The following is a 63,160-nucleotide window of genomic DNA, read 5'->3' as shown; positions in this document are numbered from 1 at the left end:
TTTGTGTATTTGGACGATATCTTGATAGTTTTTAACTCACTGTCCGACCACCACGTGCACGTGCGCTGTGTGCTACAAAGACTGCTGGAAAACCGGCTTTTTGTTAAAGTGAAGAAGTGTGAATTTCATTCTACATCTGTCACTTTCTTGGGATACAGCTTTGAGGGGGGGCAGGTGAAGACTTAGAGGAGTGGCAAAATCTCTAGAAGGGACTGTGCAACCATTTATTGTCTTGACAGACCATAAGAACTTAAACTACCTTCAACAAGCCAAGAGATTAAATGCCCGGCAAGCCTGTTGGTCTTTGTTTTTCAGTCGATTTAACTTTCATCTCACCTACCGGCGAGGGTCTAAGAACTTAAAAGCTGATGCCCTGTCATGCCAGTTCTCCACAGAAAAAGACACAGGAGAGCCGGAGCGCATCCTCCCGTGCACCTGCATGGTGGATGCCATCACCTGGGAGGTGGAGGAAGCAATCCAACAGGGACTCAACGCTGAACCAGACCCCGGCACTGGACCTGCTCATCTACGATTTGTTCCCACCTCAGCACATGCCGCCGTGATCCACTGGGGACACACTGCCAAATTCTCATGTCACCCAGGGGTGAGTAGAACTCAAGCTTTCCTTAAAAGATACTTTTGGTGGCCCACTCTGGACCAGGACATAAGGGAGTACGTGGCAGCCTGCTCAGTATGCGCTTGAAATAAGACAGGTAATCAACCCCCCCCTCAGGATTACTGCAACCTTTAGCAATCCCTCACAGACCTTGGTTGCATATTGCTCTGGATTTTGTGACAGGTTTGCCTCTGTCAAATGGTAACTGTAACCATTATTGACAGGTTTTCTAAAGCAGCCCATTTCGTAGCTCTGCTTAAACTGCCTACCACCATGGAAACAACCAGTATCTTAGTTGAACATGTTTTTTGTCTCCATGGTATTCCTCTGGAAATTGTATCCGACAGGGGCCCGCAGTTCGTATCACAGGTTTGGAAAGCCTTTTGTTCTGCTCTCGGAGCAGGTCTGTCTGAGCTCAGGATTTCACCCTCAGACAAATGGGCAAACTGAAAGACTCAATCAGGAATTAGAGGCCGCTCTCCACTGCGCAGCATCAAGTGACCCTTCATCTTGGAGCTCATACCTACCCTGGGTTGAATATACTCATAACAGTCACACTTCTGCAGCCACTAACCTTTCACCTTTTGAAGTTTAGGCCATCAACTTCCTTTGTTTCTGGCACTGGAAAAGGACTTAGAGGTTCCCTCAGTCCTTCATCATCTGCAGCAGAGTTAGCAGGCCTGGGAGCGCACCCGACAGACCCTTCAACGCACACAGGAACATACTTGCACATATGCAAACTAGAGGAGGACTCCGGCACCCCGCTATTTTCAAGGACAGAAGGTCTGGCTCTCTTCCAAGGACATTCCTCTGAGATCTCTCTCACGAAAGCTAGCGCCCCAGTTCATAGGCCCCTATGAGATTGAGACTATTGTCAGCCCTGTGGCGGTAAGATTAAAGCTACCTTCATCCTTCAAAATTCATCTTGATTTTCACGTCTTCGAGGTCAAGGCCGTTCATGCCAACCCACTGTTAATGTTCCAGTAGGGTAACTGGCCTCTAGCCTCCACTCGTGATATTTTGGATTTGCTTCAAGTTTCGAGTTTTGTATGCCTTTCTGTGGACTTGTTCGTCACGCATTATTTCCTGCATTCTCACTTCAGGTTTATGCTCGCTTCACGGATTCACCAGCCCTCAGCCTGCCTGCTCCCCCTCTGACTCATTTTGGAACCTCACCGCCCACACCACCGCTTCCTCAAGGACTCAATTACAGTATACTCTGAGTAAGCCATTCAATCATCCTTTCCCTCTCCAGCACTAGTTGTAAATTATCCCTTCCTCTTCCCATACACTAATCACTCTCTCCCTCTGCTTCGACATCACTCACCTGCCAATCACCACCCAGGTAACCACCTGTGAGCTGCCCGTGAAGTACCTGTGTTCACCTCGTTTTGCTAAAAGTGTTTCAATATCTGTTTGAGTTTGTAAACGTAGTAGATAAATAAAAGATATTTGTGTTTGTTAGGCTTGTCTACCGTGTCTGCTTCTGGGTCCTCCCCCTTGTTTACCTTCTGGCGTGACAATGCATGTATATACATGTGAATATATATATATGTGCCTCTATCTAACTTCTATTTTTTTCTGTTCTCTCCCTTTTTTGTCTTCTCTTTCTCTCTCTCTCTTCTTCTCTTCCTTTCTGCCTGTCAAGAATAAATAAAATAAAAATACAAACATTAACAAGAATAGCCTGTAGAAAACTTATACAGCTCTTCTTGTAAAACCAAAAATGTTTGGTACAACAGTGCATTCAGATCATCATTCTCATTGCAAAAACTGCCAGACATGACAGGCCAAAAAATAAAAAATAAAAAATCAGCTCCACCCATTCAGAACTTGGAATGTATGCAGTGAAAAAACTGACGTGTAGTGCTTTCATTTTCATTCACTTTCATTTTCCAGTTCACCAAAATCACACTAGTATAAAACTGCAGACAAACTGTAATCAGTTACTTCCACAGAAATGTAACGATGACGCATTCAACAGTCCAGACGACACAATGAAATGTTTGTTCTGTTTATTGCACATCAACACATTTGTTTGACAACACATGACATCCAGTAAATATTCTACAACCTTTCAATAAAAATCCGCGTATTTTGGACATTTTTAGTCCATACAGCACAGGGTTGAAGAGTGATGGACATGCAAGCCAGTATAATGATAAAAAAATGCGAAGCATATTTGGTACAGTGCTCATATCAAACCTGCTCTGAACTACTTCGAAAAACGCCCCAAAAGAAAAGTTGATGAGAGAAGTGAGGTGAGGTGTGCAGGTACTGACGGCTTTCTGTCGGGTCTGTTTGGATCCAGAAAAACACACTCTCAGTATCCTCATGTAAGAGTAAATAATCAGGATTAAAATAGAAACTATGACAGCAAAGACATAAACAATTTCATAGATGTTGTTGACGGTGGTGTCAGAACAGGCCAGTTTCACAATGGAGTAGTTGTCACAGTACACTTTGTTAATGATGCTCCCGCACAGCTGCAGAGACGCACTCAGAGAAATCACAACAACAACAATAAATGCACTATACAACCACACCACGGCAGTGATGACTGCAACCTTACTGCATGTCATATGTGTGCCATATTGGAGAGGATAACAGATTGCGAGATATCTGTCATAAGACATGGCACCTAAAATCAAAAACTCAACACTTCCATAGGAGTACAAACAATAAACCTGCAGGAAGCACAGAGGAGCAGAAACAGTGTGAACATCAGAGAGGATCTGAATCAGGAGGGATGGAAACAGCCCTGTACTACCATACAGCTCATTTACAAACAGGCTGCACAGAAACATGTACATAGGTTCATGTAAGCTTCTGTTCACACAGATAACCACAATCAGCAAGACATTGGAGAATACTGTACACATATACAAACACAAAGTAATCATGAAATATAAGTGTTTAAAAAGGCCAGTGTCAAAATAAGCACTGAGTGTGAAATATAAAACCTGTGTAGAGTTTGTTTTAATCCTCATTTCAGCTTGTACAGAAATAATTTCACAGTACAGTGGATGAAGCAGCTGCAAATAAAGGTTAAAGTTCCTCCCTGGGTTATGAAGCTAAACCATCAGCAATACAAGTGATATTAAAACATAAGAGAAAATTATGATGAGGAACATACAATAAATGTGCTGATTCCCTCTGCCTTCGAAGCAGCAGTGAATCAAACTGTGAAGCCTCCTGCCTGAGCTGAGAGCTGATTCTGCTTCTCTTAAAGACAGAAACGCTCACATGCTCATGTTACTGGACTCCTTATAATTACCCATGCACGTGTTTGACCCTCATCCCGAGTATTCCTGTAATTGACCAGTGGGTGGAGCACAGGAATTGGAGTTAGCTCAAGATCTCTGTCTCCTTCTTCTGCTGGAGTTCGCCACAATAGTTTATAAACAATGAACTTTAGCTTAACATTAACTTTGTGCTACAGTCATCCAGAGAATATTGCCCATAAACATTTTACCATACCAGTGGTGTTTTTGGCAGGAGGTGAAGAGCAGCTCCTGGATCTTGAACCCCAGTTGACTGTGTCATCTGTGACCAGTGATGGCACAGTTACCTTGAAAAAGTAATCCAATTACTGATTACTCCTTTAACAAGCAACTTAGTTACTTTACTGATTAGTTTATTTTAGAAGTAACTATGTTAGATTACAAGTTACTTTATTAGTTACTTTCAACAGCTGCCGGTGTTGTGCCAAAAAGTGATCGTCTGCCATAAAGTGACTCTGATGTTTCTGTGTGCTTTTATGTGTAATGTCTTTGCTTATATTGGTAAAGAGAGTGCAGTCAGCATGATTTATGAAGGGCTTATTTACAAAATGAAGAAATGATTTCTGTGTTATTGTACCTACATTATAATCAATCCAGTTCTTTTTGGCCACTTCAAATATCTTCATAGAACTGTGATGTTATATTTGTTGTGATTTCTGCAGCCTTCTGAGCCTGATTTCTGTTTAAAAAGACATTTTTAATGTCAATGACAGTTTTTACCTTGATAAAAAACAAATATATAAAAGTCACCAAAAACTGAGTGCAGCTTCTACCTTGTGATAGAAATGCTGTTCCTCACTCAAAATGACCTGATATCATCCATGAGAGAAATGTTTGACATGTTTCACAGCTGTTTAAATACAGGCAATCATTTTCTGTCAAATACCAAAAATCACTTTTTGGCACAACACCACCCACCCCACCCACCCACCCACCCCGCTGCCTCAACATAAAAATGACAACCATGAAACGAGGGCGAGTCAGCCGTGTTTAAGGGCAGCATTTCCTCTACTGCATACTGTCTGACCAACCTCTTCAGCTCTCCCCCACATACTGGTTTTCTACTGAAGTCCAACTTTTGTTGTTTGGGTGCTGGGGGGGCTCCTGCATTAGTCGCAGCTTGCTGCTTTGCTCCATCTGGTGGGACTCGCTCTGTAAGTTTGACTGCGCCTTGTTGCGATTCCAGATGTTTCTTCAAATCTGACCAAGTGTTTTTGAAGCTAGATAGCACTTTGTCGCAGCACAGAGTGCACAACTAACCTTGATGTTGTCATCTTTAGCTGACACAGACTCATAATAGTGCCTGTATTTCCAGCGCATTTCCTCCCTCCATTGTTTACATGTGTCACTGTGTGGTATTATTGTCCTCATGCTGTACACGGGACTTAACTGTCGCATCAGCTAGATGTCACTCCCCAAGACGCAAGAAGAACGCAAAAATATATATATATTTTACTAAGGAAAACGACAAAAATAGAAACAAACGGTGACTTGGATAAGTTACTTTAATCTGATTACTGGACTGCAAATAGTAAAGCTTTAGCTTACTTGTTACTGAGAAAAAGTAGTCAGATTAGAGTAAGGCTTTATTAAGTAACGTGTTACTGACATCACTGTCTGTGACAAAATGTATTTGAAATGTTCTGCCATTCGTGGATTTTCAGCAACAACTTTTCAGCAACAATTACTATAATAACCCTATGTTGGTTGTGAGTTTCTCAGCTTTCAGAAACTGTTATAAATTTTCCGATAGGACAAACGGTCATGTAATTACGATAATAAAAGTGCATTTGATCAGACACACTCTGTGTTACCTAATTGTTCATGGCAGGTAACAGGTTTATCGGTGGGATCGCCTGGTGTTATAGGGTTAAACTACTCCAGTGGCAATAGTAACTTGTCACAAACTTGGAGTGGGTACTCCACCCTTTTCCATCTGGGAACCATGGTCTCGGACTTGGAGGTGCTGATTCTTATTTCCACCAGTTCACATTAGGTCCCAAAGTGCTCCACTCCAAGCTGGAGGCCACCATCAGACGAAACTACGGTGCCGTTTACACGAGACCGTTTTCATTTTGAAACGGTGTCGTTTTGATGCGTTTCGGCCTTGCGTTTACACGACAACGGTGTCGTTTTGATGCGTTTCGGCCTTCTGTTTACACGACAACAGAGTGAAAACGATGTGTTTCAGAAACGGGGTCCAGAGTGGAGCGTTTCAGAAACGCACCGGCTTGCGTTTTCGTGTAAACACTTGAAACCGGGGTGATTTGAAAACGCTCGACTCGCACATGCGCACTATGGTTGCGACGGCCAGTTTTTCGCGCACGCGCAAACTGATAAACAGTACTCGCGGATTCACGAGTGCTTCTTATGCTTTTCCTGTGTTTTTACCGTTTTGTAATTCAGCGTTGTGTGCAGCAGCGATCCAACCTCATCATCGGTCCACACAAAACCTCTCACATTGGCCGTTTTGTAAGTAATGAACAATTTGCCGCACTACCTACTGTGTCACTCCACGCATGCGCGTCTTGCGTAAACAAACTGCAAAGAGAAAACCAACGCCAACTTGTGGCCTGGCATGGGAACGACATCGTTTTCATCGTTTCACATGTCCTCGTGTAAACGCGGATCGTTTCTGAAACGCCATCGTGTAAACGAAAGGCTGAAACGCATCAAAACGACACCGTTTCCAGTGAAAACGGCTTCGTGTAAACGGCACCTAACAGAACCAAAAAGCAACGACGAAATCCCAAGGCCACTCGACCTAGTTTATTTTATTGATAAAGTCAACAAAGACACAAAACATTGTACATCACACATTTTTTTCTCCTCCCTCCCTTACTGAACACTAAACCCCTTAGTCCTCCCAACAAACAACCTCCCAATAGTTGCATCAAAAAAGGTACATGTTCTAGAAAGTCATTTTTACATCTCAGTATTTAGAAAAAGAAAAACAGGAATGTTATCCATGTATATTTGATGTGTACTGGCTGTGTGGCAGGCAGAAAGAGGACCCTGATAGTGATGAGACTGTGAAACCGAAGCTTCGGTACGTGCTTCGAAACCTGGGCTTACATCTCCAGAGAACCACTGCTTCGAAGCTTGCTTCAGAGCAAAAAAAAATCGTGTGACATATTCCGTCCGAAGCAGCAACTGCCTCGGTCTCGGAATGAATCACGTGACTGGTTCAGGTGATTCGCTGGTTAGTGAAGGAGCGAGACAGTCAGCCAGGTTCATACTCGCACAGTTTCAGCGTTGTTATGGCCAACAGTTACTGCTGAGTTATGAATTAAAGACAACCTTTGCTGGCTCGTCCTTTCAACATGATGACGGACGCGGTCTTATCAAGATTAATGCAAAAGTGGTAGTTACACAAGCACAGCCAGTTAATGCCATGTTTTCCCAGCACTCTGCTCAATAACACAACACACACATTCATCCATCTTTATTTGTAAACAGAACCTGATATCATGATATTTGGTCATAACGTGTGCGCCTCAAACAATGCAAAGATGCTTCAGATCATTGTGGTGTGTGAGCGTGTGCGTGCAGGTGTGTAATTGAAAACATTGCACTTTTCCAGGAGAGGGCGCTATAATTGAAGCTTCGAGTAATGAACCTGTTTGTGAAACAATTGGTCCAAGTGGTTCAGCGCTTCACAAAAGCTTCATTTTCTCATCACTAGTATCAGGCAAAGGTAAAAGATAATTTTACTTTATTTGCTGGTGTTCAACATAAAGCCAGATTAGGCAGAGCTGGTAGCAAAACTCAAGGCACAAAATACAAAACTTAATTCCATGGACGAGCAAGACACACAGCAGGAGAAACATACGAAGACGACGCGACAACAGCCAAAGAAAACACGGGACTTAAATACACAGAAGGGCTGATGAGAGAAGAGGAAACAGGTGGGAACACAGGTGAAGCTGATTACCTTGACAAGACTGGGGGAAGCAAAAGTGAAGACAACAGACAGGGACCAGACAACTATCAAAGTAAAACAGGAAGACAGAAGAGGGAGACAAAGACGCAGACTTGACACCAGGAAAACATAAGGAACTAGAAATAACAAACTGAGGCCCAATACAAAGGCAACAAAAAACACTGGGCCACCGGCCCAGGACCATGACAATATTACTCCTTAGCAGTTGAGATCAAAGGGGAATCCACCCCTTAATTTGATCCAAGACCGGTTGGCAGATATCAAAAAACTTGTAGGAACAGCCTCTTGTAGCATATCTTATTTTTTCCATTGTCAGACTGTGTAAAAGGTCAATAAGCCACAATTTAAAAGTTGGTGGGGAGTTATCTTTCCACTTAAGCAGTATCTGTCTTTGTGCTAGAACAGTAGTAAAGGCTAAAAGGATTTTGTTATTTTTATTTAAGTGAGACAACTGTGGCACAATGCCAAATACAGCGAGTATGGTGTTAGGGTCAACAGATATCCCCACTGCATCAGTGATGAATTTACATAAAGAATTCCAGAAGTCTCTCAGTTTTGGACATAGCCAAAAACATGTGAGATAGAGTAGCTGATTCCACTTCACATCTATCACAGTGGGGTTATATGTCTGGCCTAAATTTAGCCAGTTTTAACTTCGCCCAATGCAATCTTTGAACCACTTTGAACTGAATCACTTGGTGTCTTAGACAAATCAAAGAAGAATTATATTTTTTAATGCAGACTGACATGTCCTCAGTTCACTAGCTAAATCCTCTTCCCATTGTCTTTTCACATGAGCCAGAGGTCCCATACTATGAGAATTAATTATTACCCAATAAATTTTTAACAATGGCTCCTTTATCATGTGGATTCAATACCAGAACAGCTTCAAGAAGTGACCCAGGTGGTAAAGACGGGAAGTAGCCAACAGAGGCAGACACGAAGCTGCGAAGTTGAAGATACCTGAAAGATACGGTGGTGCCCTCGGGGTGTGGCGACTTCAGGCCCTGGACTTGCCTTCCCTGCCCTGCCAGTAGTCCGCTGGCTCTCTCCCTTTGGGGGTAGTCTTCTACCTCCCGGTCCTAACTCCCAGTATATACCCTGCCCCTTCCCCTCCTCCAATCAAACATCACACAGGTTCGCTCTGCTCGCTGTGCTGCATGAGGTCCCACTCCTCCTTTTTAATTACATCATATGACTCACAACACGTCACAACAGGTGAGTCACACAGTGGTTAGTAGGTGGAGCTGCTGAAAAGGCCCCACTTATCTGTTCACTGCAGTCTGCTCCTCAATTTCATTTACATCTTATTCACGGGTTTCTGGAAGAGCGTACGTAGGCTGCCATGACAGACGGCTACTTCCGCTGTACGGTTTTATACTTCCGGTTACCCAAAGTCAGAGCCAGAATTAATGACAAAATTCGGTTACTTTGTGCTGTAACGGGCGGCTTTATTAGTTGGAACATGAGCTCGGGTTCAACTTGTGCTGTTGTCGGTTGTCACTACATCAGTCTGTACATTTTTTCAAATGATTTTATTCTATAAATTTGTTCTTTTTCCCCCAAATTATACTACCCAGTTGCACATCCTATTACCGTATTTTTTCCTTATGTTTTAAGTTTTCCTTTAATGTACAGCCTCTTATTATTTTTACGTTATTTTATTTATAGTGTGACACTACAGCCAATGCTCTGGCTCAGCTCTACAGCTGCTTTAAGGAAAACAACGTTACCTTGTTTGTTCACCTGGCTTTATTGATTTTATTGCTTTGAAGGTAATCACTTTGCACCGGAACGTTTCTCAGTGCACAAGTTCCAGGCATACAGATTATATCGATGCACGACATCAAAAATTCAGCAGCCGCATCGTTCGAAGGACCCGGCCCACGTCCTTCAGAGCCCACGAAGACCGGAAGTGAGCGGCTAGCCTTCATATCAGCGTCACCTGCCCTCACCTCTGCGTAGCTCATGTCGCCTAGCAGCCGTGAGTGTGAAGCACAGCTGTGTAAAAGCAGCTGGTTAAATGGAGAATGAACTTTTTCTCCTTTTTGTGGTTTAATTTTAAGTCTTTAATTCAAAATAAGCTGTTAAAACAAGCATAACAAATTTCAACATCAAGGAATACAGCTGAGTGAATGATTAATTTTCAGCTATATTAAGTGAGACATTAATGTTGAATAAAACTATCCAGTTATGATGCTTAACTTTAATTTCAGGTGTTTCCTTATCACAGGAGCACTTCCACCCTTCGTTGGTCTGTGTAGTAGACTGGTGGGAAAATGAACAAAATTTTGAAGTTTAAGCTTATGTATATTGATTCATTCATCAACCAAACTTAAATTAATATTTATCATGTTAAATATTTAAATGTGATTAAAATGTGATTAATTTCGAATAATTAATTACAAAGCTCCTAATTAATTAGGTTAATTTTTTTAATCAAGTCCCACTCCTAATAATAATACAAACATTAACAAGAGTAGCCCATAAAAAACTTATAGAGCTGTTCTTGTAAAAGCAAATATGGTACATCAGTGCATTCGGATCATCAATCTGATTGCAAAAACTACCAGATATGACAGGCTAAAAAAAAAAGAAGATACCTGAAAAAGTGAGAGTCTGGAATTTGGAATTTGATCTTAATTTGCTGAAACGCTGCAAATTTACCTTCTCTGAACCTGTCTTTTAACACCTTAAGGCAGAGGTCCCCAATAGGCAGACCTCGGTCCAGATCCTGACCAACATAATATCTCATGCGAACCCAAACCTAATACCAAAACAGAAATTCCCACTTAAAATCTTGAGCACTTTCTGGTTTACCGGCACAGCTTTTACAGTCCTTACGGTAGTGGTGAAGCGTCCAAGGAAACCAACTGCCCAGTTGCGAGTTTGGCCATACCACGTGATACCACCAAGCTCATTCCTGCCGGTGTCTTTTGGTAAACTTTGTAACAAACAGGGTTATTATAGTTAAAAACAAATGAAATAATCCATCCAAATGAAATAATCCATCCTGTTCAGGGTCGCAGGGGGGCTGGAGCCTATCCCAGCTGTCACAGAGCGAGAGGCAGGGTACACCCTGAACAGGTCACCAGCCTGTCGCAGGGCCAACACAGAGAGACAAACAACCTTTCACACTCACGTTCACGCTCTCATTCACACTTATGGACAATTTAGTGTACAATTACCGTATTTTCCGGAGTATAAGTCGCACTTTTTTTCATAGTTTGGCTGGGGGTGCAACCTATACTCCGGAGCGACGTATATGTGACATTTATAACACATGAACCAAAATACTCCAGCCACTTGACATCTCCGTGAACTGCAGCTTTAAGGCAGTCTTGCGTAACCTGTGGGCGCAGTGGATGATGGATGGAGAGCACAGCTTAACGGCAACTGGGAGAATGCGCCACCCAACTTTCCTGGAAGTCATTGGATGGATCAAGAAAACATGGGCTTCAGTGACAACCAAACCATCCTGTTGGGATTCAGAAAGGCTGGAATAATTGGAACTGCAGCTGACGACGAGTCTGACTAACGCGACACAGAAGAGGAAGCGACGCTTCGTCTACGGAGTGTACGGAATTGTTTAGAAGTGACACAGAGGATGAAGAATTCAATGGATTGATGGTTTGGTTAACTTGTTAGTATGTTCTTTATGCTATGGTTATCTGAATAACTTAATGTTACGTTAACATACCGAACACGTGTTCGTTGTGCGTCATGTAGCTGAATGTGTTACGTTAGCATAATGTAGGCGTAACCGTGTTCGTCCTGTTCTTTAATCCATTATTATTTTAAATTGCCGTTCAAGATGGAATTTCTGCTCTGAGTCTCGGATTCTATCAACCCCCCCCCCCAAAAAAAGTGCGACTTATAGTCCAGTGCGACCTATATATGTTTTTTTCTTCTTTATTATGCATTTTTTGGCTGGTGCGACCTATACTCCGGAGCGACGTATAGTCCGAAAAATACGGTAACCCACATGGCCATCTACACCACCGGGGGCCATTTGACCCAAATCGACTACTGGATGGTCCAGAGGCAAGATGTCAAGCTGGTGACAAATGTGAAAGTGATCCCATCAGTGAGCGTAGCCCCGCAGCACCACCTGCTTGTCCTTGACTGAATCACCACCAGCCAGGGAAACCACCAACAACCGGACTGGAGTGAATCAAATGGTGGAAGATGACCTACCACAAGGAATAAATGACCGATGCACTAGCGACTTTCAAAATTGACTTCAGTCACATCATTGCTGAGAAGAAACCTCTCCATGCCTGGACGACCAGCACCACCATGCCCATCTGGAAGAGCAAGGGGGATGTCACCGAGTGTACCAACTACCGGCCAATTCGACTGCTATGCCATGCGATAAAGCTTTTCGAGCAAGTTCTGGACCGCAGGCTCTGAAGCATTGTTACCATCATGCCGAATCAATGCAGCTTCGTCAAGGGATGCAGTACCACCGACGCCATCCACGCTGCCTGGCTGGTCATGGAAAAGCACCAGGAGAAGAACAAGATGGTGCACATGGTATTTCTGGATTTGGAGAAGGCATTTGACAGGGTCCCCCATGACCTCATCTGGCAAGCCCTGCGATCCCACGGCATTCCAGAAGTCTACATGGAGTGGACCCAACTCCTGTACCGCAACGTCACAATGCCCCGCTAGAATCTCACAGCCCTTCAACATCACCATTGGTGTTCACCAAGGCTCGTCCCTCCCGCCCCTGCTGTTCATCTTCTGCATGGACACGGCAACAGCCGACCTGCAATCCCCCCATCCCCGGATGCTCCTCTTTGCCGACAATGTCTCGCTAGCCAAAGCCGACTCCCGAACTGCCCTCCAATGCCAAACACAAGCATGGAAAACCTGACTGGACAAAAATGGCATGCAGCTAAACTTGAAAAAGACCAAATACCTTGAATGCGGTCCCCAAACCAACGGCACCATCCAAATCGACGGCCAGGAGCTCCCGAAGGTCACCCATTTCAAATACCTTGGCTCGATGGTCTCTGCAGACGGCGACACGGTCCTCGATGCACGGGCAAGGGTGAACGTGGTGCGGCTCAAGTGGAGACAAGTGACCGGCATCCTATGCGAAAAGAGAACACCCTGAGATCTCAAGGCAAAAGTCTACAAGACTGTCGTGTGGCCAGTAGCGCTTTATGGAGCAGAATGCTGGCCTGCGTCCAAGAAACACGAGCAAATCCTCCATGCGATGGAGATGAAGATGCTGCGCTGGATGCTTGGACTCACCCTGTTCAACCACATTCCCAAAGAAGACGTCAGGAAATGGATGAAAATAGCGCCGATAACAGACAAGATCGACGCTTAAGGCCAGACTGGACTGACTGTATGAACCTCTGAAATTTGGGGATGAGCACTAAATTTGAAGCTTATTCTATGTTTGCAGCACGTTATTCTCTAATTACTCTATCAAAGTTTTAGTATTTCAGAGTTCTGACCCTGGTAATGCCTGGTTTTTACTCGCCACTGTCACAAACTGTGGATCTCTGGGTTTCTTTATAAATTTTTGTCTTTACAACACAAAGTGTCTTGAGATGCTCATATTTTGGCTTAATAACATTAAACTAAGATTATTAGCAATGATTTAGGCACGGTTTATGCATGAGGTTAGTACAGTAGGGACATTTCTATGGGCTTAGAGGCGGACGGAGAGAGAGAGAGAGACGGAGACTATGCTGTAGACGGAGACTATGCTGTAGTCACGCGAGACTTTGTGAATCTCGGCAGTATCGTTAATGGCGGCGGGACTCTATCAGCAAACATTTGCGTGATTAGCCTTTTTTTTTTTCTTTTTTTCGCCAATTTATAACTAGACAGGCTTAAAACTAAAAAATATAGGTAGTTTCTTAGCCTAACTTAAATTATTTTCAACAATCTGGAGGACGGTGAAGAGGACCTGGATAGTTTGCTGCGGTACATCGACGGGTGTTTTGAGCGAGTCGTCATGGGGAAAACAGACAAGACACCGACTCCCTCCACCAGCAAAGCAACGCCGTCCACAAAAAGAAGCCGCCCAGAAGATTCCCCAGAGGCAACTTCGCCACCCACCACCAATATTGTGGACATTCTGGAGTCCATTAATAACAAATTGTCCAGCTTTGACGCCCGCTTGGCCCTGGTTGAAATCCTTCACAAGGAGTTTCAGGCCCTGCGGGAGTCAGTCGAGTTCAGCCAGCATCAGGTGGAAACACTGGCTGCTGAAAACGCTGTCCTCAGAGAGTCGGTGAATTCCCTCACCGAGGAAACGACCCGGCTCTCAGAAGAAAATAAGAAAATTAAAGAATCGATTATCGAGCTTCAGGCCCGCAGCATGAGAGAAAATCTTGTGTTTTCAGGTATCCCGGAGAAGGCAGAGGAGGACCCGGAGGCTACAGTGAAGGAATTTATCCAAACTCACCTGAAGCTCCCGGAGGACGCCGTGAAGACCATCGCCTTCCATAGAGTCCACCGCCTGGGAGGGAAGCGACCCGGAGCACGCAGACCCAGACCGATCGTGGCCAAATTCGAACACTTCAAAGAAAAAGAGCTGGTGAAGAGCCGCGGCCGGGAGCTGAGAGGGACGGACTTCAGCGTCAACGACCAGTTTCCAAAGGAGATTCTGGAGCGACGCAAAGCTCTATTCCCCATCCGGAAGAAGCTCATGCAGGAAGGCTCCCGGGCTGTCATCGCCGTGGACAAACTGTATGTAAACGGACAGCTTTACCGAGACAAAAACACCACGCCATGGCTCTGCTGATCGATCAGGTGATCTGTGTCCATATTAACGTTCTTTTCTGAGTTTTTTTTTTTTCTCAATCATCTAAACAGTACCATTAAATAGTCTAAATCTGTCTAAGTAGTACCATTAACGCCGACGAGTCAGCATAGTACCGTGATCGTTTGTTTGTTTGTTTGTTCTGTTTTGTTTTCCCCTCATCTAATTTCATTCTTATGTCACTTAGGTCACTTTTTACACGTTTTTTTTCTTTCTGCACTCAGCAATATGTTTACGTCACTTACAATGCTACAGTTTACTACACTAACATACAGCGCAGATGCACACACACCAACATACAGCGCACATACACACGCACACATCAATATAAAGGGCACACGCCAACATACAGAACATATGTACACACACACACACATCCTTAGTGAGCACACAACAGTCCATCAGTTAGTTTAAATATGAGCACACTCAGATTTGTCTCATGGAATGTGCACGGGGCTGGTTCGAGGGAAAAGAGACTAAAAATTTTTAATCGGTTAAAAGACTTAAAAGCAGATGTTGTTTTTCTACAGGAGACACATGTGTCCAAAACATCTGTGCTCACTCATCCTCTCCACAGTTCCCTCACACGTACTCAGCCTGCTATAACTCCAAACAAAGAGGTGTAGCTATATTGATTAACAAGAAGATAAACTTTAACATTAGCAACAGTACAATAGACCCTGAGGTAGATTTATAATACTTAATTTATCTATACAGAATACAGATTTATGTATTGCTAGTATATATGGACCAAATGTTGATGACCCCTCCTTCTTTCATGCTTTGTTCACTTCACTCTCAGATCACTCTGACACCACACTTGTAATAGGAGGAGACTTCAACCTGGTACTTAATGCAGATATTGACAGGCTCAGTACAGCAGTGAGTCAGAGGAACTGGCAGTCTGCAGACATTCTTAAACAGTACATGAAGGATTTTGGACTTTGCGATGCTTGGCGTTCACATCACCCTACTTTGAGAGATTATAGTTATTTCTCACCAGTACACAAATCTCATTCCCGCTTAGATTACTTTTTAGTTAGCAGCTCCATAATGATGGATATCACAGACACTCAGATTCACCCTATCACTATTAGCGATCATGCACCGGTGTCTATGTCTCTGACACAGAAAAGAGTCACACCACCAATCAGGAACTGGAGATTTAATACATCATTACTTAAAGAAGAAGATTTTATTAATTATTTCAAAAAGGAATGGTCAGCATACTTAGAATATAATGATATTCCAGGAATATCACCATGTGTTCTTTGGGAAGCAGGAAAGGCAGTAATGCGGGGCAAAATAATATCTTACTGCTCGCATAGGAAAAATAAAGAAAAAGCACTTGTGTTAGAATTAGAACAAAAAATTAAATCTTTAGAAACTGCCTATGCCGCTTCACCACAAGAACATACAATTATCAGCCTGAGGAAACTGAAACTGGAGCTAAATGAAATAATTGATAAAAGGACACAATTTATGTTGCAGAGGCTGCGTTTGGAAAACTTTGAGCATGGAAATAAATCTGGAAAATTCCTGGCCAAGCAATTAAAACTGAATAAAGAAAAAACAGCTATTTTTTCTATTAAAGACTCGACTGGTATTATTACTCATGACCCACAACAAATAAATAACTCTTTCAGAGACTTCTATGAAGCCTTATATTCACCACAGATTAACCCATCTGATACTGAAATTGAAGAATTTCTTAATAATATAAATCTACCAAAACTAAATGACAGCCAGGCTGCAGCTCTGGATTTACCTCTTTCATTGTCTGAACTTAGTGAAGCCCTACAGCATCTCCCAAATAATAAAGCCCCAGGCCCAGATGGTTTTCCAGCCGAGTTTTATAAAGAATTTTGGTCTGAGCTAGCTCCCATTTTTTCAGAATGGTAACTCAGATTCAGAATGACCACATCTTATCTCCAACCTTAAACTCTGCTAACATTAGCCTGCTTCTTAAACCCGGCAAAGACCCCACACTCCCATCCAGCTACAGGCCAATCTCTCTCATTAATGTAGATCTTAAAATAATTTGCAAAGCCCTTGCCAAAAGATTAGAAAGTATTACTCCATTTATTGTACATCCAGATCAAACAGGCTTTATCAAGGGTCGGCACTCAGCCAATAATACACGTCGACTGATAAATATAATAGACTATTGTTCTATTAACAAATTAGAGACGACAATCGTGTCTTTAGATGCAGAGAAGGCATTTGATCGGGTAAATTGGAAATTCTTACTAGCAGTTCTGCAAAAATTTGGATTCGGTTCATCCTTTATAAACTGGATCAGAACACTACACAGCTCTCCGAATGCGCGTGTTAGGACAAATGATCTCATTTCACAAAGTTTCAGTCTGCAGAGGGGCACTAGGCAGGGCTGCCCACTTTTGTAATTTTCATTGAGCCGCTAGCAGCAGCAATCCGTCAAAATGCAAATATTAAAGGGATTCAAACTGAAAATATGGACCATAAACTTAGCCTTTATGCTGATGATGTATTACTTTTCCTTGGGAATTCACAAGGCTCTCTTTTGAAGACTATCACACTGATAGATAAGTTCTCATCTATATCTGATTACTCTATCATTGGAGTAAATCAACAGTTTTGCCTCTGAATTGTAATTTCCAGAGAACCTCTAGGACCCCACTAAAGTCAGGAAATATTAGATATTTAGGCATAAATTTTTCCGCCAGGCTCTCAGACTTGGTACGATTAAATCATATCCCCTTATTAAAAACAATAGAGGATGATCTCACACGTTGGAACAGTTTACCTATATCACTCATGGGGAGAGTTACTGCCATTAAAATGATGGTTTTACCAAAAATTAATTATCTATTTCATTGATCCCTAATAAACCTTCTATTCCTTGGTTCAAGTCACTAGATTCAAACATCTCAAAATTTTATGGAAAAACAAACCGTCAAGAATAAGCTTAAAAACTTTACAAAAGCCAAAACACAGTGGAGGTCTAGAATTACCAAACTTTTATTACTATTTCTTAAGCAGTAGATTGCAGTATATTTCAAAGTGGATCAAATCCAATTCATTAGACAACCCATGGCTGGATCTAGAACAGGCGTTTTGTGGAAAAATAAAAATCTCAGATTTACCTTTCATTAGTTCCAGTATTAAACATCATAACTGCTATAAAGTCCTTAGTATAAATACGTCTCTGACAGCCTGGTGGGAATTTTTAAAAATAACTAAGTCTTCACTCATCCCCTGTAAACTAACACCCATTTGGAACAATCCAGATATTTGTCAGAAAAAGAAAATGCTGAATTTTCCGTTATGGCGTGATAAGGGTATAAATAACTTAGAACATATTATCCAAGATGGAAATTTTATCACGTTCCAAGAACTTATATCAAAATATAGAATTGGCAACGGTAGATTTCTGGAATATCAACAAGTTAAGTCCGTCCTACAGGGAAGATTTAACCTTAATCAATTGAATCTAGAAATGCCTACTTGGGTAACAGAATTTCTTAACCTCTGTACCCCAAAATTGTTATCAAAATTATATAAATTATTAATAAAAACTGATGATTCAGTTTCCCTCCCAATTACAAAATGGGAGCGTGATCTTTCTGTCAACCTGGATCAAAATTTATGGACAGAAATATGTTTAAATATCTTCAAAATGACTAAAAGACCCCAAATACAACTTGTACAATATAAGATTCTCCATAGAACATACTACACTGGACAAAGGATGTTCCAAATGGGCCTTACACACTCAAACATATGCACCCACTGTACAAGCAATTCAGAGGATAATCATCTACACGCTCTGTGGTCTTGTGTACCGGTTCAGAGATTTTGGCAGAGGATTTGTGAAGATCTATCCACATGGTTTAGCTGTCATATCCCAACTTCCCCCAGACTATGCATCTTAGGTGATGTCAGTGAATTAATTATGGAGTTAAATATATCACACATAGTTCTTACTGCCTTGTGCATCGCTAAGAAGATGATCCTCATGAACTGGAAGACAAAAAATAAACTATGTATTACTCAGTACAGAAATTTATTAGTAGATCATGTTAGTTTAGAGAGAATGTCTGCTTCTTCTAAAAACAAATTGGAGGAATTTGACTCTCTTTGGTTCCCACTGCTCAGCTCCATTACTTAGTGGGGGTGGTGGGCTGCGGGCTCTGCTCCTGATGTGCTTTGTGGGGGGTGGGGGGGGACTCCGGGGGCCTGGGTAGCTGGTGGCCTCCTGAGGCTGGGGTCCTGGGGCGACCTTCTGGTGATGTCTGTGTGCCTGTCCTGGTTGATGGTGGTGGGGGCTTGGATGGTGCTGCCCTCGGTCCTGGGGTGTGGGCGGGGGTGCTTGGGGGGGTGGTGCCGGCCCTCGGTCGGTTGGCTGGTCTTCCCTGTATGGCTTGGGGGCTGGGGTCTGGGGCCCCGGCACAGGGGCCGCGCCGGCTCCCGGTGGGCCCCCCCTGGCGCGGGGGGGGGCCTCTGCTGTCCCGGCCGCGCCGCCGGGTGGGGGGGGTTGGCCTGACGTCGGGATGTCCGGTCTACGCTTTTGGGGCCCGGGGTGCCTGCATTGCAGGGGGTGGGGTGGGGGATGGGGCCGCGGTGGGGTGGTTGGGGGGGACTGGGCTCTGCATTTCCATGCCCAGGCCTGTATGTCCTGTCGCCTGTTTGTGTCTATTGTTGATTGAATGGGCATCTAGGAGGAGCGGGCCGCCCTCTGCGGTGGGGGCGAGGGCGCCAACCTCGGGTGCTGCAGTGCTCCGGGATGCTGTTCACCACGGCCCCGGGCTCACCTCCCCTGCCCTGTGCTGGGGTGTGGGAGGTCGGGGGGCCTATTGAGCCAGCGGACAGCTGGGTCTCTTCTTCCAGGATTTTTCCTGGTCATATGCCCCCCCCCCCCTCCCCCTCCCCATACACAAACACACACACACACACACACAGAATACACATCACTCACAGATGTAGGATGGAGAGGCCACGTGGAGAGCTGCACCACCACTTGCCTCTCCGTTTTAATTGCACTTTAGTCATTATAACTCACAACACATACACACTTACAACCTGATACACATAGGACCTTTGGGGCAGGCATGTTACTCAGAGGTTGATGAGATGGGCCGCTGAGGTGGCCCCACTCGGATCCTCGTCACTGTCTGTCTCCAAATTTTATTTGCACTAGACATGGAGGGTTTTGGGGGGGCAGTGTGGGCAAGCGCTGACGACCAACAGTTGGCGCTTGTGGCATAACTGTCCCCTCAATTTTAACTGCACCCTATACACTTCATTCACTCACAAACATTAACACATAGACCTACAAGTTGGGGAGGAGGAGGGGTGGATGGGTCATCTTACACCCCGATTTCTTGCGTCTCGCCCGGGGTAGGGGTCGGGTGGTTACTTGGGGACCGGGCTGGTGGCGTCCTGGGGTCGCTGTTGGCCCTGGGGTGGTTTCCACTTGCCCCGCCTTCAGAGGGTGGGTAGCTATGGATGAATGTGTGTCTTTGTGTATTTGTCACCGTCTCCGTGAGTATGGGTGGGTGAGTGAATGTGTATGTATGGCATATCTGTGTGTGGGTAAGTATGTATGGGCATGTATGAGTATCTGTGTATAAATGTGTACACGGGTGTCTGGGTGTGTTGGTATGTATGGCTGGACCTGGGTCTGGGCCTTGTGCCTTGCCTCCTGGCCGCTCCTTGCTGGTTGCCTCCTCCCCCCTACCCCCCTGGGATGGGGGTGCCTCGGGGTTCCTGGGTGGGGCTGGGTGTTCTGGCGTGGGTACTGGCCTGCCCCCCTTGGGGGTGCGGTGCGGGGCTGCGTTGGCTTCTTCGGCGTGGGGGGGGGGGCTCGGGGGAGGGTCGGGCGGTCCTTGGGTGCCGTGGGCCCGGGAGCCCTGCCGCCGGCCAGTGCAGGGGGCTGGCCGCTGGGGGGGGGCTGGCTTCTCATCGCCTTGGGTTCCCTGAGCCCTCGCTCCTCGACTGGGGGGGCTCCATCTGAGACCACCCTCTCCCGTCTGCTGGGGTAGGTTGTGCGGTTGTCTTTGGACTGAGTGGCCGGGGGGTCTTCCTGGCCCTTGGTGGGCTGCTGGTGGCCTGGGGTTCCGGGGGCTCTCCGTACCTGCCTCTGGCTTCTGATGGGTGGAGCTGCAGCGTTTTGCCCTCATTGGTAAGTACGTTCCATGACACAGACACAAACATGACACAGACACAAACGCCCACGCAATCACAACTCAACAAAATTGTTGGTGTGCGTAACATGCTTGTTAGTTTTGTTTTTCACACACAAATTTATTTTTGCAAGTATTGATAGTATTTTTTTATATGTTAAAGTGATGAAGTATCTGATTAATAGACTTGTGCTCTTTCCCCTTTTTTTTTTTTTTTTTTTGCTCCCTTTCTCTCTCCCTTTTTCTTCTCTTATTTTCCTCTTCTTCAGCCTGTCAGCTCTGGCTGTTACATAGTATGTGGAAAAATAACTCAGATAAATAAAATAAAGGGTTAAAACATCAACAAGAAGAGCCTATTGAGAACCTATAGAGCTCATCTTGAAATAGCAAATATGTTTGGCACAACAACGCATTCAGATCACAGTTCTGCTTGCAAGATCTACCAGACATGACAGGCTTAAAAAAAAAAAAAAAAAAAAAAAAAAAAGAATAAAATATACTGTTAAATATTCAAGTCACATCAATAATAAATAAATGAAACTTATTGTTTTATTTCCATCCATCCATCATTTTCTTCCTTTCATCTATTTCATCATTTCATTTAAACAATTTCCAATAATTTTGAATGTAAATATTTCATCACTTTCAACTATATATCTGTTACTTATATTTGATTTCAGTGACCGTTAAAGCTGTTGAAAGATGAACTTCCCAACTACAAACAATACATGGAGAATTTCTTTTCTCTTATTTCTTGATCTGAATAAATGTGATGAATATCCCGGTCTTCCCAACAGAACGTAAAAGCAGATTTTTACATGCGTTGTGTATTTTGGACATAGACAAGCCATACATTACAGGGTTGAAAAGTGGCTGGCATGTCAGAAAGTACAATGGCAAAAATATCCGTAAGGTGTTTGGTACATGGCTCATATCAAACCTGCTCTGCAATATTTCAAAGAAAACCCCAAAAGAAAAGTTGATGAGAGAAGCGAGGTGAGGCGTGCAGGTACTGACGGCTTTCTGTCGGGTCTGTTTGGATCCAGAAAAACACACTTTCAGGATCCTCGCGTAGGTGTACAGGATTACAGATACTGGGACATACACGGTGAGAGTGGCAGCAATGAGTTCATAGAGATTATTGACTGTGGTGTCATCACATCCCAACTTTATAATGGCATGATTGTCACAGTACACTTTATTAATGACATTTCCACACAGATGCAAAGAAGCACTCAACAATGTTGTGACACAAACAGCAAAAAAAGGAGGTATCCATGTCACAGCAATCAGAAAGGCAACCTTGTTCGATGTCATCACTGTGTGATATTGTAGAGGATAACAGATAGAAATATATCTGTCATAAGACATGATGGCTAAGTTAGTAAATTCAACACTTCCATAAGAGTACACACAGAAAACCTGCAGCAAGCACAGAGGAGCAGAAACAGTGTGAACATCAGAGAGGATCTGAATCAGGAGGAATGGAAACAGCCCTGTACTACCATACAGCTCATTTACAAACAGGCTGCACAGAAACATGTACATAGGTTCATGTAAGCTTCTGTTCACACAGATAACCACAATCAGCAAGACATTGGAACCAACTATAAACATATACAGAGACATAATAATGATGAAATATAAATATTTAAATAGCTGTGTGTCAATGTAGGCGCCAAGAATGAAATATGAAACCTGTGTGGAGTTTATTATGATCTCCATTTAGTTCACAGCAAAGTAACACTGTCCACAGGATGACCTGTTAGAAATACTCATGATCTGTTATTGATCTGTGCACCTGCTTTAAACTGCAACGTTAATCAGCCAAAACAACCACAGAATAAACAGTCAAGTCATTGTCAGTGCATCACTGAAGGATCATTCATGACAGCCATCTCAAACTTACCAGTCTAGTATTAAAAGTTAGTATAATCATGTGAAACATGAGAAACTATAGTTCATAACACAGAATGACACAGTGAGTCCCTCCTAACTGAACTGTAACTGCACCTCTGCTTCTTTTAAAGCTTCAGTTCAGTCCCACAGCAGCACACTGATGTCATTACCAATGCATATGCTTTGGAAACTTAATAACTGCTGTAAACTGAAAAAAAAACATCAAACAGTTACATTATAAGATGTGAAAAGAAATACAAAATGATTCAATGTGAACACAATAGTGATCCTTTTCTCTGTAATTATTGGAGGGTCTTTACTTTACAATTCAAAGCACCCTGAGGTGACTGTTGTTATGATGCAGGGCTATAAAAATTAAATTGAATTAAATTGAAAAGTCTAACTCATTGCTGGTAATATGAACCAAGCACTGGCAGCCTGCAACAGCAGAACCAATACCTCATTCCAACCCTGACAGGATATTCCAAGGATCACTATTGAATGCTTTCTCCAAATACACTTATAGACTGATTGGGCATATTTTCAGGTTGAGCATGTTGTCATATTTTTGTTTCATTCAGTGTCATTTTTTGGTATGACACAGTGCAAGAAAGGTCAACAATCACATCCTTTCTCTAACATTAGAAAGAACCACAACAAGTGAGTATTTCAGTCTGTAGTACCTACTTAATACTGTCACGGCTGGGTGCTGCAGGCGGGGCAGAGAGGACCTCAGAGCAGGACGTGAAACGAGAGCTGAATAGTACTTAACATTTTATTGAAAATATCACAAAACAAAACTGGGCAGAGACCAGCTACACAAAAACCAAACACTTGAAAAGATTTCGAAAACACAAAACACTCAGCACGAACGTTTACCTAAACGTAAATAGACTTAGGACCCGACAAAGGACATGAGCAGGCAATAAATACACAAGGGTAATGAGGGGAGTAACAACAGGTGGGAAAACAGCTGACCATAATCAAGCAGACGAGACAGGGGGAAGCAAAACTTCAACACAACACACAAGGAACATGACACTATCAAAGTAAAACAGGAAGTGGAACAAACACAAAACACCCAACCTAACACAAAATCCAGAATAACATACAATTAAACAAAAAGCCTAGCCACAACAAACTGAGGATCTAAAGAACAGCCAACAGGCGAAAAATATAACAAAATGAAACTAAACAAAAAGGAACCCAAACCCTGGGCCACCAGCCCACAACCATGACAAATACTAAACATGGGAGAAATTGATGTTTTGCATGCAGCACCTGCTGATGGATAACAGAACTGCAGACAGCGGGACCCTCTGTGTCTCATCCTTGTTGCCATGCACATACCACACAATTTGTGTTGCATACCAGTGGTCAGGTGTTTGATCCCACTGTAAGCAAGCAACTTGCATTGCAGCTATGAGGCCATTGCTGTGTCTGAATAAGTGTGTGAGAAACACATTATGAAGCAATTTGTGGAACCACTAAGGTTAAACAGTGCTTAATAAGTTCACACCTTTTACAATTTTTATGTCCTAACCTGATGTCCTCTTCATTAATTGTAAACTATGAGAACATCTCCCTGTGTGGATCAGTCTTCAGAACATAAATATCTTTCTTTGTATTCTTCAAATTACAGTGACAAGCACCTCCGCTCTGTCGTGCCCTTGGTCATGTGTTCACATTGAATCATTTTGTGTTTTTTATTTAATTTTTTTTTTTTTCAGTTTACAGCAGTTATTAAGTTTCCAAAGCATATGCGTTGGTAATGACATCAGTGTGCTGCTGTGGGACTGAACTGAAAGGTTTAAAAGAAGCAGAGGTGCAGTTACAGTTCAGTTAGGAGGGACTCACTGTGTCATTCTGTGTTATGAACTATAGTTTCTCATGTTTCACATGATTACCCTGACTTTTAATACTAGACTGGTAAGTTTGAGATGGCTGTCATGAATGATCCTTCAGTGATGCACTGACAATGACTTGACTGTTTATTCTGTGGTTGTTTTGGCTGATTAACGTTGCAGTTTAAAGCAGGTGCACAGATCAATAACAGATCATGAGTATTTCTAACAGGTCATCCTGTGGACAGTGTTACTTTGCTGTGAACTAAATGGAGATCATAATAAACTCCACACAGGTTTCATATTTCATTCTTGGCGGCCTACATTGACACACAGCTATTTAAATATTTATATTTCATCATTATTATGTCTCTGTATATGTTTATAGTTGGTTCCAATGTCTTGCTGATTGTGGTTATCTGTGTGAACAGAAGCTTACATGAACCTATGTACATGTTTCTGTGCAGCCTGTTGTAAATGAGCTGTATGGTAGTACAGGGCTGTTTCCATTCCTCCTGATTCAGATCCTCTCTGATGTTCACACTGTTTCTGCTCCTCTGTGCTTCCTGCAGGTTTTCTGTGTGTACTCTTATGCAAGTGTTGAATTTACTAACTTAGCCATCATGTCTTATGACAGATATATTTCTATCTGTTATCCGCTACAATATCACACAGTGATGACATCGAACAAGGTTGCCTTTCTGATTGCTGTGACATGGATACCTCCTTTTTTTGCTGTTTGTGTCACAACATTGTTGAGTGCTTCTTTGCATCTGTGTGGAAATGTCATTAATAAAGTGTACTGTAACAATCACGCCATTATAAAGTTGGGATGTGATGACACCACAGTCAATAATCTCTATGAACTCATTGCTGCCACTCTCACTGTATATGTCCCAGTATCTGTAATCCTGTACACCTACGCGAGGATCCTGAAAGTGTGTTTTTCTGGATCCAAACAGACCCGACAGAAAGCCGTCAGTACCTGCACGCCTCACCTCGCTTCTCTCATCAACTTTTCTTTTGGGGTTTTCTTTGAAATATTGCAGAGCAGGTTTGATATGAGCCATGTACCAAACACCTTACGGATATTTTTATCATTGTACTTTCTGACATGCCAGCCACTTTTCAACCCTGTAATGTATGGCTTGAATATGTCCAAAATACACAACGCATGTAAAAATCTGCTTTTACGTTCTGTTGGGAAGACCGGGATATTCATCACATTTATTCAGATCAAGAAATAAGAGAAAAGAAACTCCATGAGAAATTCAATATATTGTTTGAAGTTGAGAAATTTATCATTCAATAGCTGATGCAAACTTTAACAGTCACTGAAAGTTGATCAAATATAAATATCTGTTACTGTTTATAGTCAAATACGATGAAATGTTTACATTCCTAGCAAAATTATTGGAAAAATTAAATGAAATGATGAATTGGATAAGCTGAAGAAAATGGATGGATAGAAGTATATCAATAAAGTTAACTTACTTAACAATGTTTATTTCTTGTGCCATATAAATGTCACTACGCTACTAACCCTAACCCTACCTAAACCGTTGCTATTAATTTTAGCTTAATGTTATCAATACAGCACCAACATGAGTCATCTTAAGCCTCGTTGTGTTGTAAAGACAAAATTTTAGAAAGAAACCCAGAGATCCAGCTTGTGACAGTGGGGAGTAAAACACAGGCAGTGCCAGGATCAACTAAAACCATGGAGTTTGCCAGAGTAACTTGTTACAAACACATTTAGTGCTTTTCACCATCTGAGTCACTGTCAATTGTGAAAACTCTCCCCCAAATTACTCGAGTTTAAACAGTCAGCGTAAAAGACATGATCCATCCTCAGACTATTAACTATGAAAAACAGACACACACTCCCTTTAAGAGGATAGAAATATTACAGCTGTTTCCCCTTTAATGTAACACAATTTGTTCATGTAAATGGGCAGTCTTATTATTATTATTATCATTTAATAATAATAATAATAATAAAAGTTTATTTAAATAGCACCAAATCACAACAAACCATCGCCTTGATGAGCTCTATATTGTAAGTAAAGACCCTACAATAATTACAGAGAACACACAACAGTCAAAACGGCCACCTATGAGCAGCACTTGGTGACAGTGGGAAGGAAAAACTCCCTTTTAACAGGAAGAAACCTCCAGCAGAACCAGGCTCAGGGAGGGGGGGTCATCTGCTGTGACCGGTTGGGGCTGAGGGAAGCGAGACAGGACAAAAGACATACTGTGGAAGAGAGGTTTTAGGCCTAATCTTAAAAATAGAGAGGGTGTCTGTCTCCTGAATCCAAGCTGGAAGCTGGTTCCACAGAAGAGGGGCCTGAAAGCTGAAGGCTCTGCCTCCCATTCTACTCTTAAATATCCGAGGAACCACAAGTAAGCCAGCAGTCTGAGAGCGAAGTGCTCTGTTGGGGTGATATGGGACTATGAGGTCTTTGAGATAAGATGGTGCCTGATTATTCAAGACCTTGTAGGTGAGGAGAAGGATTTTAAATTCTATTCTAGATTTAACAGGGAGCCCAATGAAGAGAAGCCAATATGGGAGAAATCTGCTCTCTCTTTCTAGTCCCTGTCAGTACTCTAGCTGCAGCATTTTGGATCAGCTGAAGGCTTTTCAGGGAGCTTTTAGGACAGCCTGATAATAATGAATTACAATAGTCCACCCAGACTCTTGGGGAGAGAGAGGGATTACAGAGTTCTCAAAAATGAACATGAAATTATTTGATTTGGCAAGAGTGGACTTTGTGCCATCAAGAAGAATTTCTATTTTATCACTTTTCAGTTTGAGAAAATTATATGAGAACCAGGTTTTTATTTCCAGGAGACAGTCAGAGAGGGAGGGCAGGGGGTGCGCTACAGTTGTCTTAGAAAAAATGTAAAGCTGGGTGTCATCTAAAATACCATATTTTCTAAAAATATATCCAAGTGGAAGGAGGTAGATGAAGAAAAGGAGAGGAGCAAGAACGGAAACCTGAAGAACACCAGAAAAGACTGGGGTGACACAAGATTTAGAGGTTTGAAGCTGAACAAAGTGGGTGCAGCCAGAGAGATATGACTGGAACCAGGAAAGTGGGGTACCTGTGAAACCTATAGAAGCCAAATCACAACGAACAGTCACCTCAAGGTACTTTATATTGTAAGGGAAAGACCATACAATAAGAAAACCCAACAGTGACAGTGGGAAGGAAAAATCCCCTTTTAACAGGAAGAAACCTCCAGCAGAACCAGGCTATCTATCTGTCTATCTATAAAAAAAAAAAAATTTAAATCCCAGCTCGACCCCACGGGCGGTCTATTTTGCCCTCCAAGCTCAGGTCCTCTACCAGAGGCCTGGGAGCTTGAGGGTCCTGTGCAGTATCTTAGCTGTTCCCAGTATTGCACTCTTCTGTCAACACCTATGCCCTGCCAGTTGTCAGATACCCTGCTGGGATAATAAGCTGGCCAAAGGAGGAAATGGAAGCCACTGATGTTAAGATAAGAAAGTTCCTTACCATGGATGGAGGGTTTTACCCCAAATCCAGCACCCTGAGACTGCACACTAAGCGGAAGGAAGGAGGCCGAGGACTAGTGAGTGTCAGAACCACTGTCCTAGATGAAACAATGAAGATCAATGAATACACCAGGAAGATGGCCACAAAGGATCATGTGCTTAGTGAGTACCTCAGGCAGCAGAAACCTGAGAAAGAAGAGGACGAAGAACAGGAACCATCATGGAAGGACAGGCCTCTGCATGGCATGTACCACCAGCAGATAGAAGAAGTGGCTGACATGGAGAAATCCTACCAATGGCTGGACAAGGCTGGACTGACAGACAGCACAGAGGCACTAATCATGGCAGCACAAGAGCAAGCTCTGAGTACAAGATCAATAGAGGCGGGGTCTACCACACCAGGCAGGACTCCAGGTGCAGGCTGTGCAGAGATGCTCCTGAGACAATCCAGTACATAACAGCAGGGTGCAAGATGCTAGCAGGCAGGGCATACATGGAACGCCATAACCAAGTGGCCGGCATAGTATACAGGAACATCTGTGCCGAGTATGACCTGGAAGTCCCGAGGTCAAAATGAGACACGCCCCCAAGGGTGGTTGAGAACAACAGAGCTAAGATCCTGTGGGACTTCCAGATACAGAAAGACAAACTTGTGATGGCTAACCAACCGGACATTGTGGTGGCTGACAAACAAAGGAAGAAAGTTGTGGTGATAGACGTTGCAATACCAAGTGACGGGAACATCAAGAAGGAACATGAGAAGCTCAACAAATACCAAGGGCTCAGAGAGCAGCTGGAAAGGATGTGGAAGATGAAGGTAACAGTGGTCCCCGTGGTAATTAGAACACTTGGGGCAGTGACCCCCAAACTGGGAGAGTGGCTCCAGCAGATTCCTGGAACGACATCCGAGATCTCTGTCCAGAAGAGCACAATACTGGGAACAACTAAGATACTGCGCAGGACCCTCAAGCTCCCAGGCCTCTGGTAGAGGACTTGAGCTTGGAGGGCAAAATAGACCGCCCGTAGGGGCGAGCTGGGATTTTTAAATTTATTATATATATATATATATCCCTGTGAAATTAGATACACAATGACAAGCTCCATTGTCTTTATACTTTACTTCCTGTGCTATGTTTTCAGTCTTCACATTTTAAGATGATGTTAACCCTTTAGCACATACAGCAGCCAGAGGAAGTCCTCATGTTCTTAAGGTGTTTAGATAATGAGCTCAGCTTGTTGCTGTGGGCGGGTGCTGAGCTGAAGGGTTTAAAAGAGGCAGTGCTTCAACTGAGCGTGAGGAGACCTGGTCTGATGCACACATGCTTTCTGACATTTCAGACAGAGATATTTCAGTCATGAACTCTGACAGGTTGTTTCTATTTGTTGAATGAAATGCTTTTTGTGAAAGCAAACATTATTCATCTGTTTATTTGATGTAAGTTCACGAAGCTGTAAAATCTGCATTCTGATTCTGTGATGGCCCATCACATGAACTCCACACAAGGTTCATATTTCATACTTGGTGCCTACCTTGATACTGGTACTACAAAATACTTGTTTTTCTTGATTCTCATGTGTTTATATTCATTAATAATTAGTGCCAATATCTTGCTGATTGTGGTTATCTGTGTGAACAGAAGCTTACATGAGCCTATGTACATGTTTCTGTGCAGCCTGTTTGTAAATGAGCTGTATGGTAGTACAGGGCTGTTTCCATTCCTCCTGATTCAGATCCTCTCTGATGTTCACACTGTTTCTGCTCCTCTGTGCTTCCTGCAGATCTTGTGCTTGTACTCGTATGTAGGTGTGGAGATTTTGAGCTTGACTGCCATGTCCTATGACAGATATCTTGCCATCTGCTGTCCTCTGCAGTATAACACACAAATGACATCCACCATGGTGTTTGTGCTCATTGCTGTATCATGGATCTACCCTATATTGCTGGTTTCTGTGACAGTATCTCTGAGCTCACCTCTGCAGCTGTGTGGGAACATCATTTACAAAGTGTACTGTGATAACTTTGCCATTGTTAAACTGGCCTGTTCTGACACCACCGTCAATAACATCTATGGACTGATCAGCACAGCGTTCAGCATTTTTGTTCCACTGATTTTAATCTGTTTCACCTACATGAGGATCCTGAAAGTGTGTTTTTCTGGTTCCAAACAGACCCAACAGAAAGCCATCAGTACCTGCACACCTCACCTTGCTTCTCTCATCAACTTCTCTTTCAGTGCTTGCTTTGAAGTCCTACAAAGTAGATTTAATATGAACAATTTACCAAATGTACTGCGCATTTTGATATCACTGTACTGGTTTATATGCCCGCCACTCTTTAACCCTGTGCTCTATGGGCTGAAAATGTCCAAAATTCGTGACATATGTAAAAGTTTGCTCTATTCGAAAGTTTAGGTCCTTCATCAGAGCTACGAAAGTCATTAACAAAATATAAATACAGTTCTCTGGATGGCTGTTTCTGTTTTTATACTTTCATATTTCCTAGTTGTTCCTGCAGTTAGGCTCTCAGATGGAGTCTGAGAAGACGGTATAGAGAAGGGCAGCACTACTGGACAGCAGTTTAAGAAGAGCAGCCAGGCTGCTCCAGGGGTCTGGAAAGGCCTCTGCACCCCCAGATGCAGCAAATTATTATTTTAGAATGTGTTCGTTCCTTTTTCTTGAGGTTCCCACAAAAACAGATTTCAGGAATTATTTTGGGTTCAGATATGTTCACAAAATCCCAGGAGTTTCAGTGGAACAGTGCCAAATTTAAATAAGTGACTGAATTAGTTGTTGATTGGGAAGATCTTCATTTAGCTTGGAAAAAAGAGTTTGTTGCAGGGTTATAATAGTTTTGGATTTTACATTATAGTTTAGTTTTAGTTAGTTTTTACTTTTTTTTCTCTAATTCAGTTAGTTTTAATTAGTTTTCAGAGTGGTTTTGCTCATTTTTATTAGTTTTTATTTTTGGTTTCATGCTTAGTTTTAGTTAGTTTCAGTTAGTTTCAGTATTAGTTTTAGTATTTTCATACCTGATCAGGTGCAAGATTCAAGGCGCAAAAGTGACTATTGTGTAATGAAAACTTGACAAAAGATACCGTTTAAAGAAATATATTCAACAACCAGCTGTTCACAAGACATGCTAAATGTGTGTAATATTAGGGACACACATGAACATCAACAGGGAGAAACAAAGAAAAACATGAACTCCCAAACTCAATAAATTCTACAATAAACTCCACAATAAAGTTCAGCATCAGTGCAGCAGATTAATAACGCCTACATGTGGTGTTAAACAAAAACAAACTCTTTGAAGGAGTCAAAGCTCAAATCCAGCTGCATCCTGATGTTCTCACCACCTGAAGCTGCTTCTGTTTAGGAGCTAGCTTGGTTAGATGCTGCTAATTAAACCTGCAGGGTCTTTGCGGCCTCTGTACACAACCTACAGAAGTTGCCGACCTCATGTCCGCATTTATGCTTGTGTAGCTGGATTGTGTGTGTTATTACCTTGTGGTCGTGTGCAGGTGTTTGTACTCAAAGAACCTCCATACAGGACTCTGCCGCTTTCTCGGCAGACCGCAGCAATTACTCGGCGGACCAGCGCGGTGAGCGCACGCACATGCGCACTCACACAGTTGTCCTGTTGCGCTCCCAGCTTAAACTCCGAGAGCGGAAACAATGATTTCATATCAATCCACAAGGCTTAAAATGAAAGTCAGTTTATCGATAATTTCAGTTAGTTTTAGTTAGTTTTGTAAACTCACAATTCAGTTTTAATTAGTTATCGTTTTTTTCCTTTTAATTATAGTTTTTATTTATTTCAGTTAACGACAATGTTCTTTCAATTTCAGTTTTCGTTATTTCGTTCGTTTTCGTTAACTATAATAACCCTGGTTTGTTGCTATATAAAAAAGCCCACTGTAAAGCTAGGACATCTTACTATTAATCACTGATTGAAGAAAATAAGAACAACCCCAGGTTTGTTTTAACTAGTAATGACTTCATGGATTTTTTTCAGAAGTAAAATTTTAACCATTAGAGAAAAAATTATTCATAACCGTCTCAAAGACATTTTCATGTTCGGCTGTTTTCAGCATGGCTGGTATTTGTTTAACCTCTCTCTGATTGATTTTTCTGAGTTACCATCAATAGTTACTTCCTTCAATCAATCAACGTGTTTTTTAGGCCCATTACTACAAGACAGCTCAAAGAAGTCTTTCCGATTATTGATGCTTCAATTTTAAATATGATCAATCTGTCTTTATTTGTTGGCTATGTACCACAGGTAGAAGGTAGGAGTAATTAAACCATTATTTAAAAAGCCATCACACAACCCAGCTGTCTAAGGTAATTATAGACCAATCTCCAACCTTCATTTTCCTCCAGGAGCCTGGTTCTTCTGAAGGTTTCATCCCATTAAAAGGGAGTTTTTCCTTCCCACTGCCACCAAGTGCTTGCTTATAGGGGGTTATTTTGACTGTTGGGTCTTCTCCATATTATTGTAGGTCTTTACCTTACAATATACTCAACTGTATTTACAAAGCACTTTAAAATCAATGCCATTGGCTAAAGTACTGCACACAAGTAAAAGTAAACAAGTTTAAAATACATATAAAACAAAATGTAATATTAAATAGATACACATGGTTACAGCAACAAAAACAATGAGCCAAAAATAAAATAACACCACAGTTAAAACAATAAACAATAAGAGCCAACATCTCACACTTAGTTAAAAGCCAAAGAGAAGAAATGTGTTTTAAAAGAGGATTTATTGTTTTATTTTTTTAATTGATTTTAAATCAGTTTACAAATGACACAGAAAACCAAAAAACAGAGGGGGGAACCCCCCAAAAAACCCAGTGCTGCTTCATACACACAAAAGGAAGAACAAAACAAGCAGAAGCAACAAAGGAAGAAAAATAAATAACTGAATAATAAACAAAAATAAAATAAGAATAAGAATAATAGAACTATGCATGAATAAGAATAAAGATGCATTTAGTTTCCTCCTCCAGTCTGAATCACCTCACATCCATTTTAAGTCCAAAGCAGACAAAAAAGAAAGGAGGACAACAACCTTATGTCAGGGCTGGTGCAGGCAAAGCAGGGAGGACCCCAGTGCAGGACATGACGAGAGCAGACCTTGTGCATAGATTTTATTGTTAAGGCTTTTTACACAAAGAACTCGAAATATCAAACCCAAAACTAGAAACCTGAAAACTCAAATCTCGAAAACAAAACACACAGCAGACGTCCACGTAGAAGAAAAGACGAGGACCCGAACAAAGAATAGAGGAAAACTAAGGGCTTAAATACACACAAGGAAAATCAGGGAGAGTGGAAACAGGGAACAACAGGTGAAGCAAATGAACCTAATGACAGAGGGAAGCAAAACTAAACACAAAGCACAGGGAACACAAGAATGTAAAAAAAAAAAACAAAAAAAAAAAAAACTAGGAAGTGACTCAAGGAAACAGATGCAGACCTGACACAAAACACTGGAAACACAAGACCGGAACAAAGGGAAACTAGAAAAACATATAACTAACTAAGTAACACCTAACCATAACAAACTGAGGATCTCAACTAAAAGGAACACTCAGAAACAACCTGAAAAATACAACAAAACAGAGCTAAACAAAAGGGAACTCAAAAACACTGGGCCACTGGCCCAGGACCATGACGTCTTAAGGGTTAAGTAGGAAAGACTCAAGTGGTCCCCAGAGTTTCACAAATATGTCTGATTTGTGGTTGAGATCATAGGTCAGCTTTTCCAAAGGAAAGATGACAGAAATCTGAGTAATCCACATGTTTACTGTAAGGACATGTGGAGCAGTCCATCGTAACAGAATACACTTATTAGCAAGAAATCGAAGAATTGTGAACAAAGATTTAGAGTGTAGATCCAAATGAGTAGAGGTAACATTTAAAAGGTAAAACAAAATAGTCAATACAAAATGTGTACCCAAAATATCTTAAGTTACAGAATGAATATCTTTCCAAACAGCCTGTAAATGATCACACGACCAGAATAGATGAAAAAAGGTACCTTTAAAGGTACCTTTTTTCATCAATAAAAAAAAAAAAAAATCCTCTCAATAGTCTTTCTCTGATACACAACTTACAACCTCCTCCCAAACAATTACCCCCACTCCCACAAACACAAAACAAATTTTTGTAAAACTTTAGACACTTACTGGTCAAAAAAAAGCTCTGAGCCATTGTCCTCCTCATCCTGCCGTAATAAGATAAGACACCTTCCCTACCCCAAACACTGCTCTTGTAAATTTCCATATGTAAAGCACCCACAATCGCATACACACACACACACACACACACACACACACACACACACACACACACACACACACACACACACAATGTGGATATGTGGTATGTGCTTTAAACAAAAAAACATTTACTTTACCAGCAACTCCAGTCCTGCTAAAATTTTGAATCAACATAAGAATAAATTTGACCATCTCCACAAACAGAATTAATAGTCAGGGTCTAAACATAATGACACATATATTGACACGCTCCAAGAACAGAAAAAACATCAGAACACTTGGAAACAGGAGAATCAACAGGACGATTCAGGGATTCAATGTCATGTCTCTTTACCTGCACTGAAATTTAGTGGTTAGAACATCATCCACATAACATCAATACACACATATCAAGTAAAGTCCTTTAAATATGCAGGTGGGCGTCTGTTACTCCTATTGGGATACCTCGATGGACTATTCCTCATTGGAGCGTTGTCAGGCTGACTGCAAACATCATCGTGGCCTGATGGAGCACCCACCTGTGGCGCAATGCTTTTGAAGAATGAAGAATTCCTTGTGATGGATTGTCCATCTCTGGAAGCTGTGATCGCAGAACCCTTGATTCTTGTCACTGTATATGGTCTGACATCATATGGCGTAGTAAGCTTATTGCGCTTGGGTTGTCGATGTAACACTGTATCACCAAGAGCCAGAGTGTGTGGAGTGACATGAAGGCTCTTGTCGGCATGAGACTTCATTCTGGCTTTGGCCTTGGCGTCTCTTGCTCTCACAGCCGAATCTGAACATCCTTTTGGTGTGCTATTGAATGATGGAATCTTTGTATTCATTGCACGTCGAAATAGGAGTTCAGCAGGTGATCTTTCCGTTGTGCTGTGGGGTGTGGATACTCTCGTAGGAAAATGTTCAACTGCTGTTTCCAGGGAGTTCCTTGTGTGTCTGCCACCCATAGCACTTTGCCTAGGGTGCAGATGAATCTTTCAGCTGTAGCATTAGCTTGTGGCCATAGTGGTGTTATCCTGTGGTGATGGAAACCTAAATAGTCTTTCTGGATGGAGGGGGTAGCAGCCTGGCATGCAAGGTATCCACGTACTGCTGCTTCTGCTTTGCAGTCAATGCCTGGAAACCAAACTTTGGATCTGAGCAGTGCTTTTATTTTCACGATCCCCTTGTCCTTCATGGGCGAGCTGGACAACTCTTTCCTGCAGAGTGGTGGGATTAACTATCCTTGTCCCACGCAGAATGACGTCAGATGCTGGTGATGTTGTCAGTTCACTACTGACACAACGGAAGTGTTTCATGATGTTCACATGATGTGATTTTTCAATTTTATGCCACGTACTGTCTCTAATGTGAGTACTGACTTCTTGAAGAATGGAGTCTTTGAGTGTCTCTGCAAGTGCACTCAAAAAAGTGAAATAGGTGGGTTGTGCACTTTATATTATTTTGATGTTTTCAGTTTACTTAAAATACATGTCTTTGTTAAGTTGAAATATTTTTTTCTAATAAAGTCCATGTAATTTTGTCTTTCGTTGTGAGTACAAAATAATTACGTGCTGGTTAATCACAAACCATTTAATTAAAATGAAGTATGATTGCAATACTTGCTACACCCGGAAGGTGGCAGTAAGAAGAGGATTGAAGTGCTTCAGACTACGCATGTGCAAACTCTCTCTTTTTCACTGCTTTTTGGCGATTAAGCATGCAGTGAAGTTGCTAAGTGCTAACGGTATTCATTTTCCGACTTGAGAGAGGTAAGAGGACATTTTTCATCCATACCTGTTGTAGTACCGTATTTTCCGGAGTATAAGTCGCACTTTTTTTCATAGTTTGGCTGGGGGTGCGACCTATACTCCGGAGCGACTTATATGTGAAATTTATAACACATGAACCAAAATACTCCAGCCACTTGACATCTCCGTGAACTGCAGCTTTAAGGCAGTCTTGCGTAACCTGTGGGCGCAGTGGATGGTGGATGGAGAGCACAGCTTAACGGCAACTGGGAGAATGCGCCACCCAACTTTCCTGGAAGTCATTGGATGGATCAAGAAAACATGGGCTTCAGTGACAACCAAACCATCCTGTTGGGATTCAGAAAGGCTGGAATAATTGGAACTGCAGCTGACGACAAGTCTGACGAAAGCGACACAGAAGAGGAAGCGGCGCTTCGTCTACGTACGGAGTGTGCGGAGTTGTTTAGAAGTGACACCGAGGATGAAGAATTCAATGGATTGATGGTTTGGTTAACTTGTTAGCATGTTCTTTATGCTATGGTTATCTGAATAACTGTTAATGTTACGTTAACATACCAGACACGTACTCTGTTCGTTGTGCGTCATGTAGCTGAATGTGTTACGTTAGCATAACGTAGGCATAACCGTGTTCGCCCTGTTCTTTAATGCATTATTATTTTAAATTGCCTTTCAAGATGGAATTTCTGCTCTGGGTCTCGGATTCTATCAAATAACCCCCCCCCACAAAAAAAAGTGCGACTTATAGTCCAGTGCGACTTATATATGTTTTTTTTTTCTTTATTATGCATTTTTTGGCTGGTGCGACCTATACTCCGGAGCGACGTATAGTCCGAAAAATACGGTAATTTCATATTGACCAAGATTAAATTTTGTGTTTGTGATACAACACTTCTATATTTCCAAAGTATTTGTGTTTCAGAGAGCAGCGAACAAGTGCACAATAATAATAATAATAATAATTTTATGTACACTATAAAATCTTTCGGGGTGCTTTTAGCCAAATCTGTAAAGTGTTGTTTTGTTATATTTTTTCATTGAATTGAATGCATGAAAGCCAGGTTGTGGACTGACATGGAAGTAGATTTAAAGGAAATATCTGTTGTAGGACCCTGTACATAGCACACTAACGATTAATCTGTGAACCTGTTTATATATTTTTTTCTCTTTCTCTCTTTTTGTAATATCCTGTTGCAATTTTTCAGGTCCTGATTTGATTTGAGTGAGTCCTGATTCTTGCTTCCACCTGCCTGCTCATTGCACTGTATAACAGGTATGATCACAACAAGCTACTTTAATTACTGTGAATTGAATTGCCAGAATTTTTATTTTAAGAAACATTTATCAGGTGACTGATTAATTTTCTTGCCCTCAATCTGAATGTGTGTTTTATTTTGTATTACATTAATTTATGGATCCTTTAAACGTGATGAATTTCAGATCCTGGGTGTGACAGCTGTTTCCTAACTCATTGATGTGGTGTAGACGGCACTGCTAAGCTTGCCCTTGGTATGTTAACAGTCAGACTTTTCTTTCTTAAAACCATTCTATAAATTGAGTTTCCTTTACCAATACATTCTTTGTGGGTCTTTTGTTTGTTTTTTTTGTTTGTTGTCAGTTGGTTTCTTTCTAATTTGAATGCTTTTAATCTATACATATTTAATTACTTTATATGTGCGTTTTCATCTTCTCCAGACTGACGCATTTGGGTGATGGCTGCACCAGTAAAACTGCGGATTATCCTTGGTTCCAACAATGCTGAAAAACTTACCATAGAATCAGGCTTGCCAGCATCTGTTGAGGATCTTACAAATGAGATCAAACGTCAGTTTGATATAGAGGGGGACATTAGACTCCAGTACATGGACAGTGACTTTGACAACGAGTTTGTTAACCTTAACCAAATTTGTGACATTCAAGACAAGAGCACAGTGAAAATCATTCACTTGTCAGATGCTCTAGACCTCAGCCAAGGCAGCATGAATCAGAGTGGAGAAGAAGCATCGTTCTCATCTTCTGACACAATAATACTCTCCTCTGATTCAGAATCTCCTCGATCATCACATTGGCCGACAGAATTCCAAATTCCAAAGTTTTCATATGACGTAGAGATGCAACTTCGAAGTGCAAACCAGGACTTCATATCAAATGGAGTTCTTCTGACACCCGGTCATAAACTTAAATCAGACATCTTGGAAAGTCTGGCTCAGGAAATCAAGTTCAAGGCATATCCCTCAAACTTGGAAATTGAATCTGTTGCTGAAGCTTTGATCAAAGCACATCCATGTTTGAGAGAACAGGGATCCTTCAGTGGTTTCTACGGCTGGAAAATAAGCCTTAAGTATAAGATGGCAAACTACAGGATAAAACTTAGAAAGTTGGGGTGCCCAGAACTGAGCATCAATTCCCTCAAGCACAAACCTGCAGATAGATGTCAGCCTGCCTACGATGTCAAAAAACCGAGGAAAGCCGAAGTAAATTTTTGTCCTCCCTATTCTGCTGGAGAGACCCAGGACAGCCTTGAAGGGGAAAGATTGGCGTTGTTATCTGAGGTCAAGAAGAGACATAATGATAAAGTTATCAAAGAAAAGATGGCTAAGACGTTCGCATACAGAAGGCAGGAGGTTGTCAGAGACAGGCCCATGATGGCAGAGTTCAAGATCAGATGGCCAGGACTGTTCACTGTGGCAGAGGTATGAAATGCTTTTTAAATCAGCTATAGTCAACAATTTTTTTCAATTATGCTTTAATGGATAGTGACAGTGTAGAGACAGGGAGGTCAGGGGAGAGAGTTGTTATGGCTTCCAGTTACACGGGAATGTTAATCATTTTATGTAAAAATAACACGGGAAATGCTATTGTATTGCAGCACAGCCTGTTTTTTTGTACATTCTTGTGAGAGTATTTCTGTTTTAAATGTTAAATGTTTTATGGTTTTGTGGACATTATGTTTTCAGGTGGAAGCATAATTTGTGAGGATCACTACTGCACCCCTTGTCTTAAGGTTCCATGCACAGCTTGACCAACACACTGCCCAGCTCATCAAAGTGTTCAAGAAGAAAGGAGGCTTTGCAGGGACTAACATTAGCAGGATTTTGATCCCAATCACACAGGTATGTTTTGCTATTGGTAGTGAACAATATGGAATTATAAACTGATGTTGACTAGTCAGTTTTGACAAGTATGCTGACAAGTTAACAGTCAGAATAATATTTCTGTGTTTTTTTCTCTCTTTAGAATGAAAGTATTGAAAAGAGGAGGGAGTGCATCCTGAGGGCGCTTTGTATCTACCTCAACGAAGACCCGAACATCCTCTTCAAAGAATACCTGGTTTGTAATTTTAAGTTTATTTTCTACCTATAATAAATCAATTTTAATCTCTGTGGGGGTGTTCCCAAGACCACTGATGTTGGTGCCTTGGGTGTGGCTTCGTTAGTGCTTCATTGTTTTATAACGACTGCCAACACTAAGATATCTATATTAGATGAAATAACTCAGTTGACAGATTCATGCTAACCACTCTAAAATTTTGATGGAATCACTCAGCGCTGCTTTATCTTATTTTTACACAAATAGCACTTTTTGAAGTATCATGCTGTTTTCATTCAAAGGAAACCTGAAAGGCAAAAGTTGTTCTTTGGAATTCTACAAAATCTGTGATTTCATAGATTGATTGTCTTTTCTTTCTCCCCTATGTAAAGGATACGGATGGTACGGCTGTAGAGAGAGGCCTTGAGCAGCTTACCCTGGGCATCTACATCATCAAAGTCGAGGGAGGTGATGCCACCACTCCTCCAGCTGATGTTGGAATTGTCATTGAGGGTGTTGAAGTTCTACATGACCTGGGAGACGTCGCCTCTGCATGTGCACTCTTAATGGGTGCAATATATGCAATGAACCTCAGTTATCCTAAGGAACTGAGGTACTTCTTTGAAGTACTTCAAAAGCTCTTCCTTCAACTGGATGCTGTCAAACTTTCACCCAAGGTACAGATGCTCAAGAACAAACTGTTTGAATGAACCAAACATTGATTTGAATGCTCTGGTAAAAAGAAAAAGTTTATACAATTTTTTTTCCCTTCCACACTACTAAATTAAAGCATGTGTGTTGTTATAGTTTGACCATTATGCTGTCTCCAAAAAAAAAAGAACTACAAGCTTCTTATATTGTTATATAATAGTATTGGCAAATTGGATGTTTTGTAGGATGTTACATTTGTTTATGCTGCATCAAGGTGGTTTATAATTGTTAATATTGGGTAACAATGCTGCAACACAAGTTGACATGTTTGGTAACATAATTACATTTCAAGATAGTCCCTCCACAATATTAAAATGAAAGTTGACAACATGTGTTGTTATGGTTGATATGGTTAGATTATTATGTTGTTACAAAAAAGAGAACTGCCTGTACAAAGCCTGTTCTATTGTTGGAATGCATAAATGTTGTTTACAACTGTTGGTGTCGAACCGCTGCACCCTAATGTCTGCTAAGGGTTATATTTTGGACCAAGTGGCAGCAAAATGTTAAATTAATATTAGTGAATAAAGGAAATAACAAAATATGTTGGTTGTATGAAATTCATTTATGTGGAACCTGTTGACAAACTAGAATTAGGTCAAACTAATTAGTATAAAATAAATTGGATGGAAACGTATTTTTATAGTGCGGGGGGGGTGCTGCTGACTTCAACTGAGGCTATAGTCGGACGGTGGAAGGAATACTTCGAGGACCTTCTGAATCCCACTGACACGCCTTCTGTAGTGGAAGCAGAGTCTGGGGATGAGGGGGATGACTTGACCATCACTGGGGGTGAGGTCACTGAGGTAGTTAAACAACTCCTTGGTGGCAGAGCCCCTGGGGTGGACGAGATTCGCCCTGAGTTCCTGAAGGCTCTGGATGTTGTAGGGCTGTCTTGGTTGACACGCCTCTGCAACATCGCGTGGAGATCTGGGGCAGTGCCATTGGATTGGCAGACCGGGGTGGTGGTCCCCATCTTTAAGAAGGGAGACCGGAGGGTGTGCTCCAACTTTCGGGGGATCACACTCCTCAGCCTCCCCGGTAAGGTCTATGCCAGGGTGCTGGAAAGGAGGGTGCGTCCGTTAGTCGAACCTCGGATTCAGGAGGAACAATGCGGTTTTCGTCCTGGTCGTGGAACGCTGGACCAGCTCTTTATCCTCTCAAGGATATTCGAGTGTGCGTGGGAGTTGGCCCAACCAGTCTACATGTGCTTTGTGGACTTGGAGAAGGCATTCGACCGTGTTCCTCGCGGTGTTCTTTGGGAGGTTCTGCGGGAGTATGGGGTGTCTGGCCCATTGTTGCGGGCCATTCAGTCCTTGTACAACCACAGTGAGAGCTTGGTCCGTATAGCCGATAATAAGTCGGATTCGGTTCCTGTGGGTGTTGGACTCCGTCAGGGCTGCCCTTTGTCACCGATTCTGTTCATAATTTTTATGGACAGAATTTCTAGGCGTAGCCAGGTGGCGGAAGGCTTCTTCCTTGGTGGCCTCAGAGTCTCATCTCTGCTTTTTGCAGATGATGCGGTTCTGTTGGCTTCATCAGGGGGGGTCCTCCAGCTCGCAGTGGAACGGTTCGCAGCCGAGTGTGAAGCGGCTGGCATGAGAATCAGCACCTCTAAGTCTGAGGCCATGGTCCTCAGCCGGAAAAGGGCGGAGTGCTCTCTCTGGCTCAGGAACGAGTTCTTGCCTCAAGTGGAGGAGTTTAAGTATCTCGGGGTCTTGTTCACGAGTGATGGGCGAAGGGAACGGGAGATCGACAGGCGGATCGGGGCTGCTTCTGCAGTGATGCGGATGCTGCACCGGTCCGTCGTGGTGAAGAGGGAGCTTAGCGTAAAAGCGAAGCTCTCGATTTACCGGTCGATCTACGTTCCTACCCTCACCTATGGTCACGAGCTTTGGGTAGTGACCGAAAGAATAAGATCGCGAATACAAGCGGCAGAAATGAGTTTCCTTCGAAGGGTGGCTGGCCTCTCCCTTAGAGATAAGGTGAGGAGTGCGGCCATCCGGGAGGGGCTCAGAGTAGAGCCGCTGCTCCTCCACATCGAAAGGAGCCAGTTGAGGTGGCTCGGGCATCTGATTAGGATGCCTCCTGGCCGCCTCCTGGGTGAGGTGTTCCGGGCATGTCCCACCGGGAAGAGGCCCCGTGGTAGACCCAGGACACGCTGGAGAGATTATGTATCTCGGCTGGCCTGGGAACGCCTTGGGGTCCCTCCGGATGAGCTGGAGGAGGTGGCTGGGGAGAGGGAAGCTTGGGCTTCTCTGCTTAGGCTTCTGCCCCCGCGACCCGGCCCCGGATAAGCGGAAGAAAATGGATGGATGGATGGATGGATGGAAACGTATTTTAATTAATTGAACTTAAATTTATTATTTTACTGCTATGAATACAATATATGTTTGAAGGACAAATGTAAAATATGTAGCCTGTAAATATATTGTTTATGTCCATGTAACATAACTAAATTTGATTGGATAAACTTAAATAATTCTTGTTAAACAAAAGTAATTTTATCTAGGTGGTACAATTCACATTGTGTTAATGTAATACAAGTTCATAAAGTTAGATTACCTTAACATTTTTGCTTTTAACTAACATAATAAACTTTCGTGGAACCTGTTGACAAAATAAATTTAATTAAAGCAATTGTTTCAATTTTTTGAGTGTGTCATGGCTTTTGGTGTGGCATGAGTTGCAATGAAGCTCACATATTCTTCCGCTACTTTCGCAGCACGTGTACTCTCAATTGTTGGAGATGGAATTGGGTGACGAGATATATAATCAGCTGGGTTGTCGGCTCCCTTCCTGAATTCCACCTTGAAGTTGTAGGGCTGAAGCCTCAGACCCCATCTTTCAATCCTGGCTGGTGGTTTTGACCTGGGATTGTTCCATATGATTTCCAGTGCTTTATGACCTGTCACTAGTGTGAAGGGATGTCTGTATATGTATAGGTGAAAATGTTCACAGCTCCAGACAATAGCGAGTGCCTCTTTTTCAGTCTGGGAGTATCTCCTCTCAACGTCACTAAGAGAACGACTGGCATACGCTATTATGTGTTTCACCCCTTTTTCATCTTTTTGACATAGGATAGCACCCAGTTCAACGGGACTAGCATCCACAAGCAACTCTGTATCACAGCCTGGGTAGAAGTAGGACATAACAGTGTCACTAGTGAGGCTGTCTTTTAATGTTTGAAGAGCTGTCTGCTGATCTGGACCCCACACCCAAGAAACGTCTTTTCTGGTGAGCTGTGGCAGTGGTTCAGAGATAGAAGAGAAGTCTTAGATGAATATGGAGCAGTAGTTGGCCATGCCAAGCAGGCTTTTGATTTCACTGGGAGTCGTAGGGTTGGGAGCTTGATGAACAGCGGCAACTTTCTTCGGATCTGCAGAAACCACTTCTGCAGAGAAAATGAAACCAAAAAACGCCAATCTGGACTTATTGAATTCACACTTTTCACGACTGAGTGTGAGACCACTTTCCTTCAGTCGTTGAAACAGAGCTCTGAGGTTGTTATCATGATCACTCTGGGACGCACCGTAGACAATGATGTCATCACTGAGATTTTTCACCCCAGTGAGACCTTGCAAGGTCTGACAGATGGCATTCTGGAAAACTTCAGCGGCAGATGAAATGCCGAAACTCAGTGTTTTATAGCGTTTCAACCCCAGATGAGTGGTGAAAGTGGTGATATATCTGCTGTCCGGATGTAGCTCAGCTGATGATACCCAGCTCTTAAATCCAGCTTTGAAAACACTGTTGCACCATTTAACTCATGTACCACATCATCCATGGTTGGGGTCATATGGCGCTCTCTCTCAATGGCTGTGTTAGCCTGTAGTGTTGTAGTCAAGACCACCTAACCCGAGACCGAGACAAAACCAAGACCAGAGTGTATCGAGACCCGAGACAAGACCAAGACTTTTAGGGTCCAAGACCAGTCGAGACCAAGACCGAGGGAGGGCGAGACGGAGACAAGACCAAGACCAGTGCCTGATGCTACATGACCCAATAAAATGTGAAACATGATCAAAATCACTTCTCAAATTGATCTGAAAGATCCACATTCCCATAAAATCATCCTGATATTAAACACTCACAGCTCAAATAAATATAACCATCTTTATTTAATACTCCTGGGTGACTTCCATCATTTATCACAGAATATAAAACAATTATTCATAGTTCATCACAATAGTCTTAACTTTTCTCTGCCTTTCATAAACAATGCATAAAGTTGTGTTGTTTTTAAAACAACAATCTTTGTAAAAATGGGTGCTTTTTCAAAACCACATAGCTAAATGTGTAAAACTGAAAAAATGGCAAACACTCATTGACAGTAAGAACTAAAGCCTTTAATCTCATACAGATTAAAGCTGCAGTATGTAACTTTTATAAAAAATCTGTTTTTTACATATTTGTTAAAACTGTCACCATGTCAGACAGTATGAGACCGATAATCTGCGAAAAAAATGGAGCTCCTCCACCTCCCTGAACCACTCCCTGTCAAAAACAACCAATCAGAGCCAGGAGGAGGGTCTTATCACTGTCAATCAGTCCTCGTGTATGCTGCTCAATGTAGTTGTGTGCGATACTTCAAGATTTGGTATCGATCCTATGCCAAGTAAACACAGGGCCATTATCACCGATACTGATACCGATACTTTTTAATAATTATGAAGAATTTCCATGAAGTTTAACTGGTTTGAGATTTTTTTCCTTTGGATCATTAATTAGTTAAAACCCAGGATAGAATTGGGCAAAGTTTATATGTAAGTAGAAAATACTTTATCAAAATAAAAGTTATTGTTCTGAAACAATAGAACATTAACAAAACAATTTTCCCCACACATTGATGTCTGGATTTTTTTTTTCATAAATTAAGTGTACAAAATCATCACTCAAGAACAAATGCAAACTTTTTTCCAGGTGGATCATTCAGAAAGTATAATAAAAAAATTTAATAAAGAATGTCCCTTCATTCACTAATTTTCTACAAATTTAAATTTAAATTTGATTTAAATGTTTCATAGCAAAATCCTTTTTTTTTTTCAAATAAAATATGTTATGTGTCACATGACAGTATAACAAAACACTGTGGGGAGGGGAGGAGCAAAGTGTGCCTGCTCTGTGCTGTGACAGGAGCGACACTTAGACAGTCAGTCTGCATCTTTGACGAAACCGCAGCACTGCATACAGGAGAGAAACTGAAGCCAAAGTATCGATCTCATTACACTGATATTGATCAATACCACTACCAATGTTGGCATCCATATTATCGATATTAGAATCGATCTGCCCACCACTAGCTCAATGTACTAATGGCGGAGAAACAACTTACTTACTTCTCTGCCGTTACCATTGGTGGTGGCCATGATAACTTCAGGGTTCTAGCAAGAAATATTTCTCACCCTAGTGTTAACACTAATGCTAATTAGTAAGCTAATGCTAACAGCTAAATGCTGCTCCTGCTTGTTAATTGAGTGATGGGGCCTAAGATCTAACTGGAAAGCAGTAAATAAACAAATATGTAGGACCGCTTTTTTGCATTTGCGCAATATTTCTAAAATTAAAAACATCCTTTCTCAGACTGATGCTGAAAAGCTAATTCATGCATTTATTACTTCTAGGCTGGACTATTGTAATTCATTATTATCAGGCTGTCTTAAAAGCTCCCTGAAAAGCCTTCAGCTGATCCAAAATGCTGCAGCTAGAGTACTGACAGGGACTAGAAAGAGAGAGCAGATTTCTCCCATATTGGATTCTCCTCATTGGCTCCCTGTTATATCTAGAATAGAATTTAAAATCCTTCTCCTCAGCTTGGATTCAGGAGACAGACACCCTCTCTATTTTTAAGATTAGGCTTAAAACTTTCCTTTATGATCAAGCTTATAGTTAGGGCTGGATCAGGTGACCCTGAACCATCCCTTAGTTATGCTGCTATAGGCCTAGGCTGCTGGGGGGTTTCCACAAAAGACTGTTTCTTTTCATTCACCTTATTTACTTTGTTTATACTCCACTCTGCATTTAATCATTAATTGTTATTAATCTCTGGCTCTCTTCCACAGCATGTCTTTTCTCTCCCCTCAGCCCAACCGGTCGCGGCAGATGACCCCCCCTCCCTGAGCCTGGTTCTGCTGGAGGTTTCTTCCTGTTAAAGGGAGTTTTTCCTTCCCACTGTCGCCAATTGCTCCTCATAGGGGGTCGTTTTTGACTGTTGGGTTTTCTCTGTATTATTGTAGGGTCTTTATCTTACAATACAAAGCACCTTGAGGCAACTGTTTGTTGTGAATTGACGGCTATATAAATAAAATTGAATTGAATTGAATTAATCAGTGTTTTTGGACATGTAGTTACATTTCTCGAGGTGCATGTCAGGTTTGGTTCAGAGAGGATTTTCAGTTATACACAAAGGATCAATGCAGAACTCTAAATCAGGCCTTATTAGATCGATAGAGTGATAATTTTTGCACATAATCCAGAAAAGTTACATTTATATATCAAGCATTTAATGTGTCCCAGAGTGCCGTTTCCTTCCACTGTGTTTGCAGAAATCACATAAAAACATACACAACAAAAACATAATCCAGATTTTTTAACAATCAGCTGCTAATAGCATTTCCTACATTTGAATATCAGCCACCATGTTGTGAGCATAAACTATCACGTTTTTAATGCAACAATAGGAAGTGACATCATCTTGTTGGGAACTGTAGTTATATTATTCTTGAAGGCCTCTCATAGCTCTACTGGTGCTGAAAACTAATGTTTGACTATGGCTTTCTGAATACAAGTAGGGCTGCAACTATCAATTATTTTAATAATCAAGTATTCAATTGATTACTCTGTCAATTAATCAAGTAATTGGATAAGAAATAATTTTTCATTTTAACAATTCATCAGCATATTTTAACTTCTGTACTGCAGATGTTACTCTGTGTGAAACAAACAGGGTGGATGGAGCAGCTACAAAGTTCTCTTTGCTTCATGTTGTTGATCAGGTGGTTGATAAAAGACATTTTGACGGATCCCCTCTGTACTGAAGGGGGTGGGGGGGCACCGAATGATTGTTAGTGCTAATGGCAGCCCCCCTTTCCCCAGTACACTGTGGTTATAGGTCTGTTCTGGTGGCTACAGCTGACATCCTCTGCACAACACTCAAACATTCAAACATGCGCACTCACAGCACAGAGAAGTGGGGGTGTGGAAAAACATCTCAGCAATCCACTCGTGTTAAAGGGTCATTTTTGTTTTGTTTTTTCCAAATGACAGAAATCCGTTACAGCGACGGAGAACTAATGTGGAGGAAATGCTCCGCTTACACGGAGACACCTGAGCTGCAGAGCTGAAATGAAACATCAAAGCAACAAATTTGTGTGAGGATTTTTAATAATCAAATTGAGTTACTCCAAGAATTATTGCAGCCCTAAAATTTGGATTAAATTTTTAGTTTGTGTATCAAAATACATGAAGGTTGGTATTTACCTTTCATGCTGGGATTTTTTTGTTGAATCGGAAGCCTGAAATCTTCCTTTGATCTTCATTTTCCCTCTTACTTCTCTTCGTGTTCATGCCGGTTGTTATTTTGATTTATGCAGCACACGCGTGACCATAGTGAGATCAAACGTACACATTGTGAATGAAACTGTCCGTGCTCTGTGGTAGATTGCAAACTGCGGTGAAATGATACAGGCGTAAGCAGCGATAATAGCGGCGACCTAGCCGGGCCGGAGTCTGCGAGGTGCGCTCCTTTGAGAGGCAGAGGAGCGCAATCTTTGTTGGATTTGAATCAGTACGTTTTGTATCCAATAAAAGCAAAGATGTTACCAAATAAATTGGACAATATTCTGGCAATTTAGTGATATTTCCAGAGCTGTGGTCTTGACTGGTCTTGAAATAAAATCCAGAGTCCGCAATGTCCGAGCCCATGACAAGACCAAGACCATCAAAAAGCGGTCTCGAGACCAAGACCGATCTCGAGTACTACAACACTATTAGCCTGACGCATATCAACGCAGATCCTCACTTTTTCGGGATCTTTAGGTTTAGGCGGTGTGACGATCGTGAAACCCAAGGTGTGGGATCAGTTACATCTTCAATGATGTCGTCCTCCTGTAGTTTCTTAAGTTCATCCTCCACTTTTTCGCGTATGTGGAAGGGCACACGTCGATGTGGCTGGCATGAAGGTTTAACGTCAGGATTTATATGAAGCTTCACCTGAAAATCTTTCAATTTTCCAATCCCTTGGAACAAATCTGGATGACTCTCCACCAGCTCATCAGCAACAGTACGACACTGTGCTTTAGCTGCCACTGCTGTGACCACGTTGATTAATCCCAGTGCTGTTGAAGTTTTGTAGCTCAGAATGTTGAAGCCATCACCTTTAATTACAAAGAACGTGTACATAGCCTTCTTGTGTCCTTTTTCCACACAACACTTGAAAATTCCTCTCACTGGGAGTGGAGAAGTGGAGCGAAAAGGATAAATCTTTGTTTCAGTTGAATACAATTGTGGACGTGGTGTTAACTTTTCGAAACTTGTGTCGCTTAGACAGTTGGCTGAGGCTCCTGTGTCTATCAGAACTGACATACTGGTGCCATTTATTTTGATCAGAGTCTGTGGTTCTGATTCTGATTCTGATTCTGGTAGCTCAGAAACTTTATCAGCATCAACCACGAAAACATAAGCATCATCACTGCTAGAAGATGTTCATGGCAGTGGTATAATTTTCAAACCTTTGCAGCCATTTATTCCAGCGCGGTCCAACAGAGCCAGGATCAGTTTCTGTGTCTAAGAATAGGAGAGCAGTCATGTGCGCCATGCTTGCCTGGTGCGTAGAGGTCTGTTGCTATTGTTGTTAGCGTAGCTTAGCTTCTGGGAGGTTATAGCTTCCTACCCTTTCCTTCCTTAAAGGAGCATCGGCGCTGACACGCTATGCATCCAAATTTACTCCTCGTCGCCAATGTAGTGTTTCTAGTGATCATAAGGAGACGACCGTGGTAATAACATGACGTCGACTTTATTACTGACAGCAGCACTCACATACATGCGTCTATTCTCTTACTCGTCCGTCGAGCCTGCCAATACTTGTTTGTTCACTAGGTAGTGCATTTTTTCAAACAACACACAACACAACTTGTAATATGACAAGTGTGCATTCAGGTACCTTTAGCAGGCATCTGCATCAGTACTGGTGACCTGATGGTCCATCAGTTCTGGTCATTTGTGGATGAAGCTACAAAAGAGAAATGTGACAGAAAGGATCTGTCCCTCTGGGTCAGAGAAGAGGAAAAGGAGGAGATTAGAGGAAGGAAAAAAACAAAGGTATGTTTTTGTGAGCAATTACAATACATTTAGTTGGTAACCAACTCCACACATAGTTAGCTATTGCTAGCTTTATCGTGTCTCTATTAAAAAAGAAAACCTGTCAGCCTGTGTCACCCTCCTTAATCTGTTTCTAGTTAATATATGTTTTGCTTGGATCTTAATGTCATGGTCCTGGCTTTATGACCCCGTGTTTTTAGTTTTAGGACTTTTATTTTTCTATTTCTATTGTTAATGTTACCATTTGATTCCTGGTTTATTGTGTTTTTGCAGTTTTGAATTTTTGTCTTTTCTGGTAGTTCTCGGTTGGTTTCATTGTTTCTATTCTCAGGCTTGTTGTTGTTCACTTTCTATCTAATCCTTTGTTTCAGTTCTCTGAGTTCCTTTCCTCCTGTTCTTTGTCACATCAGCTGTGTCCAAATTCAGGGGCCACATCCTTCGAAGGACACTGCCTATGTAGACCGGGTCCAGGGGCGGGCTGGGGTTGAAATTCAGCCCAGGAGCTTGGTTTGGAGAGGCCTTTTATCTGATTGTACAACGGAGCAGCAAAAGGGGGAAAAAGATCATCAACCCCCCCTTAGCTGGTGTCTCGCCCTTCACCTCTCCTGATGGTGTGCTGGCTGGGCTGCAGTGTTAATTTTGACAACAAATTTTGATTTCGTTTTAGTCATAATTTAGTCATCTGAATAGTTTTAGATTTAGTCGCCAAATTATCGTAAGAACATAGTCGACTAAATCTACAGTTAATTTAGTCGACTAAAATATAAAGGGTGTAAAATGTAAATGTTTTTTCTTCAGTTCCCTTGAATTAGTCATTATACACACTTACACAAAATTAAACATTTATTAAAAGTTATGGAATATTATTAATATTAACACTAGTGTTTCACCTGCTTCCACACACCTGATCATTAACACCACCTTACTGAGATAATCCGAGCGTTTTACAGCAGGACGCTCTGAAAGGTACAGGGCAGTGTTCAGGACTAAGATTATAAAGGCTAATCCACCGCGGTGTGGAGATTTTCTCTAAACACAAACTGGGAAAAACACTTTACCCTGCATGACATTAAAATCTGACCTTTGCATGGAGATCTGGGTGACTGGTTTGCAGATGTCGTTTAAGATTTGTCGTGTTTTTACCCGAGATATTTGCCCCACATGGTTTACACATCGTTTTGTTTGTCACAACGTCAAATGTGTCCATACATCGGCTCTTCTCTTTCTCCCTGCTGACAGTTTACATAACTTAGTTCTATCGGAAGGAACGACCAATCACAGGCTAGTTTGTGCATCTGTGCGTTTGATTGGATGTTTTCCTAACTTGTCGGTCCTGTCACAAAATTAAATCAGTTCTGATTGGATTTCGTCCCTGCCAAGCATTTTTGTCTCGTTTTCACTCATTGACGAAAGTGTCAGTTAATTTCGTTATCGTTTTTATCCTTTTAGGTAGTTTTTATTTAGTTATCTCGTTTTCGTCATGAAAAAAGGGTCGTTGACGAAAACTATGACGAAAATATTTCATCAACAAAATTAACTGCTGGGCTGTTGTGTTTGTAGCCCCAAGCGCTGCTGTGCTTAATTGGGTTAAAAAAAAAATTCTGATCACCGGCCGATCCGGCCTGGAAACGACCAGCCGTTCGGGAAACCTCCCGAACCTCCCTATGGCCACCCCGCCCCTGACCGGGTCCTTCGCAGCCCACGAAGACCGGAAAGGCCAGAAGTGAGCGGCTGTGATATTAGATGGTCTAGTGTCAGAGCATGTTTTTTATTTGTGAAGGAAGACACCTGAAACATTTTAATTAAAAAATTAAGACATTTAATGTTTTAAAGCGTCAGAATTTATCACACATGTACATGCGGAGGCCCTCTGCCAGGAAAAACAGGCCTGTGTGGCTCTGCTTGTCTCCACAGAGAGAGCCCCCTGTTCTTCACTAACAAAACCCTTTCTGTAGTGACACTTTATCAATTCAAAAACAGATGGAGGCAGCCGTGGTTTAGACTTGGCTTTCTCAGATCATGTTTGTGTTTGTGGCTCATCCTCATGGCTCAGATCAGGACATGATGACCTTTACTGTACAAGGATAAGATAAACTTATTTTCCTTCTGTGACTGAAAAGTTAAGTTAGTCTGGGAATTTCTAATGTCTAATGTATTTATTGATTTATTTGTATTTTATTTGCTTCAGGCAATGTTTATTATTTAATTTCCTGGAGTTTACTTTTAAACATTTGTCATTTTATTCTTTGGGTAAAAAATATTCTCTCATACTGGCCTTCATATCAGCCTGCCCTCGCCTCAGCATAGCTCATGTTGCCTAGCAACCAATGTGAAGCACAGCTGTGGAAAAGCAGCTGTTAAAACACATTTCAACATCAAGGAATACAGCTGAGCGAATGATTAATTTTGAAATATAATAACAGCTCTCTAGTGAGACATTAATGTTGAATAAAACTATCCAGTTATGATGCTTAACTTCCTAACTTAATTTCAGCCAAACCGATTTGATCAGGAACAAATGAAACACTGAAATAAGCCAAACATCAGCCGTTAGAGATCATCTGAGTGAGTTATATCTGTGTTTAACTTCCACTCAGCGGTGAAAGCCAGCGTGGGTTTGAAAAGGCTGTGCCGGGAGTCGGTTGTTCTCTCCGGGTATAGCGAGCCTCGATAGCCAATGGCAACGGACATCTCTGAAAACGGCGGAGCACTTTTTGCAATTAAGCGACATCTTGATAAAATGAGCTGATATTTGAGGGTTAAATAAAGACAATGAGCAATGTCTTGTGTGCTGCCTGTTACACTGTTGCAGTCGGTTTCTTATGTATTTTGGGATTAAACACAAAACAAAACAGAGCAGTCAGTGGGTTCAGTCTTTTTTCTATAATGCTGAAGTCTTATTATTTAAATTATTTCCAGGAGTTATATTTCTGTACATATTGAATCATTTCATGGCGGTAAAATGTATTTTTAAAATATCACCACAACCAAAGACTTTTTTTCTTGACATCAGCTGCCTGTGAACACTAAACATTTTAATACAGAAGGTATGTTTATAGGCTTTTCTTATTTTGGACATTTGTATTCCATACATGATTGGAGTGAAAACAGGTTGAATGATGAGAAAATACAGAGACAGGAAGATTCGCACCACACTGGGCACACTGGTCATATCAAACCTGCTCTGAAGTATTTCAAATGAACACCCTAAAGAAAAGTTTAGGAGGGAGGCCAGGTGAGGTGTGCAGGTACTGACAGCTTTACGCCTCATCTGTTTGGAGCCAGAAAAACAAATTCTGAGTATTTTCAGGTAGGAGTAGAGGATTGGAAGCAGAGGGACTAGGATGGTGACAACAGTGACAAAAAGTCCATAAATATTATTCACATTTGTATCTGAACACGCCAACTTAACAATCAGATAGTTACGACAATACAAACTATCAATGGTGTTTCCACACAGTGTCAGACGGAGGGTTAAAGATAAGCCAGTAAGAATACAAATAAATGGGTACAACCATCCAAAAATTACTAAGAAAAACACCTTGTTATACGTCATTATGGATTTATATTGTAAAGGCCAACAGACAGCGAGGTATCTGTCATAAGACATGACAGCTAAATTACAAAATTCATTGTTTGCATACGTATACAAAGAGAAAATCTGCAGGAAGCACAAAGGACCAGAAACAGTGTGAACATCAGAGAGGATCTGAATCAGGAGGAATGGAAACAGCCCTGTACTACCATACAGCTCATTTACAAACAGGCTGCACAGAAACATGTACACAGGTTCATGTAAGCTTCTGTTCACACAGATAACCATAGTCAATGATATGTTGGCCATAATGATTATAATGTAAAATATTACACTTAATGTGAAATAGAAGTATTTTAAACTTCCAACATTAATGTAAGCCCCAAGAATAACATAAGACAAAGGAGGTGAAGTTAAGTTTAACATAGTTTTTCTTATGTTCACTTTTTGTTTGACAAAATAAATATAAAGTGAAAATGATGACAATGTGATGCTAATTCATTTCTCCAAAATATGTCTGATGGAAAAAAGAATGGAAAAAAGATTTTTTTCTGAATTCTACACCTTACAAACACTGTGTCGCTGGACTTTGAGAAGCACCTTGCAAAGTACCCCCATTAAACACACCACCTGACCTGCTCACCTGTAAATGTGATGATACAGACTGCTGCAGTTGTTTACAACCAGTGGCTGATGCAGCCATTTATAACGTTCAACAAATGGACCCAAAGCCCATCCCATTTTTTTTCTCTATTTTTAAAAATTTTTTTATTGTGGCTAATGAGAGTTTGACTCACAGGTCAAGTTCATGAAAGTGCAAACCACTAAGTGCTTCTCTTTATGAAAGGCTATAGACATTGAATGTTTCTCTAGAGTTAATGAATGGACAACTGGAAATAATGAGTGTTTGAAGTAAATGATATAATAAACTGAAACACTGAATTTTATAAGAATAAAATTTATTTCCATTCAATTTTATGTATATAGCACCAAATCACAACAAACATTCTTCTCCAGTGTTAATTTCGTTGATGAAATATTTTCTTCATAGTTTTCGTCAATGACCCTTTTTTCCATGACAAAAACGAGACGATAACTAAAATAAAACTACCTAAAAGGATAAAAACAAGAAGAAACCATTTTCAAAAGTGTAAATTAATTTCGTCATCATTTTTATCCTTTTAGGTAGTTTTAATTTAGTAATCGTCTCGTTTTTGTCATGAAAAAAAGGGTCGTTGACGAAAACTATGACGAAAATATTTCGTCAACGAAATTAACGCTGGTCTCCTCAAGGTGCTTTATATTGTAAGTAAAGACCCTACAATAATTACAGAGAACAAACAGTCAAAACGACCCCCTGTGAGCAAGCACTTGGTGACAGTGGGAAGGAAAAACTCCCTTTAACAGGAAGAAACCTCCAGCAGAACCAGGCTCAGGGAGGGGGGGTCATCTACTGTGACCGGTTGGTGCTGGAGGGGTAGGACAAAAGACACACTGTGGAAGAGAGCCAGAGATTAATACTAACTAATGATTAAATGCAGGCTAGACCTATTGCAGCATAGCTAAGGGAGGGTTCAGGGTCACCTGATCCAGCCCTAACTATAAGCTTGATCATAAAGGAAAGTTTTAAGCCTAATCTTAAAAATAGAGAGGGTGTCTGTCTCCTGAATCCAAGCTGGGAGCTGGTTCCACAGAAGAGGGGCCTGAAAGCTGAAGGCTCTGCCTCCCATTCTACTCTTAAGTATCCAAGGAACCACAAGTAAGCCAGCAGTCTGAGAGCGAAGTGCTCTGTTGGGGTGATATGGTACTATGAGGACTTTGAGATAAGATAGGGCCTGATTATTCAAGACCTTGTATGTGAGGAGAAGGATTTTAAATTGTATTCTAGATTTAACAGGGAGCCAATGAAGAGAAGCCAATATGGGAGAAATCTGCTCTCTCTTTCTAGTCCCTGTCAGTACTCTAGCTGCAGCATTTTGGATCAGCTGAAGGCTTTTCAGGGAGCTTTTAGGACAGCCTGATAATAATGAATTACAATAGTCCAGCCTAGAAGTAATAAATGCATGAATGAGCTTTTCAGCATCAGTCTGAGAAAGGATGTTTCTAATTTTAGAAATATTACACAAATGCAAAAAGCGGTCATACATCTTTGTTTAATATGTGCATTGAAGGACATATCCTGGACAAATATGACTCCAAGATTTCTCACAGTGTTACTGGAGGCCAAAGTAATACCATCCAGAGTAAGTATCTGGTTTGACACCATGTTTCTAAGATTTGTGGGGCCGAGTACAAGAATTTCAGTTTTATGGACCCAAATGTGTACATTACAACAGGCAAAAGCTGGAGAAATGTTTCAGAAAGTCTGTGTGAAGTTTGCAGTTGTGTCACCATGGATGGATCCTTCGAGGTGTCTGAGGGGAGGTCATTATTGTCCTCAGCCCGCTGAGACCGGAGCTCCGGCTGATTGGTCTCTCTGGTCAAACACACTGACAAATATTTGCTTCAGAGGGAGTTAGAGGAAACTGTGGCTAATGAGAAGACACCTTAGGGACGGATATGTTTACATGCACAGATGACCTTTAATCTAAGGGACCTGTTACAGTAGTGATCTAACTCTTACAGCAACCCCTGCAGGGTTTACATCAGCAGAAAAGTTCTCATGCCTCTCACTTTGTTCAGAAAGTCGTTTAAAGCAAATTTGTATTTTGTGGAAATAACTAAAAGAAACATGCCTCTACAATCAAGAATGCACTGTATCTCAATTTCATGTTAACCTCTTAACATACGGCAGACCTAAGGTCCCACTTTGAGGGTTTAGAGTTAGGATGCTACATGCTAAACCAGCACACCTTGAGATATCAGGAAAAAAGGCCAAAAATTCTGTAAACACAAGACAATGTCACCCTAACCCTAAAGTATTGTTCTTGTAATGTAATGTTTTTGTTCTTGGGGTCACTGTATAAGCTAAAGCAGCTTCTTGGGCGCCCCCCCCCCCCCCCTTTTTTTTTTTTTACAAACCTTACAGGGGTGGTGTTGTGCACATGTACCTTTTTGTTGGCTCTGTAGGATTTTTTAAATAATTGTGTTAAATACTAAACTTGTTAAAAAAGTGGTTAACAACAGGTAAACACAAAACCATTTATGTATGTATTTATATCTCAAAGGCTGCAATGGTGTGACAGAAAGTTTACTCCTTTCAAACATTACTGGACCTTCTTTTCTCTCAAAAAGGCAAGAAAGACAGAAACTGATACTAGATTAAGAAACCTGTTTGGCCTCATGACACCTGATTAACAGGCCTCACAGAGCGCAAAAGCCAATAGTCCAGCCTAGAAGTAATAAATGCATGAATTAGCTTTTCAGCATCAGTCTGAGAAAGGATGTTTCTAATTTTAGAGACACAAAGCCATAACAAACTGCAGCTAAAAGAGGGAGCCAGAACACAGGTTACAGATTAAGTCATTGTTAACGTTCTAACTATGCCACACCGGAAACCAGCTGCACCGTAAACAGAATTGTCAGGTCTTCACACAGCATGCCACATCACACCTCTGAACCCAGCCTTCAGTGAAGCTGTGTGGGTTTAGGAAAAATCTGTGGGTTTGGAAAGCCCCATGACAGCTGGGATACCACCCCCCCAATCCCGTTATGGAATTCTTACCTGTTGGGCTCAGCCATCTGCAAGAGCACAGCTGCAAAGCATGTATGAACTTTGCTTTGAAACGTAAAATCTTTCTGTTTTTGGTTCCTGAAAACATGCCTGTCCAGATCACAGGCAGTGTGCTGGATATGAGTGAAGACTCACATACTTGTGTTTCATTTCACTCCGAATCTTCCTCAACAAAAAGACTGCAGCCTGTACTGCTGTGGGTAGTCTGATATTTTATTTTCCACCTTGGCTTTCAGCAGACAAGAGCCATAAGTTTTTCTAGGTGCTGGAAGAATTGTGAGAGCGCCGTAATGGCACACTCAGTTCACAGTAAAGACATTACTCCTGCTTTTGCTGAAACAGATAATGCCAATTTCCCTTTATTCCTTTCACTCATCTGCATCAGTATATCCAGCTCTGTCCCAAAACAGATGAAAAAAACATATTTTGATTCCTGCTGTAACACATACTGTTTGAGTATGAATAAAACCAAGTGACCAGGCCTTTTAGGAGATGACTGTAGCTGTCAGATTCATGGCATCATTAGGAACCAGAGAAGTAAGAAGGCTTTCAGAGAGTATTGATTTGAGTCTGCACAGGGCAGTTTGGGAAGAGTTTATAGTAACAGAGTCAGATTTAATTATTTATTTATATGTAATAATAATTCACAACAGACACAATGAGGGGTTTTTTTTCTGTGTTATCTGCTCTTGTAAGAAACCAGACTTCTACGGATTTTTGACATATTGAGTCCGTACAGTAAAGGGTTAAAGAGCGGCTGGCAGGTTAGAAAATACAGAGACAAAACAATCTGCAACATGCTGTGCACACTGTTCAGACTGAACCTGCTCTGGATTACTTCAAAGCAAACACCAAAAGAGAAGTTTAGCAGAGAAGCGAGGTGAGGCGTGCAGGTGCTGACGGCTTTCTGTCGGGTCTGTTTGGAAGCGGAAAAACAGACTTTAAGGATCCTCATGTAGGTGTACAGGATCAGAATAACTGGAACAAACACTGTGAGAACTGTGATAATAAGCCCATAAATGTTATTTGCTGTGGTTTCAGAGCAGGCCAGTTTCACAATGGAGTAGTTCAAACAGTAAACCTTGTTGATGGCGTTCCCACACAGCTGCAGAGGAGCAATCAGTGAAATCAATGCAGCAATGGTAATAAAAGAGTACAACCATGAAAGTGCAATGAGCAAGGCAATCTTGTCTGGTGTCATACGTGTATTATATTGCAGGGGCCAACAGATAGCAAGATATCGGTCATAGGACATGACGGCTAAGATGCAAAATTCAACACACACATAAGAATAAATACAAAAAATCTGCAGGAAGCACAGAGGAGCAGAAACAGTGTGAACATCAGAGAGGATCTGAATCAGGAGGAATGGAAACAGCCCTGTACTACCATACAGCTCATTTACAAACAGGCTGCACAGAAACATGTACATAGGTTCATGTAAGCTTCTGTTCACACAGATAACCACAATCAGCAAGATATTGGCACAAAGAATCGACAAATATAAAGACACGACAACCATAAAACATAAATACTTCAAAGTCCCGGTCTCGAAGTAAGCAGCAAGTGTGAAGTATGAAACCTTTGAGGCGTTTATCATGATGTGTATTTTGTCCCACTGTGTTCTGTCTTCTCTGTGATCCTGCAAATGGAGCTGTGGTGCACAAAATTCAGACAGTTCAGACAGTTTCTCATCATAAATCATCATCACGTAATCATGGTGCTTTGCAGTGCAAGTTAAAAAAAATCTCTCTTTCACAAATGTGTGACACGCATTACAGTTTGTTAGTTCTGATGTTTAGTAAAAGGTATTCTATCTGCCAGCTCACACCAGACTGAAACCTTATTCAAACCTACCATTCTGTGGTGTTGAAGCTCCCTTCCTGCAGTCACACTGACTGAAACTGCCTCCACTTATAAACTGACAACAGAGATGTCAACAGCAGCAGACAGACCTCATCACTAATGCTGATCCTTTGTTGCTGATTGCTGACTGATGCAACAAATCATCAGAAAGAAAAACTGGCAAGACGGCCTACCTGCCGCAGTGACATGTTGCAGATGTTACAGCCTTTGGGTCAAATAGTATGTGCTAAGCAGAAACTGCCTGATATTCTAACAGCTGCTCTACATTCTTGAATTTTGCCTTTTTAAACAAATTAATTTGATCTGAACACTCTTGCAAAATCTGGGTGCATTTGGTTTTGATCTTAACAACGGCTGAGGATCGCCCTCTGAAACAACAGTCTGATGAGAGATGGTGAAATACTAAATATAAGTGAATGATTAATGTTTTTCTGCAGCACCCTGGTCTTTTCACTAACTATCCGGTCTTTAAATCTGACGTCATTTCCGGGTCAAAATGCTCCCAAATAAACAGCAATGGCATAACCAGTGACTGTTCACTGTTAAAGTTGATTGTAACATACCTTATCAACTGCAGCCATTTCCACTTCTGTTTCTCATCGGTAAAATGACAGCTCAATGTGTTTTTTTCGAGTCAGATCGGTTAAAACAACCAGGGACACAGCATTGTAGCATATTGATCACGTGACAGTTTGGACCCAGAAATGGAATTCTACATCATAACTTAACAACCGGAATCAGGCTGTTAAGTTATGACTACATGAAATGAAGATTTCACAGGTTTAAAAAGTCCAACTTTTGAGGCTGAACAGTTGGTGGACACATGTAGCTGCAGACACCACAGGTGAGTAGCCCTGCTGAGTCAATTCCTTCTGTGCACTTCCAGCTACTTTTTCACCACAGTTTTTGAATGGATCTGTGACAGAATAATTATCATAGCATCAAAATAAGGACTCTCCTGGAGGCAGATTCCTGAAACTATCAGAATTCAGTTTTATTTATATAGCACTAATTCACAGCAACACTCACATAATACAGAGGGATGTACATTTGACGTGTGTGTGTGTAAATGCAGAGTGGGGTATAAACAGATAAACAGACTGAACAGAGGTGAGCGAAGAGGAAACACACTCTGCATCATATGGCCTAGGCCTGAAAGCTGAAGCCTCCCTTTCTACTGTGAAGTATCCCAGGAAATAAGAAAGTACAAAGAAGTGGGAAGCTCTGAAGGACAAATAGATTTTATTCTGAAAAAAAGAGAAAACAGCAGACAGTGGGGATGGCAAAAAGTGCCAGCTGGTTTCTGTCATGGCTGGCACACATAATGCACCACACACGAGCTTGAATACTGGCAACAGCGTCAGCTGCTTGCACAGGTCATGTTTTCTGCCCTTCAAAGATTCACTGCAGAAGTCTAAGTCAGCCTTTGGGATCCTGCATGGAAATGTGTGTGTGTGTGTGTGTGGGGGGGGGGTTCTTGGTGGAGTAGTGGGATCAGGATCTCTGGACCCATGTTTGTGTGAAGTCCTGCTCGGGTCATCCTACTCACACCTGCTCCAAATTATCTCATCAACTCCGGGGTATTTAGGAGCTGGATGGTGGAGTGGATCCCTTCCAGATTGTTTTTGCTGTCATGGAGGAGATCAGGCTTCATTCATTGGCTGCTTGTATGCCAACTAATCTTGTTACTCCGCTTGCCTTCCAGTTATAAGCTGGTGCAAAGTTCCACTAACCACCAAGGACATCTCTTTTCACCACCAGCCACTCACCTCTGGAACCTCATACCTGTAAGATGGATTTTCCAGAAGCTTACTCACCTGCCAACTGTCCATTGTCACACCACTTACCTTTCTGGAACCTCGCTTGCCCTCAAAAGACCCCCACACTGAAGCCTCCAAGTAAGAGTGTTAATCCAGTCCTCTGCTTTTACCTGGAAAATGCATGCCCATCTTGGCCTCAACTAATTCATCCCATCCTCTCCCAGAGAGCTCCCCGTTCTGTCAAAACAATGTCTCCAATTTCACGCTAGCTGAAATTCATCCTTTAGTCATTTTAACTGTAAAAGAACAAAAAATGTCCATCGTTTCCCCTTTTACCACAACACAATACGAGGACCATTAATCAGTACAACTTTAGATTTTGGATCCACAGGAGTACATCCTTCAAGGAGGAAGTGGATGGGATGGTTGGTGAAGAAAATGGGACTGACAAACAAAAGCAGACAGAAACATGGGGGTGACGCACAGCTGAACACAATCAGGGAAATGACAGGAAGTAAAACTAAATCCAAGAGACAAAGTAAAACAGGAAATGAATAACACTGACCATGAGTGAAATTAACTCATAAGGATAAATGGAGGGAGACACTGAGGGGACTGAGGGGACTTAATAACTTATGAATATAAGAACATGCTGCATAAACACTAGACTGGACCCAAGAAACCCTGAAGACTGTAGAATAAAGAAAATCAAATCCTGGTGAAGAATCCAGAGCAGCTGAAACCAAAGAACTCAAAACCCTGAAAGGAACCACAGAGCGTGTGCTGAGTGGGGTCAGATTTCAGAAAAGGTTTTGAACAGACCTAATAATCCTAAAAACATTTTACTACCTGACGGCTTTGTTTACTTAATTTTCCTGATCTGAGAATTCTTAATTGAGGACTGAATGAAAAAAATACAAACACAGTCATGTTGTCTTTTTATGCTTTATGTTGGTAAGTGACATTTTTCTGCCACTTTGTGTTTGTATTTATCACTTATATGTATTTAGCACTTCTCACCATTTGGCACACTCAAATGGAAAAGGTTACAACAGAAAAACTAGGCGGTCAGGTTGCATGTAATGTGCTCCTTTGTTATGTTTCTTTGCACATAGCTAATATGCAACCTAAGGTCTAAATTTAATGATTCATTTCAAATCTGCTGTGATTGATCTACAGGTAATAATGATAATCAAATTAATGTTCACATTAATGGACCCAAATGTGTATACTACAACAGGCAAAAGCTGGAGAAATGTTTCAGAAAGTCTGTGTGAAGTTTGCAGTTGTGTCACCATGGATGGATCCTTCGTGGTGTCTGAGGGGAGGTCATTATTGTCCTCAGCCCGCTGAGACCAGAGCTCCGGCTGATTGGTCTCTCTGGTCAAACACACTGACAAATATTTGCTTCAGAGGGAGTTAGAGGAAACTGTGGCTAATGAGAAGACACCTTAGGGACGGATATGTTTACATGCACAGATGACCTTTAATCTAAGGGACCTGATACAGTAATGATCTAACTCTTACAGCAACCCCTGCAGGGTTTACATCAGCAGAAAAGTTCTCATGCCTCTCACTTTGTTCAGAAAGTCGTTTAAAGCAAATTTGTATTTTGTGGAAGTAACTAAAAGAAGCATGTCTCTACAATCAGGCCTTTACTGTATCCCAATGTTAACCTCTTAACGCACGGCAGACCTAAGGGTTTAGAGTCAGGATAACCAAGGTCCAAGGTATTTTTTTTTTCAAATAAAGTTTATTTTGAAAAAAATCAGTGAGTTAAACAGATTTCATGAAAACTCTGGAGCTGCATCACTGAATTGAAATCCGTTTAACTCCCTGATGAAACGCGATGTGTTCCTTCCGAAAAGACAGAAACAGAAACAACCTGAATCCAGGAAGTGCTCCTTCTGTTAAAAGCCTGTTAGAAAAGGTCATAGTGGACAGCTCACAGCTGACTGTGAGTCATAACCCTGAACTGGAGCCACCGCCGGGCTCAAAGCAGGAACTGGAAATCATCAGCAGGAAGGAGAAGTTAAAACATTACCTTATGTCTCTGTTGACCATGGCAACCTTTCTTCTTCATTTCCTGTTGGTGGTGATGTCACTCCCTGTTGTCATGCCAACAAATGAGACTCCCCTCTCCTACTCACCTTCACCCGCCCTCCCCAGGGATGGATGACCCCAATGTTTACTGCCAGATGCTGCTTCAGTCCAACGACCGCAAGCAGCAGATTCCCTGGTTTTGTCTCTGCACTCAATGGCAGAACACCAAAGTGCCCAAAGGAAGCTGCAGAGATCAGGGGCTGCCAGGTAAATGGATCCAGCACCCAAAACCTCATATATTTATCATATATAGATTACATAATTAGATTTTGATTAGACAATAAAATACCTGAATAAGTAAAAATAGAGAAAAATATCAACAATATGAAAACTTTACATTTTTTCTAAACACATTTATTTCTGCTGTAAAGTTGGACATTTTAACATGGGAGTCTATAGGGACCGACTGCTGGGCATTGGAAGATCATTGTCTTCAGTGGTTAATGTTGGTTTAAGAGTGATCAGTCTGTCACTCTCCCCTGTCAGGTATTCCCAGTAGTCCTGGAAAAAGAGGGATGCCTGGATTCAGCGGTCCTCGAGGTTTTGTGGGCAGACCAGGAGCCAAAGGTAACAGCTTCCTGATGCTCACTGGCTGTCACGTGGCAATGCTGTAGTAAATGAAAGAAATGTGTCAGCACGACTCTTTGGGCTTAAATTGTAAGAAATAAATGTGTAAAATTACAGAAAAAGTTCTGGTAGCTCATTGCCCAGACTGTCCTATTTATTTATTTAGTTCACCATTGTAACAGACAAAAAGAAACCTATTGTAGATTGTGAAAAAACAGGAACT

At 41.7% G+C, this 63,160-nt stretch overlaps 5 protein-coding genes and 1 pseudogene across 5 annotated transcripts; 2 read left to right on the top strand and 4 right to left on the bottom strand.

Moving 5' to 3' along the window:
- Positions 1–2,631: 2,631 nt before the first annotated feature.
- LOC115790140 (olfactory receptor 10A6-like) lies at positions 2,632–3,621 on the bottom strand. The gene has a single exon (XM_030743813.1). It carries the CDS (start codon positions 3,604–3,606, stop codon positions 2,632–2,634), a length of 975 nt encoding a protein of 324 aa, XP_030599673.1. The 5' UTR covers positions 3,607–3,621.
- A 17,920-nt stretch (positions 3,622–21,541) lies between these two features.
- Positions 21,542–22,519, bottom strand: LOC115790139 (olfactory receptor 11A1-like). The gene has a single exon (XM_030743812.1). It carries the CDS (start codon positions 22,517–22,519, stop codon positions 21,542–21,544), a length of 978 nt encoding a protein of 325 aa, XP_030599672.1.
- A 2,287-nt stretch (positions 22,520–24,806) lies between these two features.
- LOC115790138 (olfactory receptor 11A1-like) lies at positions 24,807–25,784 on the top strand (annotated as a pseudogene).
- Positions 25,785–29,533: 3,749 nt separating this feature from the next.
- On the top strand, positions 29,534–30,469 carry LOC115791156 (olfactory receptor 52D1-like). The gene has a single exon (XM_030745282.1). The coding sequence runs from the start codon at positions 29,534–29,536 to the stop codon at positions 30,467–30,469; it is 936 nt and encodes a 311-aa protein (XP_030601142.1).
- Positions 30,470–48,131: 17,662 nt separating this feature from the next.
- Positions 48,132–53,394, bottom strand: LOC115790137 (olfactory receptor 10A3-like). Its single transcript, XM_030743811.1, has 2 exons — positions 52,476–53,394; positions 48,132–48,562 (listed from the first exon to the last, which is right to left on the bottom strand). Exons 1-2 carry the CDS (start codon positions 53,392–53,394, stop codon positions 48,132–48,134), a joined length of 1,350 nt encoding a protein of 449 aa, XP_030599671.1.
- Positions 53,395–57,320: 3,926 nt separating this feature from the next.
- LOC115791146 (olfactory receptor 11A1-like) lies at positions 57,321–58,247 on the bottom strand. Its single transcript, XM_030745272.1, has one exon. It carries the CDS (start codon positions 58,239–58,241, stop codon positions 57,321–57,323), a length of 921 nt encoding a protein of 306 aa, XP_030601132.1. The 5' UTR covers positions 58,242–58,247.
- Positions 58,248–63,160: the final 4,913 nt, after the last annotated feature.

This window comes from Archocentrus centrarchus, chromosome 13 (genome assembly GCF_007364275.1).
Source record: "Archocentrus centrarchus isolate MPI-CPG fArcCen1 chromosome 13, fArcCen1, whole genome shotgun sequence".
Classification (NCBI taxonomy): Eukaryota; Metazoa; Chordata; class Actinopteri; order Cichliformes; family Cichlidae; genus Archocentrus; species Archocentrus centrarchus.
This window is presented reverse-complemented; position numbering and strand designations above follow the sequence as displayed.

What these genes read in the sequence shown, in the direction of transcription:
- LOC115790140 (XM_030743813.1), bottom strand. Translation starts at nt 3,606, where the DNA reads ATGAGGATTAAAACAAACTCTACACAGGTTTTATATTTCACACTCAGT.
- LOC115790139 (XM_030743812.1), bottom strand. Translation starts at nt 22,519, where the DNA reads ATGGAGATCATAATAAACTCCACACAGGTTTCATATTTCATTCTTGGC.
- LOC115791156 (XM_030745282.1), top strand. Translation starts at nt 29,534, where the DNA reads ATGGCCCATCACATGAACTCCACACAAGGTTCATATTTCATACTTGGT.
- LOC115790137 (XM_030743811.1), bottom strand. Translation starts at nt 53,394, where the DNA reads ATGTTAAACTTAACTTCACCTCCTTTGTCTTATGTTATTCTTGGGGCT. An exon ending in AGCCTATAAACATACCTTCT is followed by an intron (nt 48,563 to 52,475) that starts GTATTAAAATGT and finishes CTCCACTCCCAG; the next exon opens with TGAGAGGAATTTTCAAGTGT.
- LOC115791146 (XM_030745272.1), bottom strand. Translation starts at nt 58,241, where the DNA reads ATGATAAACGCCTCAAAGGTTTCATACTTCACACTTGCTGCTTACTTC.